Source organism: Myxine glutinosa, chromosome 2 (genome assembly GCF_964187855.1).
Source record: "Myxine glutinosa chromosome 2, kmMyxGlut1.1, whole genome shotgun sequence".
Classification (NCBI taxonomy): domain Eukaryota; kingdom Metazoa; phylum Chordata; class Myxini; order Myxiniformes; family Myxinidae; genus Myxine; species Myxine glutinosa.
Window position 1 is genome coordinate 253715514 of NC_136262.1, and position 72089 is coordinate 253787602.

General features: G+C 45.3%; 1 protein-coding gene and 1 long non-coding RNA gene across 4 annotated transcripts; both read right to left on the minus strand.

The window, feature by feature from the left end:
- Positions 1-18165: 18165 nt before the first annotated feature.
- Positions 18166-47758, minus strand: LOC137416037 (arylamine N-acetyltransferase, pineal gland isozyme NAT-3-like). Of its 3 annotated transcripts, none has more exons than XM_078772434.1 (6): positions 47597-47758; positions 47219-47287; positions 41251-41442; positions 32995-33269; positions 32650-32875; positions 18166-21559 (listed from the first exon to the last, which is right to left on the minus strand). In XM_078772434.1, exons 2-6 carry the CDS (start codon positions 47219-47221, stop codon positions 21203-21205), a joined length of 1053 nt encoding a protein of 350 aa, XP_078628560.1. In that variant the 5' UTR covers positions 47222-47287; positions 47597-47758; the 3' UTR covers positions 18166-21202. The 3 variants fall into 3 exon arrangements, with proteins under 3 accessions (XP_078628560.1, XP_078628561.1, XP_067957663.2); XM_068101562.2 differs by having other exon boundaries at positions 18171-21559; positions 32995-33119; positions 47597-47756; XM_078772435.1 differs by lacking the exon at positions 47219-47287 and having other exon boundaries at positions 18169-21559; positions 47597-47757.
- LOC144890736 (uncharacterized) lies at positions 26067-30022 on the minus strand. The gene is made up of 2 exons (XR_013622506.1): positions 29361-30022; positions 26067-29251 (listed from the first exon to the last, which is right to left on the minus strand). It is a non-coding gene; the product is annotated as an uncharacterized LOC144890736 (long non-coding RNA).
- Positions 47759-72089: the final 24331 nt, after the last annotated feature.

Genomic DNA, 72089 nt, shown 5'->3' on the forward strand with positions numbered 1-72089 from the left:
CAATATGTCTTTAGTGCCTGAGCCACCGCAGTGACGTCAGCACTATTTTTTATATAAATACAGACATCATCTGCATAAGCAGAGACTTTTAGCGGTGTGGTAAGAATTGATCCAGTGAAGCCAGAAATGTGCGTACGTAATTGGAGCAGAAGAGGTTCGATGGCAAGAGAGTATAAAAGTCCAGATAGCGGGCAACCTTGCCATACTCCCCGTTGTACAGCAATGGGGCTACACAATACTTGATTAATTTTAAGAACACTGGATATATTACAATACAAAAGTTAAACGTACGAGATAAAAATAGGTCCAAACCCAAAATTCTCTAAAACTCTAAAAAGGTACATGTAGTCAATACAGTCAAAGGCTTTTCCTTGGTCAATGAAAAACAGACCAACATTCATATTAAAATTGTTACAAAACCGAATCGTATCACGGATAAGAAAGATATTATTAAAAATAGTACGTCCAGGAATACAAAAGGCTTGATGTTCTCCTATTAGTACATTCATAAAAGGTTTCATTCGATTAGACAAGGCTTTGGCTAAAATTTTATAATCCGTACATAAAACAGAAATAGGACGCCAGTTCTCTATAAGTTGAGTGTCCGCTTTCTTAGGAATTAAGGTGGTGACTGCTCTCCGGCAACTCCACGGCAGTTGTCCATCCTCTAAACATTCATTCAATACCCGCAGTAGGTGAGGTCCAATGGCGTCCCAAAAAAACTGGAAAAATTCGCTGGTCAGCCCATCCAGTCCATGGGCTTTATCAGGTTCCAAGGCCTTCAAGGCAGCGGTGAGCTCAGGTAACCTAAGAGGATCCTCCAACTGCTGCTTCTGATCCTCCGCCAATGTTGGAAGGTTAGAAACAAGTTCCGATATTGCATCCTGGTTAGTGTCATGCCGCATAAACCGTTGTTTAAAATGTTTCCGGGCACATTCCCTGATTCTGCCATCTTCATAAAGGAGTTCCCCATCATGGAGCAAGCGTGTAATCATTGACGAAGAGGCCCCCCTTTTAAGGCTGAAGAAGAATTTGGTTGGAGCATCAAGGTCGTGTATGTACCTCATCTTCAGGCGCAATAAGGCATTTTGTGCTCGCCTTTCGGATATGGAATTCAGTAAGGCCGTTTTTCCATGCATTTGTTGCCCCATTTCCTGGTAGCTCACACTTGCAGTTCCCTGAAGCTGTTCCTGTAATTCCAGGATTTCATCTTCAAGTAAGGTTGTGGTTTTTCTTTCCTCTTGAACACCATACGCACGATATTGTTGGCAGAACAGTCTGATGTGCGTTTTGGCATTATCCCACCATTGTCTGAGGTTTGAGAAATTCCCTTGGGAGGCAACTAGAATATTCCAAATTTCCGGAAAAATGTCCTTAAAGGTACTATCATCAAGTAAGTTGTTATTAAATTTCCAAAAAGCACTCTTGTGTTTCGGGCAGGGGGCAGAAATTTTGAGAAATGTTGCGCTGTGGTCCGAGAATCCTGATGGGCAAATTTTGGATGACAGAACGAGGCGTTCAAGAGGAGGATTAATATAAAACTTGTCCAAGCGAGCAAGTACAATATTACCCTGAATACATCGACACCATGTGTATTGCCTGATTGATGGGTGCTGTACCCGCCATATATCTGTCAAATTCATTTGTTTTAAAAATTTGGTGAGAGGGATTGTGGAGGCAGGATGGGGCTCTGCACTGTTCTTGTCTAGTTGGGGTTGGAGGGTGCAGTTAAAATCTCCACCAATACAAACATGATTGTCTTGGTTTTTTAGGGCGTTTTGGCTGTCGAGGGACGTTAGGTGTGTCCCAAGGTCATTAAAAAACCCTCGCCGAGCTACAGGTGTACTTGGGGCATAAATATTAAAAATAGTATAAAATTTTCCACAGTAGTGGAATTCTAGGGATGCTAGGGATCCCTTGTGTATTTCGTCGAATTTAAGCGATGAAGGCGAAAAGGAGGGGCTAAGAATTATTGCGACACCGCCTTTGCGGGAGTCACCGTTACTAAAGAAGGACAGGCCGGGGAAGAGCCTACACCACTCTGCGACACAGCAGTCGTTGGCATGGGTCTCTTGTAAGAGGGCAATGTCAACTTTCTTCTGTAATAAAAAATCCCTTACTTGAACTTTACGGACAGAGCTACATCCTCCGTTAATATTCAGGCTACAAATGGAAAAACTCATTACAGCTACAAGGAGGAGTGACCACCACTCAATTTTTTGATAGCAGTTCATTCTTAGCTTTTTGCAACCACTTCTTTAAACGGTGACGTTGGGAGGAATTGAAATTAAAAACGTGGGGCCGTTTTACCATCAATCTAGCGGAATGTATAAAATCAGGTAGCTCCGGAAAAAAGGTTTCTATTACAACATTCCTTTTTCGGAATGTGTCCTTAAGAAACCTTTTTATCTCGGAGGGAGGGATTGGAGGGGTTTCTTCTTCCTTAAGGCTACCACATTCACTAACAGAGTCATCTATATCAGATGGCTCAGATGGTGTGTCACACTGGTTTTCATCATTTATCTCCTCACCGTCATCACATCCCTCCACGTTATCGGATGGGGCATAGTCCATAGAGGGAGGGGACGGGGAGGGAGAGAAATGAGCCATCTTCGGGGGAGGGGGGGTAGGGGGGGCACTAATTTTTGCGGTTCAATCATATCAGTTTCTAGGTCAGTAGACAAGGGCGAGGATTCATCCACATCTATGTCCTCCAATACCGAGAAACGATTTTCTGTGACGAGGGACAAATCTAGGGCAGAGAGGAGGGGCTGTCGGTTTTCAGTTGTAGGTTTTTTAAAGAGATGACCGTTTTCATCTGTTGTTTGCAGATGTCTTTTTCCTTTTGGGCAGACTAATTGAAACTCGTCCTGGTTAGTGGGAAGAGATTGCAAGGGTTTGGGGGGGGGGGGAGGACGTGATCATCGGGAGGGGATTCCCATCGGCTACCACGGCGAGAGAGGTAGGATCAGTTATAGCAGGCAACAAGCTGTGATTGGACGATGTCGCCTGGGGGGTGAGGTCTATCGTTAACAGAAGATGGCTGCAATTAGATCCTTCAGTAGAGGGAGGGGCCCCTGTTTCAAGGGGAGGGGAAGGGGGTACGGCGGGGGGGTTTGGATCGGTGGTAGGAGGGCTTGGGTCGGTGGTAGACAGATTGGGATCAGTGGTGGTAAGGTTCGGGTCGATGGTGGGAAGGTTCGGGTCGGTGGTGGGAGGGCTTGGGTCGGCGGCGGGAAGGCTTGGTTCGGTGGTGGGAGGGTTTGGTTCGGTGGTGGGAAGGCTTGGGTCGATGGTGGGAAGGTTCGGGTCGGTGGTGGGAGGGCTTGGGTCGGCGGCGGGAAGGCTTGGTTCGGTGGTGGGAAGGTTTGGTTCGGTGGTGGGAAGGTTCGGGTCGGTGGTGGGAGGGCTTGGTTCGGCGGTGGGAAGGTTTGGTTCGGTGGTGGGAAGGCTTGGGTCGGTGGTGGGAAGGCTTGGGTCGGTGGTGGAAGGGTTTGGACCGGTGGTGGGAAGGTGGGGGGGTTGCTCATTCCCGGTTCGGAGGGGAGGTTGTACTTGTGGAGAATTCTCTTTTCGGGGGCAGTCATGCTTAACATGCCCAAATTGTCCGCAGCCAAAACATTTTAGAACGTTGGTGGACACGTACACTGTATATTCGTTCTGTTGATGTTTTAATTTTATTATAAGGTTTAAATCCTTCTGGGAATTTTTTAAAATCATAAACACTTGCCGCCGGAATGAAACCACGTGCCTTAAATCGTTGTTTCGTGACCCGAAGGGAATCATGGAGATACGAGACACGATGGTACCGTATCGGGACAACTCTTTAATTAGTACATCGTCGGATACAAATGGGGGGCAATTGGATATCACGACTTTTATCGCTGGGCTATCTAGTGGGGAAATCATAACAAATAAATCTGGATCGATTGTCAAACCCTGTTCGACAATTTGTGGGACACAATCCACGTCGGACAAAAAAATAACGATCCGCTTGTTCATCCGCGAAGCGGCAACAACCTTGTCGATCCCGACAACACGACCGGTTGCGAGGATAACGTCCTCGACACTCACCTCACGTTCCGGAGGTACACAAAAGAACCCGTGCTTACGGGTCAGGCTCTGAAAGGCCGTAAATCGAGATAGTGCAGCTGCCATGCTGGAACAGCTGCACTTACAACCCCTCCCCAACTCGGGGAGGGTGAATATATAATATAATCTTCCCTACCCGAACTCTGGGAATGGGAAGTAATCAGACCTCTCCGATTTCCCTAACTTCAGAAAAGGGAGGCAACAAAACAAACTGAAGGAAAGATAAACGAAAGGAAAAAAAGAAAATAGAGGTTTAAGATGAAGGAGCAAACACCGATCGGGCGACGCCCAAAAACGGCGAACCCTTACCAGCGATCACCCTGTGCTCTCCGGCTCTCTCTCCCGTCTCAACGTATATGGGAATCACCAGGAAGACTCCACGAACAGGCACAAGGACACGGAGGGGGGAAAACGGGGGGGGGGGGGATGGAGCAAAAACACAGAGCACTCACAGGCCTCCACAAGCAGATGCCATGACAGGAGAGAGAGAGAGAGAGAGAGAGAGAGAGAGAGAGAGAGAGAGACTTTGACTTTTACATCCTTTTATTACAAAAATATCAAAAAGTATATTTTGTAAAACGTATAAATACAACCATTTCACAAAGCATTTCACAAATCAGAGGTAAAAAAAACAAGCAAAACCATTTTAAAGGGAACATTTACATGAAGACCTTTAGTACATCAAGAAAGGGAACAGGAAAAAAAATAATAAAGTGTTTTGCTCCTCACAAAGAAATCATATCATGCTCGAGGAGTGAACAATCTGTGATCAGCGCACCATTTTGCACAGAGCAAAGCGCATTATTCAATGCCCATATACTTTTGAAGAGAGAGAGAGAGAGAGAGAGAGAGAGAGAGAGAGAGAGAGAGAGAGAGAGAGAGAGAGAGAAGAAAGAGAGAAAGAGAGAAAGAGAGAAAGAGAGAAAGAGAGAAAGAGAGAGAGAGACTTTTGACGTCCTTTTATTCCAAAAAATATAAAGTGCATGGATGTACAGTGTATAAAATCAACAAAGCCAAAAACAAGAGAAAACGATGAAGCGAGGAAACAATACAGATACATGCGTTGATCAGTTCAAATTTTACCGAAAACAAATGCAATCTTCTGCAGCAATACTACGAAGTGTAGAAATTATGAACAATCAAGAGAAAAATAATACCAACTCGTTTTGGCGGACTTCACAGACACTTTTCAAACACCATTTTTCTACAAATCCATCAATTTCACCCATGATCTTGGAAAACTCAAACTCATGTTTTAGCCTTGCAGCACACAGTGCATTGAAAAACGTCATGACATTGCATTGATGAATGGGCTTACCATTCCGCTTCTCCTTTCTGGACAGGTAAGTAGCAAGCTTTGCTGTAGCTACAAAAAAGCACAACAGTTCATATTCTTTGTTGTGTTGCCGTCTCTTTTTGAGCCCAAAAATAAAGGATCGAAAAGTAAATCTGAAATTCATTTTGAACGACACAAAGTCTAACCATTCAAATAAAGGAAAAAGTCTTTCACAACCAATAAAAAAATGAAAAACATCCTCATTTACAGAACAAAAGGGGCAACATGCAGATATTGGGGCAAAATTCCATACATATGTATTGCATGGGATGATCCAGTGGGCAAGGCACCACTGAAGATCACCTGTTCTTTTGTTAATCAGCTTACAATACATTGATTCCCATACAGGTTCATTGGGGGGCCCGGCAGGGAGTAGCCTCTTCCATCGTGCTACTCCATTTAGCGGAGGAATACCAAGAACTTGAGATAACCACCACCTATACAGGCTCTTGCTGCTCTCAGCGTGCAATACACTTGTCCCTGTGCTAACAGGTGGAAGTTCCTTGGGAAAGCAGTCAAAAATCAGTTTCGGAAACGGGGACTCGTTGGGGTGTCCAAAAGTATTCCAAGTCCAAAGTTTCTGTAGCTGATGACGTTTTTGAACAACTTTCCTCAAAATCGTTCCAATTGTCCTCTTGGACCGAATCGCCGTCAAGGTTGAAATTTCCTCCACATTCCTCCACCCGACACCGGAGTTTGGCCGAAGGTGCCATACTTTGTTTATGCCTGCCTCAATAAAGCGTTGGCACAAATGACGACTCTTGAGAACATCAGAGAAGAGAGGATTGAAGAACAGGGGTTCAACCTCGAACATCCCTGGGGAGTAAGTGTCCGCTTTACGGCTCACGGAAAGTCTTTCCCAGGCACTGAGAAGGCTCTGGTAAAATATGGGGAGCGTTGATGTATTCACGTACTTAAGGTGAGTCAGGAATACTTCGAGACCATAGCCGAGTCTACCCGCCTGCTGTAAAATATGGCAAGCCAAGGCATGGTTTGGCAGGTTTTCACCAAATAGGAGGCGTTGAATGGAGCACAGGCGAAAAGCCATGAGACGGGATCTCGCGTGAACAAGGCTCTGACCACCTTCAGATGAAGTATGGCATATTACGCTTGGCCGCAGCCAATGATGGCCTCCCCAAAAAAAGTCCACAAGTTTGGCCTGTATCCTGTCCAGCAGCACTTCTGGTGGTTGCAGGCAAATAAAGCGATGCCACAACGTTGTAGCAACCAAGTTGTTTGCCACTAAGACTCGGCCCTTAAATGAGAGGTGCGGTAGGGCTCTTTTCCACAGGTTCAGCCTCCTGTCTATTTCTCCAGTCACACCTTCCCAATTCCTTTTCTCAAATTGTGTAGAGCCCAGGGACACACCAAGGTAATCAACACCATCTGCTTTCCACTCCAAGTTTTCTGGAAGAGCAGGCAGATGTGTTGAGACAGGTAGGCAACTATTAAGGTATGGCACCCAAAGAGCTTTGCTTTTCGTCCAATTAACCTTCAGAGATGAAGCCATGAAAAAGGTTCTTAAGGACTTTACAAGAGCAACAATGTCTTGGTGGTTTTTTATAATGACGCAAACATCATCTGCATAGGCCGATATAGTCATTGGTGGGCTTCCAGGAAAACAGGTCAGGCCAGAGATATTCTTTCTCAGTGTGCAAAGTAATGGCTCCATTGCTAACGCAAAAAGCAAACCTGAGACTGGGCAACCCTGCCGTACCCCCCTCTGAACCTTTATGGGGGGAACCAGTTCATTCTTAATTCAAAAAATTATTTCTTTCTTAAAAACTTAGTTATTCTTAAATTCATTCTTAAAAACCAGTAAAAAAAAAAAAAATTGTTCACCTTAATTACACTGGAGATGTCAGTGTACAATAGAGTTATAAAGGCCCTGAAAATTACCCCAAACCCACATGCTTCAAGAACATGGCACAAGAAAACATGGTCAATGCTGTCAAAGGCTTTTTCAAAGTCTAGAAAACATATTCCAAAATCATTTTGGTCATGGCGAGCATACATTAAATCCCGCACGAAAAAAATGTTGTCGTAAATCGAACGACTGGGGATGCAGAATGTCTGATCAGGTAAAACCAGATCACCAATGACTTTTTTCAAACGATTTGCCATTGCTTTCGAAACCATTTTATAGTCAGTGCACATTATTGAAACCGGTCTCCAATTCTCCATCCGCCGGAGATCTCCTGACTTTGGGAGAAGACTCACCACTGCTCTCCTTAGACTTAGTGGCATTACACCTTTTCGCAAGGATTCTTGGAATATAATACAATCAATAGTTCCGGGCCCAAAATGTCCCAAAATTCCATGTAAAACTCAGCTGGCAGGCCATCAATTCCCGGAGCCTTTCCAGATTCCATTCCAACCAGGGCATGCTGTAACTCATCAAGGCTTAAAGGCACATCCAGCTCCAGGCGTTGAGTCTCAGTTAGGGTTGGGAGATGGGAGGTAAAACATTTTATTTTATCCTCATATATATCTTTTTTAGCAAATAGTTCAGAATAATACTTTCTAATAGTGATTTTTACCCCATCAGAACTTGTAATTTCATTCCCACTGGGGTCCTTAACTGATAAAATAAGCTGGGGAGGCTTCGTTTCAGCTTCTAAGTGAAAGAAGGCTTTGCTAGGACTATCTGATACTTTAATGCTTTTTACTCTCAGTCTAACTAGTAGTCCTGCAGCCTTCTCCTGTAATAGTTCCCGGAGTTGGGTCCTTTTTTCAAGGAGCAATTTATAATTTGTCTCATTTTCTTGCTCTGCCATTTTGTTTTGCAGTTTTAGAATTTCGGTTTCCAACCGTGCCAATGTGATTTGACTTTCATGAGTGATGTGGGAATTAAACTGTTGACAAAACAGTCGTATATGAGTTTTCATATTATCCCACCAAAGGTTAGTGGAAGCAAAGAGGGGCTTTTTTCCAACTATAGCTATCCATAGGATGCGAAAGGCTTCCTTAAACAGGGTATCATCCAAAAGACTTGTATTGAATTTCCAATAGGCGCTCCTCCGTTTGAATTGAGAGAAAGATAGGCCCATCGTGACCATGTGGTGGTCAGAGAAGATGGAAGGGGTAATAGTTGAGGAGGTTACAATATTCCTTAATCGTGGGGTGATGTACCAGCGGTCAAGCCTCGCTAAGGATACTTGGCCATTGGAGCATCGACACCATGTAAACTGCCGGTCATTTGGGTGCATCAATCGCCATACATCCAAAAAAGCCCCACCTGAAAGAAACTGGGAGAGGTCACCATGGGACTCGGGATGTGGTTCCGGTGAATTTCTGTCTATTTTGGGCTCTAGCGTACAATTGAAATCTCCCCCCATGCATATGCACTGATTTGGGTCAAACAAATTTAAATGGTTTATCACTTCAGTAAAGAAGGCTTTACGGTCAGTACTCTCACTTGGTGCATATACATTAAAAAGAATAAGCTTCAGGCTATTGATCACCAATTCTAGGGAGGCAAAACGTCCCCGAATCACCTCCTGAAAGAGGCAAGATTCAGGTACAAGTCCTGGTTTTAACAAAAACCCCACTGCAACAGATACAGATGACATATTACTGAAGAAACATTTACCTTTGAACATGCTGCACCAGTCATGTTCAACCTTCTCAATAATATGAGTTTCTTGCAGTAATATTACATCAACTTGTTTCCGTTTGAATAAACTATTCACTTGGATCTGGCGGACGTGACTGGCCCCACCGCCATTTATATTGAGTGTTGCAAGATTAAGCGTCTTCATCACTCATTAGTAAATTTTGTCTGACACTGTGAGTACTCACTCTTTGCCTTTGTTATGATTTTCTTTAGTCGATGAAACTGCGATTTTGTTAGGTTTAGTTCCTCAGATTTTTTTATGACTAGTTTTGCAGCCTGAATAAAGGGAGCCAAATCAGGGAAATGATCCCCAATGATGACATTTCGCTGTCTATACGTTTCATTGAGGAATGAGAGAACAATATGGGGAGGGGTTGGGGGTTGATCTGCCATTAATTGTGATAATGCTGTTACCTCCACCTCCTCTTCCGATTCTGATAAATCAGAAAGTGGTCCAATGGGGTCTGGGTCAATACCGTTTTCTTCTCCTGCTATGCAACCTAGCCTTCCCTTGTCTGGGGGGTCCACGCAGTGCTGTGTTTGGGAAACATCAGCACATTGATTACTGATTTCCTCAATTGGCATGAAATCATTATTCCCACATTCCTGTGGATTTATGTTTCCACCCTTATCTGCTATATTGGCAGATTTATTATGGATGTCAGCCTGTTCGGCGACATTCGCTTGGATCAATGATGCACCATTCACGGTATCGTGGCCTGAATTATTTACATCATTAACGTCGTCTGTGTGAGTAATGGAAGCGCGTTGTTTTAGCGGCTGAACCCTGATGCTCTTTTCTGGGTTTTCCTCTTTATTTATTTGGTCCACGCTTTGCAGAGAGATTCCAGGTGCATCCTGAAGAGTTTTTCCACCAACAGCCTGCAAATCGAGCACAACCTTTTTACCTGCTCCAGATGAGTCACTATCATCCGGAGCCCTTCGTTTACTCGTCCACACTTTACTATCAGTGTCCATTTCAACATTTTGCTGAGGAGGAATAAATACGTTCACGCTTGGAACACTGGATTCACCCTCATTAGGAATTTTAAGCGGTGGCAATGCGTTAACCTCCCCCCCCACTGGGAATCTCAATTAATGGAGCAACGTTAACCTCCCTCCCACTGGGAGTATTCATTAGTGGAGCAGCGTTAACCTCCCTCCCACTGGGCGTATTCATTAGCAGAGCAACCTCCTCCTTACAAACTATGGCAGTGTGACCTGTCTTGCCACACCTGACACACGAGGCTTTGGGACAATAACGTTTTAAATGTCCATACGCTCCACACTGAAAGCATGTTAAGGTGGTGGACGATGCGTATAGCTGGAAATTTGCCTCTTCAAAATTAATTTTGAAAGTGATGTTGAGGCCTGTGTCGTCCCCACGGTCTGGAAGGACCATATACACCTGTCTGCGGAAGCTCATTACGTGCTTAACACGTTCATTCCGACACCCAAGAGGGATTGTTAAAATCCTCGATACCATTTTACCGTACCGTGATAGCACGGTCATTAACTTGTCATTTGGGATAAATGGTGGTACGTTAGAAATAACCACTCTCGTCGCGGGAGTTAATAGCGGCGACGCCATCATAAAGTGACCGCTTTCCGTGGTTATTCCCGCACTTACCACGTCATGGACGAGTTCCTCGTCCGAAACGAACACCACCACTTTCTGGTTCATACGCGAAGCTGCACGTATATTTTCATCCCCAACAATGCTCCCCACAGCGAGGATGATGTCCTCGACAGGGACTCCATCCGGAGGCACGCACACAAACGCGTGCTTCCTGGTTAAGCCTTCAAAGTCATCGCGACGAGAGCGTGCATTCGCCATTCCGGCGAAAATACCCCCTCCCCTCCCCCCGCTTGTCCGAGCCGGACAAGAGGGTATCAAACCTAAATAAACGAACTAAAGTAAAAAATAAACGTGCATTATAAGCACAGAAATGGCTTACAACGCGCCGTCAACGCCAGTCGGCCACACCCAAAATGGGCCCGCTCTCAATCCTCTCTCTCTCGAAGGCAAAGGTGTAGAACAGATGAAAACAAATGCCAAGGCACACAGGATGGAAAAGGAGAGGGAGGGGGGCAGGGGAGGGCAGGAGAGGGGGGAAACCTCACGACGGACTCACCAAAACACAGAGCAGTTGCTCACAGCCGCCATGACGCTACACCCAACGCACCGACGGCCGATAGGTGGCGACAGAGAGAGAGAGAGAGAGAGAGAGACTTTGACTTTTTAGTCCTTTTATTACAAAACTATAAAAGTAACAATATACACGTTTTGCAATGAAATCAATAATGCCAGAAAAAAGAAAAAGAAGAAGCACCCAATGATCATCAAATAAGAAACAATCAGCATCTCACAACAGTATTCTAAATTCGTTTTCTTTAACCTCACAAAACCCACCAACACACCAAGTATCAACAAAGTTTTGAAAATTGCCGGCCTCGTTGGAAAGGGTAAATTCCAGTTTCAATCTTGCTGAGACTAATGCATTCAAACACAACATGATATTGCAGTGCTCTATCGGTTTGCCAGATAGTTTGTCTTTTCTTGTCAAATAAACAGCAAGTTTCGCAGTTGCTATTAGGAAACTAAACAGTTTAGACGCAGGATTCTGTTTAGGAGCAAAACCAAAGACGAAATTTCTCAAAGAAAAAGTAACATGCATTTCGTGTGCAATGTAATTCAACCAATGAAACAAAGGAAATAATCAGATACAGTCTATGAATGCATGAAACAAGTCCTCATTGACTGTACAGAAGGGACAACAAACAGATACAGGAGAAAAATGTCTAATAAACGTGTTGGAGGGAACAATCCAGTGGGCCAAACGCCACTGGAGATCACCTGTTCTTTTGGATGTGGGCTCACTATACATGGCTTCCCAGATAGGTTCGGAGGGGGGTCCTCCGGGTAACAATGCTTTCCATCGGGTAACTCCATTTAACGAAGGGTTCCCATTTAACAGCTTGAGGCACATCTTGTAGATGCACTTGCTGTCCATTGTCTGGAAAAGCTTTGACCCATCGCTAACAGGGGGCAAATCGTTTTGAATGTGTTCAACAATCAATTTAGGCACTGTCGGCTCATTTAGATCTTCTTCTGTACCTCGAGTCCAAGTTAGGCCAAGTTGCCGTCCCACCTGAATCATTTTCCTCAAAATTTTTGCAATCATCCTATGGGACCAAATCCCTGTCAGGTCGGCGATTTCACTTACGGATTTCCAACCATACCCTGAGTCATGTCGGAGATGCCGCACCTTCACGATACCAGCTGCTATAAAGTGTTGGCAAAAATCTCGACTCTTTGGAATGTCGGGAAAGAGAGGGTTATAGAACAAAGGCTCGTGTGCCAGCATTTTCATTACATATGTGTCCGCCTGACGACTCACAGAAAGGCTCTGCCAGGCATTTAAGAGGCTTTGGTAAAAAGCAGGGAGAACCGATATGTCGACATGCTGGAGGTTCATTTGAAAAAGTTCAAACCCGTACCCGAGCCTACCCGCTCGCTGCAGTACAAGGCGTGCAGGGAGCCAGCCTGGCAGATGTTCCATGTAGAGGAGACGTTGAATGGACCGCAGCCGGAAGGCCATTAGGCGGGCTTTGATGTCGACGAGGTTGTGGCCACCCTCAGCCGAGGGGCGACATATCACATCGGGTCGTAGCCAGTGGTAGCCTCCCCAGAAGAAGTCCACCAGTTTGCCCTGGAGTGCTTTGAGTAGGGCCTCCGGCGGTTGCAGGCAGATGAACCTATGCCACAACATTGTGGCAACTAAGTTGTTGATCACTAGCACACGGCCCTTGAAGGACAAATGAGGTAAAACCCTTTTCCATCGGTTCAATCTTTCTCCCACTTGCTCAATTACCCCGTCCCAATTTCTCTGAGCATACTGTGGGGAACCAAGGAATATGCCCAAGTACTTAATTCCCTCACTTCCCCACAGCAACCCTGCGGGGAGGGATGGGGGCGGCTGTGGTACAGGCTGAAGAAGGTTGCGATAAAGGGAGGGTATCCATAACGTCTTGCTCTTGTTCCAATTGATTTTTAAAGAGGAGGCAGCGTGAAACTTTGACAGGCACTCAACAACGATATCAATATCATCCTTATCTTTTACAAAGATGCAGACGTCATCCGCATAAGCACATAGGGTTAGCGGTGCACTCATGGGAGAGAGTGCTATTCCAGAAATCTTCTTTCTCAGTAGATTGAGAAGAGGCTCTAAAGAAAGAGCAAACAATAAACCAGAGACTGGGCACCCTTGCCGGACCCCTCTCCGAACCTTGATGGGGGGAGCCAGCACATTATTAATCTTAATTAAACTAAATACATCCGTGTATAGCAAGGAAATGTAGGAACGAAAGTTTGCTCCGAGGCCGCATGCCTGTAACACATGATGCATAAACTTATGGTCGATACTGTCAAATGCCTTTTCAAGATCAAGCGACATCATTCCAAAGTCTTCTTTAACATGGTTACCATCAATGAGATCTCTGATTAAAGAAATATTATCATGGATGGATCTTCCAGGAACACAGTAACTCTGTTCTGGCAGTACTAGATCACCAATAACCTTTTTTAGTCGATTAGCTAGTACTTTTGAAAAAAGCTTGTAGTCCGTGCACAGCAGGGAGATCGGTCGCCAGTTCACCAAAAGTCGGGGATCTTCAGTTTTCGGGAGCAAGCACACTACGGCTCTTCTTAGACTCAGCGGCATTATACCAGTCTGTATAGAAGTGTCCAAAACATTCAGCAACTCAGGGCCTAAAAGGTCCCAAAATGTCAGAAAGAATTCGGGAGGTAGACTGTCAATACCCGGAGCTTTCCCTGAATCCATGGCAGCAAGAGCACAGGTTAGCTCAAAGAGGGTGATTGGTAGGTCAAGCTCCAACCGTTGAGCCTCAGTTAGGGAGGGGAGGTGAGAGGTTAAATCCATCATTGTATCATTACAAACAGTCTGCTCCTCAAAAAGTTTTGTAAATAATTCAATAATGTTTATTCTAACATCATCCTCGTTGACAACAACGTTGCCTCTTGAGTCCAAAACAGTTGAGATTAGCCGTGATGGCTTGCTTAAGGATTCTAAATAAAAGAAAGACTTGTTTGGGGTGTCTGATAACTTTACATTCTGTCTTCTAAGTCTAATTAATGTTCCGGCTGCTTTCTCTTGAACTAACTCCCTTAAAAGAGCTTTCTTTACAAGCAATAACCGGTAATTGGCGTCATTGTTTTCATGAGCCAATTTACTCTCCAAATGTAGAATATCCAATTCCAACCGGGCCATTGTAATGTGCTTGTCGTTTGTGCTGTGTGATTGGAAACATTGACAAAAAACCCGAATTTGAGATTTCATGTTATCCCACCATATGCTGGATGAAGAAAAGGAAGATTTCTTTGCTACTAGACTTGCCCAGAAAACACGAAAGGCTTCTTTAAACATACCATCTTCTAGAAGTCTAACATTAAACTTCCAATAAGCGCTCCTATTTGCGGGTTGAGGAAAGGAAAGGTTTAGGGTTACCATATGATGGTCTGAAAACACGGAGGGAAAAAGATTTGAAGAAACCGCAGTATTTTTAAAGGGTACGTTGATGTACCATCTGTCAAGCCTTGCCAAGGATACTCGACTATTGGCGCATCGACACCAGGTGTACTGAGATGTGTTTGGGTGGTGCAACCGCCAAACATCAACGAAGCCCATTGTGCTAAAAAAATTGGATAAGTGTACATGGGACTCAGGATGGGGTTCGACAGAGTTTCTGTCAACCGATGGGTCGAAGGCGCAATTGAAATCACCTCCGACACACACACAATGATCAAAATCAACCGATCTTAAGTGATTTATCATTGAGGTGAAGAAGGACTTACGCTCTACGCTATCACTTGGCGCATACACATTAAAAATGGTGTAATGGAAGTTATGGCTTACTAGTTTGAGAGAGCTAAGCCGACCATTTATTACCTCCTGAAAATGGCATGACTCACACACGAGGCCTGGCTTCAGCAAGAAGCCGATTCCAGCAGATGAAGCTGATAAATTGCTGAAATAGCATTGGCTCTTAAAAAGTTGATGCCAGTTATGTTCCACATTTGGTGTGATGTGAGTTTCTTGAAGTAAGATCACATCCACCTTTTTCCGTTGAAATATGTTTTTTACTTGAACCTGGCGGAGGTGGCTAGCACCACCACCGTTAATATTTAAGGTTGCAAGTTTTATAGTTTTCATCCTGTATTGATGAAATCAGCCTGTGGCTGGGAACACTCTACACCTGCACGTGTGATGAATTTTCTTAACCTGTGGTATTGTGACTTATTCAGGTCAAATTGTTCAGGCGTTTTAATTATGGATTTTGCAGTGTGGATGAATGCAGCCAAATCGTCAAAATAGTCTTTAATGACTATGTTACGCTGTCTGTACGTTTCGGCTAGAAACGACACGATGTGTTGGGGGGGTATCTGTGACTGAGATGCTGATGACTGTGACAGCTCAGTCACTTCCACCTCGTCCTCAGACTCTGACAGGTCTGATAATGTCCCACCTGGATCTTGGGCCTTACTTGCAGCTCTCACGAGCTCCTCTGGAGGCATCTCCTGAGATTTCGTTGGGTACTCTGGTACACACTCACGAGCAGACTGGTGCTTACTTTCTTTATGTGTGCTTTGGCAAATGGCTGCAGATCTCTGCGTAGCCGGGGTTACGATTTCTGTTTGTAAGACAGAGCAATTTGTTTGGTCACCAGTCCGCTCAGCTACTGGAGGGGGGACCGGTGGGGCTTCGCGTTCAGGCTCAAAAATGGCCGCATTGTTCGGATCAATGTCGGCTTTATTCTCAGAGCTTGGGAAATCAGTAACATCCTCTTTTCCACTTTGGCGTTCGATATTTTCGTTTGCTGTAAACGTTTTGCCCTCTTTTGCAGAGACAGTGTCTCTGCCCAAGACAGCCTTCTTTATCGCACCATCGGGGCTATTTGTTAGTGGTGCTTTCCGTTTTTTGGTCAGTATGACAAGTTCTTCATTCATGGGTTCGCCAGCAGTACTAGCATCACCAAGTGCCATCTCACTGGGTTTGGGTAGCACCGGGGCGTCGGGAAGCACGGTCGGGGCGTCGGGAAGCACAGTCGTGGCGTCGGGAAGCACAGTCGGGGCTTCGGGAAGCACGGTTGGGGCTTCGGGTAGCACGGTTGGGGCTTCAGGTAGCACGGTTGGGGCTTCGGGAAGCGTAGTCGGGACATCAGGAAGCACAGTCGGGGCGTCGGGAAGCACGGTCGGGGCTTCAGGTAGCACGGTTTGAGCGCCAGGAAGCACGGTTTGAGCATCGGGGAGCACGGTTTGAGGGTCGGGGAGCACGGTTTGAGCGTCGGGGAGCACGGTTTGAGCGTCGGGGAGCACGGTCGGGGCGTGAGGAAGCACGGTCGCGGCGTGAGGAAGCACGGTCGAGGCGTGAGGAAGCACGGTCGAGGCGTGAGGAAGCACGGTCGAGGTGTGAGGAAGCACGGTCGAGGCGTGAGGAAGCACGATCGGGGCGTTTTCTTTTTTACAGCCCACATTGGTGTGTCCCAATTTGCCGCACTTCGTACAAGATGCTTTGGGACAGAACCTTTTAACGTGTCCGAAGGCTCCACAGAGGAAGCACGTTAAGGTGCCTGACGAAGCGTACATTTGATATTGACGATCATTTACCGAAATTTTAAACGAGATGTTTAGTCCTGTATCGTCGCCGCGATCAGGAAGCACCATGAATACTTGTCTCCGGAAACTCATAACATGTTTCACTCGTTCATCCCGACATCCCAGGGGAATCATCGAGATTCTGGAAACAACAGTTCCATACCGGGTCAGAACAGCCATTAACTTATCATCTGTGATAAACGGAGCGACATTTGAAATAATAACTTTAATCGCCGGTGTGTCCATCGGGGAAACCATGACGAACTGCCCACCTTTCAATGACAGACCGGTACTAACAACATCATGCACGAACTTCTCGTCCGACACGAAAACAACAAACTTTTGGTTCATCCGCGACGCGGCGCGGACATTTCCATCGCCGATAGCATTCCCTACAGCTAGGATAATGTCCTCGGTAGGAACACCTTCGGGAGGGACACACACGAAAGCATGCTTCCTTGTTAGGGTTTCAAACCCTTCCTGCCATGCACGAACACTCGCCATAACGGCGATGTCTCACCTTTCCACCTTGACCAGGCGGAAAGGACACAAAATAAATAAATAAAGTCGAAATGAAATAATAAATAATAAAGTTCTCACGACGCGAGTAAGGTAAACAGCACCGACGGAGCAGGTAAACTGAACCGAACGGGTCTGCTCTCACCTTTGGGCTCTTCTCTCACTCTCTCTGTCTCAAGGGAGGGAAAGAGGGACAGGTGGTAAAGAAGGACACGACAAGGCGCGATGGGAAAGGAAGGAATGGGGGGGGGGGGGGGAACAACACAACACAAGCACGGAGCTACAGCGCACGAACACGAGTGCACGCCATCTTGCCACGCCCAACACACGAACGGCCAGCAGGGGGCGAGAGAGAGAGAGAGAGAGAGACTTTTGTGCCCTTTTATTATAAAAATACAAGCAATTCCACAAAGCGGTTGTAAGCAAAGCAACCAGTTTAAAGAAACATTTCGTAAGGATCATGAATTCACCAAAAGGAGCAAAGGATATTTAAAGGAAACCAGCAAGTATAAAAATTTTACAAACCAAAGGTGAAGACACAAACAAAAAACCACAAACAATTTCAAAGGAAATGCTCATGCAAGAGCTATGACCACATCAAGAGCAAAATTTAAGCGTTTAATTAAATTAAGCGAAACATTGAGAGAGGGAGAGAGAGGGAGAGAGAGAGAGAGAGAAAGGGAGAGAGAGAGAGAGGGGGAGAGAGAGAGAGGGGGAGAGGGAGAGAGAGAGAGAGGGAGAGAGAGAGAGAGAGAGAGAGGGAGAGAGAGAGAGGGGGAGAGAGAGAGAGGGGGAGAGGGAGAGAGAGAGAGAGGGAGAGAGAGAGAGAGAGAGAGAGAGAGAGGGAGAGAGAGAGAGGGGGAGAGAGAGAGAGGGGGAGAGGGAGAGAGAGAGAGAGGGAGAGAGAGAGAGAGAGAGAGGGAGAGAGAGAGAGAGAGAGAGAGAGAGAGAGAGAGAGAGAGAGAGAGAGAGAGACTTGACTTTTAAGGTCTTTTATTACAAAAGTATTAAAAAAGCACAACAAACCAAGTAATACAATTGTAGTCAACAAAATAATTAAATCAAGGAATTGAAAAACATGACATTAATTAGAGCAGCAAAAAAAGTTCATCTCCCTCCACCTTACACAGGATTTCAGCTTTGCACCATTTTTGAACAAAGTGATCAAGCCGAGAAGTCTCTCGGTAAAAATTAAATCAATTTTAAGGCGGGCAGACACAAGGCCTTTAAAGGCGAACAAAATTCTGCATTCCGGTGAGCTTGTCCCAGAGACCCGACTCTTCCGCGTAATATACTATCGCGAGTTTCGCCTCGGCAAGTAAAAATGAACGATTTGAGAACCGGACATTCTCGTTAGACACAGGCATGCAGTACACAAAAAGATAAGAAGAAAACAAAAACCGAAATTCTGGAAGACATATTTCAGGAGTTGAAAAAGTGGAGCCAGCCTTTGGCATCCGACATATGCATGGAAAATGTCCTCGGAGTGATGGCAAAAAGGGCAGTCATCAGATATCACGAGGTTCAGTCTTTTAAGAAACGCGTTGGAAGGCAAAGAATAGTGTGCAAGCCTCCACTGTATATCACCGGCACGTTTAGACACAGGTAACGCGTACATCGACAACCAGGTAGGAGAGGACGGAGCCCCTGCAGGTAGAGCTTTTCCAGTGGGTGGTCAGTGGGCTATTGGGGTTAGCAGAGATGACAACATTAAGACATTGCACATACAAAGTAGCCTTTGCACAAGCTTGTAGAGGCTTTGTGGAAGGAGCACCAGAAAAACAAAAATCAGGGAAGTCAGGGTGCATTGTTTTTGTGTTCTGAACATCATGCAGTAGAGGCCATGATAAATTAAAAGTTGAACACTTTAACAATTGAACGAAGATGTTGTCCAATTAGTCAGGCTGAAGTAGCATTGCATACTTCCGAAATCTGGTTAGGGGTCTGCCATCCAGAATAAGTATGATTAACAAAATCCTTGACAAGAAAAAAACCAGATTCGATAAAAGATTGAATTAGGGACCTACTTTGGCAGTCATGACAAAATAGGCTGTTGTAGAAAACAGGTTCACACATTAAGTTCCAAAATTTATATGTATCCTTGTTTCGTACTGGAAGGAGGCACTGACCGGCATTCACGAGACTTCGATAAAAGGAGGGCAGCAAGGAGATGTCTATTCGCTGCAGATCTAGTAGAAAGAGCTCGGGGCCACACCTGAGCTTACCCACTTGCTGCAACAAGCAAGAAGCCAGGGGCCGCCAAGACAGGACTTCCTTGTAGAGAAGTTGGCGCAAGGTGGTTAGTCGAAAAGCCAGTATTTTACTGGTAATGTCCACAAGTCCTTGACCTCCTTTATCCAAGGGGACACTTAGAAGATCAGCTCGGAGCCGGTGCATGCCGTTCCAGAAAAAATTAACAAGGATATGCTGCAAGTTAATGACTAGCGATTTGGGCGGTTGTAAGACAGCCATCCGATGCTAGAGTTTGGAAGCAGCAAAGTTATTAATTATCAGCACTCGACCTCTATAAGACAATAGACTGGACAATCTTTTCCAACAATTAAGGATATGGGAGATGTGATCAACCATCTGATCCCAGTTCTTTAAGTTAAAGGTCTCATTCCCAAGAAACACACCGCGATGTTTAACACCATCATACCTCCACTGCAAAGCATTAGGCAGGGAAGGTGGGATAAATAACCCAGAAGGACCAAGACACAAGGCTTTACTCTTGCTCCAATTGACAGTAGCAGAGGATGCCAAATTGAATTCACATAGAGCACTTGTGAGGGCAGCAATGTCGGACTGAGTATTAACAATCACACACAAATTTCAGCATACGCAAGCACCTTAACAGGATTAGCAAGAGGTGTCACCAAGAACCCAGAAAGTTTGTGGCGTAAGTGAATCAGCAAGGGTTCAATCGAAAGTGAATACAGGTACCCAGAAAGAGGGCAGCCTTGTCTAATACCTCGCAGAATAGGAAAAGGTGAACATAAACTGTTGTTGATGTACACCAAACTAAAATTGTTGTGATACAGCAGCTTGATACAAGAAATGAAGAAGGAACCAAACCCAAACCCCTTCAAAACTTCAAGTAAATACGATGGTCAACACTATCAAAGGCCTTTTCCTGATCTAAAAAGATCAGCCCGGTGTTAACATTCTGACAATGACAAATCGAAATAAAATCACGAACAGAAAAATATTATCAAATATCGATCTGCTGGGAATACAATAAGACTGGTCGGGGGATACAACGTACCCAATTAAGGTTTTTATGCGATTAGCGAGTAACTTAGACAGGATTTTGTAATCAGTACAAAGTAGAGAGATTGGGCGCCAGTTCTCAACCAGTTGAAGATCTCCCTTTTTAGGGATTAATGAAATGACGGCACGTCTGCAGCTCAAGGGAAGTTCACCAGTTTGTATGCTTTCTATGAAGACAATTAGTAGACATGGTCCCAGCAAGTCCCAAAAGGTGCTGTAGAATTCCACTGGCAACCCGTCTAAGCCAGGTGCCCTGCTGGTTGGCAAGGTCTTTAAAACACCAGTGAGTTCGTCCAATGTTATTTCGCCTTCAGAGGGAGAGAGAAAGAGACAGAGAGGGAGAGTCAGAGAAAGACAGAGAGAGGGAGAGAGAAAGAGACAGAGAGGGAGAGTCAGAAAAAGAGACAGAGAGGGAGAGAGAAAGAGACAGAGAGGGAGAGTCAGAGAAAGAGACAGAGAGAAAGAGACAGAGAGGGAGAGTCAGAGAAAGAGACAGAGAGGGAGAGTCAGAGAAAGAGACAGAGAGGGAGAGTCAGAGAAAGAGACAGAGGGAGAGTCAGAGAAAGAGACAGGGACAAGAGGGAAATGGCCGGTCCATGGGGACGGATCGGCACTGTGACCGTGCTGCCCTTGCATTGGGGGGTACAACCACCACAAAGAGGTGTCCCAGATAGTTGTAAGACAAGTGTTGAACTTAATGCTGGACAGGATGCTGGTTTGAACAAGTTTCCTGAATGGGTTCATCCTTGGAAATAAGTTTGCTCGGCAAGGTGAACCCAAAATTATCCTTCAGAAACACAGGAATCTCCTCTTCAGTAATTGGCCGACTCGTCTTCTGCACCTTCCCATCCTCGTAGACGGTTGAGATAACCCTCCAACCCATATATGTTATTTTCCCATGTGGAATATGCTTGCTGCAGAGGCTCTTACAACAGCAAAGAGCAGCAGGTGACACCTGCTGGTAGATGCTCATGGCACTGAAGTCGCTCCAACATTTCTCGGTAAGGTTGAACTTGAATCGTGGGACCCAGACATCCCCATTTTTGGCCACCTGGAAGACAAAGAAAATGACCATAGTTAACAGTGGTAATGAAACTATTTATTCATTGCACAACGCTGACTTGACCCTCAGTCCAAATATTCGAAAATGGAAATGAATATAAATCGATATTATATTGTTATCCTCGCCAGAGGAGAGGGTATCACATTTTGTTTGGTCCATTTGTCTGTTTTCTTTTTACTTGTGAAAATCGAAGATTTTTCAAGTATATTGGTTGGTCGTGTGCGTTACTCTGTGTCTGTCTGTTTGTTTGTCTGTACATCAATCGCCTACAGGTCACAAAATTTCAACCGATCTTCACAAAACTTCCACCAAACGGTTGAGTTCATCATAAGGAAGAAGCCTATTGTTTTGGGGTCAAAAGGTCAACATAGCCCAAAGGTCAACAACTTTTCCGAATTTCTAAAATCCTCAATTTTCATCCGATTGAATTGGAAATGTGAAGATGATTTTCATATTAGCGAACTGAATTCAACCACCAATTATTTTTGAGGTCAACATCGGCCAAAGGTCAACAACTTTTCCGAATTTCTAAAATCCTCAATTTTCATCCGATTGAATTGGAAATGTGAAGATGATTTTCATATTAGCGAACTGAATTCAACCACCAATTATTTTTGAGGTCAACATCGGCCAAAGGTCAATAACTTTTCCGAATTTCTAAAATCCTCAATTTTCATCCGATTGAATTGGAAATGTGAAGATGATTTTCATATTAGCGAACTGAATTCAACCACCAATTAATTTTTGAGGTCAACATCGGCCAAAGGTCAACAACTTAGGTGCACTTTCTAAAATCCTCAATTTTCATCCGATTGAATTGGAAATGTGAAGATGATTTTCATATTAGCGAACTGAATTCAACCACTAATTTTTTTTGAGATCAACAACTTTTTTGAGATCAACAAAGGTCAACAACTTAGGTGCACTTTCTAAAATCCTCAATTTTCATCCGATTGACTTGAAATTGGAAGATAAATTGCATATCAGGTCAACCAGTTCAGCCACCAACTATTTTGAGGTCTGAAGGAGAAAAGGTCAACATTGGCTAACATTTATAAAATCCTCAATTTGCATCCGATTGATTTGAAATTTGAATAGGATTTTCATATCAAATCACTGAATTCAACCACCAATTATTTTTGAGGTCAACATCGGCCAAAAGGTCAACATATGCCAAAGGTCAACAACCTCTTTTAGGGATTTCGCACATGTCATGCTATGCACAACATATCTCTTGTTTGTCTGTATAATCAATCTCCTACAAGTTACAATTTTAAACCGATCTTCACAAAACTTCATGAATTGATAGAGTTGGTCACAAACAAGAAGCCTGATGATTTTGAGGTCAAAATGTCAACATAAGCCAAAGGTTAACAACTTTGTTAGATTTCAAAAGTCATCAATTTTCATCTTATCGAATTGAAATTTGAAGAGGATTTGCACATCAGGCCTGAAAATTTAACAACCAATTATTTTTGAGGTCAACATCGGCCAAAGATCAACAACTTAGGTGCAATTTCTAACATCCTCAATTTTCAATCTATTAACTTGAAATTTGAACAGGATTTGCATGTTAGGTCACTCAATTCAACCACTAATTTATTATTGGTCAGCATAGGCCAAAACGTCAACTTAGGAGCAGTTTATAAAATCCTCAATTTTCTTCCGATTGACCTGAAATTTGAAGAGGATTTGCAGATCAGATCACTGAATTCAACCACCATTTATGTTTTAGGTCAACATAGGCCAAAAGGTCAACATAGGCCAAATTTCCAAAATCCTCAATTTTCATCCAATTAACTTGAAATTTGAAGAGGATTTGCATATCTCATCACTGTATTCAACCCCCAACTATTTTTGAGATCAACATAGGCCAAAAGGTCAACATAGGCTAGATTTCTAAAATCTTCAATTTTCATCTGATTCACTTGATATTTTAAGAAGATTTGCATACAAGGTCATTGAATTCAACCACCAATTATTTTTGAGGTCATCAAAGGCCAAAAACTTATTTTAGGGATTTCACAAGTATTCGTTTCGCTCTTTCGCTTTTTCGCTCTTTCACTCTCTTTCGCTCTTTCACGAGTTTTTCGCACGATTTCGAGTTTCGAGTTTCGAGCACGAGTTTCGAGTCTTTCGCACGGTTTCGCTCTTTCACGAGCCTCGATCTTGTATACAAAATCGTGCCATGCACAACATATTTCTTGTTTGTTTGTTTGTCTATTTATTTGTTCGTACAGAACATAAGTATGTCCATTCATTATATACTATTGAAATGATAATGATACATAAAGATAATGGCATATAATGATAAATAAAATGAAAATGATCATTAAAATGGTATATAATGATAATACTGATAATTATAATGATAATAATAATGATAAGTATAATGGTACATTGTGATAATGACACATAATGATAATTATAATGGTACATAATGATCCATAATGATAATGAAAATGGTACATAATGATAATAATAATTAAAACTGCGAGCAGTGATGATCCGGGGACCAAACCGCTCCATCCTAATTGGACAAGTGCGCACCAGTCATTGACAACGGCAGCCCGGATCCGATTGTTTAAAGTTTGAACTGAATCGATCGAAAAATGAAGGAGGAGATGCATTTTAAAGGTTTGCATGAAATTCAACATGGCCGCCAGGTCACATGACATATGACGTCATATTTAGGATATGTATCCAATCACATGGCGTACTATAAGTGGTCAAAGTTTCAACTAGATCGATCTAAAAATGAAGGCGGAGATGCATTTTAAAGGTTTTCATAAAATCCAATATGGCCGCCATGTCACGTGATCTATGATGTCTTATTTAGGATATGTATCCAATCACGTGGCGTACTATAAGTGGTCAAGGTTTCAAGTTCATCTGACATGGTTTGGCCTGTAGGTCGATGCAAAATTCATGGAATCACAATATTAATAAATAAATAAAACAAGTCAGGAGACGACGATGGTTCACGAGCGAGCGGTATTCAATGACAAAGGACGGACTATAACCGAAACAGACCCGGACAGGCCAGGCCCGGAAATGTCAAAACGAAGGTTACTGACCTTGAAATGAGATAGAAAATACTATATAATCAGTTATGAGGTTAGTTAGCTACAAAATACCGAAAATTCGGTGAAAAATGAAATGTAGAAAAAAAAATAAAAAAACGAGCTCCGTGGGGCTAGACACATGACATTGGCCTAACCAAATATCGAAACCCCTGTCAGATTCCACCAAACCCCTCGGAGAAGATGTAGCTTGAACTCGATTAACCCGAAAAAGATATCTTTTTCGGGCGTGGCTCCGCCCACAATGGGCGCAATACGCCCACTCTAGGCAGGACACAACTAGATCATGATATCAACCTCCCACCCAAGTTTCATCAAGATCGGATGATATCATCGGGTAGTTATGCTGCGGACAGACAGACACACACACAGACACACACACATGACGAATATAGTGGTCACTTGACAACTCGTGAACCAATTGTTGAGTGATGGTGAAGGTATTATTAATGCAGGTATACAGAAGACACTAGTGATTGACAACACTGAAGAAGAGCTGCAGCTCATGATTGACAACATAAACATGGCTTGGAAAGAGTACGGGATGAAATTAAGTGTCAAAAAGTCAAAACATTTAAAAGGTACGAAAGTTACCATTATGTTCCAAGGGGAATTTTTGAAACAAGTTAAAGTTATACACATGTTATACACATGTTAGAACGTGTGCAACAGAGGATAGAAAGTGTCTAACAGAAATGCAAAAGAAAAGAGCTTTCTGGGACATGAAGCAATTATCGAGAAGGAATTTGGATATTCAAAAAAAGGAAGGGTTGTTAAATACCTAATTACCTCCGCCACCAAAGGTCTGTTTGTCCGTTTGTTACCCTGCGCTCGCAAAGCGAAAAGCAGGGTTAAGCATTCAGTTGCGTACGTGTGCCGTACGACGTGTGCCGTGTGCCGTACGTGTGCCATGTGCCGTACGTGTCTGCATTTAAAAAATTCATTTTCTCGGCAACTGTTGGTCCGATTGACACGAAACTTTACCATAGAAGCGCCTCCGCCTGTATAAATTGTTTTATTCATAATTATGACGTCATAGGTCACGTGGTACGGACGCCATCTTGGAAAAACGTTACACCTCTATCTCCTAAACCACTCAATGGAAAAAATTGAAACATGGCTCATTGTCAAGTACTCACTATGGGGAATAAGATATGTTGATGGTGATGCCATCGGTGCCTTAATTATGATGTCATAATTCGACAAGTACAATGCTTGATCTGATCAGTATGAATAAAACAAAAATTCCTCTGCAACTGTTAGACCGATGGAAACGAAATTTTCTGAATATGTGCAGCTCCTCCTTTAGAATTTTATAATGATAATTATAACGTCATAGGTCACGTGGTACGGATGCGATCTTGGAAAATATCGAAAAAGGTTGTGTCGTGAAAATCAAGCTCAGACACGACTTGACCTCTGGGTAGGTTTAATATAATTTAGATCTGTAGTACATCCTGTAAAATATACATGCATGCAACAGGCATTAAAATCAGAGTATTTCATGAGCAATGGTCGATTCAATATGGCAATGGTCCAACAGAGAGGACAGTCAGCGCAGCATTTAGGGGCGTACATACCATTCAAACTACAGGACTATGTCACAGTGAGTTCCGCTGGAGTGTCCGTGCGCCCCGGTTGTCCCGGGTCTTATAGACGCCCCTTTTGAAGCGAGCACACCCTGGGTTCACCTTGGTATAATTTCACTACAGGTTGCACTTCTATATCTCCGAAACCGCTCCATGGGAAAAATTGAAACAAGGCTCATTGTCAAGCACTCCCCTTGGGGAACAAGATATGTTAATAATGATGTCATCTGTACCTTCGTTATGACGTCATAATTCGACAAGTGCAACACATATCTGATCATTGTGAATTTTTTTCTCAGAAACTGTTGGTCTGATGGGCACGAAATTTTCACCATAGGAGCACCTCCTCCTGTAGAATGTTTTAATGATAATCATGACATCATAGGTCATGTGGTACAGGCGCCATCTTGGAAAAACTTTGCACCTCTATATCTCTGAAACCACTCCATGGAAAAAATTGAAACATAGCTCATTGTCAACTACTCCCCATTGGAAATAAGATATGTTAACGATGATGTAATCGGTGCCTTCGTTATGACGTCATAATTCGACAAATTCAACACTTATCCATCTGATCATTACGATTTTTTTTTCCATCAACTGTTGGTCTGATGGACACGAAATTTTCACCATAGGAGCGCCTCCTCCTTTAGAATATTTTAATGATAATTATAACATCATAGGTCACGTGGTACGGACGCGAACTTGGAAAAAATCGACACAGGTTGCACTTCAATATCTCCGAAACCACGCCATGGGAAAAATTGAAACAAGGCTCATTGTCAAGCACTCCCCTTGGGGAACAGGATATGTTAATAATGATGTCATCTGTACCTTCGTTATGACATCATAATTTGACAAGTACAACACGTATCCGATCATTGTGAATTTTTTTCTCAGAAACTGTTGGTCTGATGGGCACGAAATTTTCACCATAGGAGCACCTCCTCCTGTAGAATGTTTTAATGATAATCATGACGTCATAGGTCATGTGGTACAGGCGCTATCTTGGAAAAACCGAAAACGTCGCACCTCTATATCTCCAAAACCGCTGCTTGGGAAAAATTGAAACATGGCTCATTGTAAAGAACTCCATATGGGGAATAGGTGTTGTTAACGATGACGTCACTGGTGCCATAATTATGACGTCATAATTCGACAGGGACAATGATTAGTGTGATCAGTTTGAAATGTATTGAGCATGATCTATGCAACAATTATATTAGAGAATATAAATTTATGTTGTCATCGCTCACGTGGTCTGGCAGCCATATTGGATCAAAGATCAATCCGGCATCAGCCCACGGGTCCTAAAATCCTGCTCTGCGGCGCTTTCACACCCTCTCTCTATTCTCTTCACCCTCTCTTTTGCTCAAGGTCATCTGCCATCAGCTTGGAAATCAGCCAACATTATCGCTTTACACAAGAAAGGTGAAAAAACAGATCCTTGCAACTACAGTCCAATCAGCCTGCTCCCAATAATCAGCAAGGTCATGGAATTGATCATCGCTTCTGACATCAAATCCTTCCTCTTCAAAGAAAAACAATGTTCAAAAACAGAAGAGTTGGATCACAACAAGTTGACAGGGTAAGTATTCTATTAATACCATCTAATTTGTTTTTGTTATCCCACCCCTGTCTGTTTGTCTTGTTTGTGTGTTTGTTTGTGAACAAAATATCTCAAAAGGTTGTGGACGGATTCGGACGAAATTTGGCAGAGATGTAGCGTACGTCACAAGGACGAAATAATTAGATTTTGGTGAAGATCTGGATTCGGGGCTACTATAATTTTTCAAGTGATTCTTCACCATTGGGAGATAGGGCTAAAAACGATACATAGCAGGATATCTCAAAAAGTTATGGACGGATTTGGATGAAACTTTGTGTAGAGGTTTGGTGTCTGATAAGGACAAATGGATTCGATTTTGGTGAAGATCTGAATATGCATTCGGATATGAGAATTATTTGAAAATTCTAAGTGATTCTTCACCATTGGGAGACTGGGACAAAAACTATACATTGCAGGATGTCTCAAAAAGTTATGGATGGATTTGGACGAAACGTGGTGGACAGGTTGTGTGTGAGACAAGGAAGAATCGATTCAATTTTGGTGAAGATCTGAATATGGATTCGGATTTGATAATTATTTAATTTTTAATGTGATTCTTCACCATTGAGTGATATGGCCAACCAGCGGAGGTATGCTCTCTACTGAGTGCCGTTCTAGTTAATGTATGTAGTGACATACTGTATATGGCAGTGAAGCATGACCAATAGGAAAACAAGAAGATGTCATGCGGAGCACAATACTTGCAAAATCATCCCCCCCCCCCCCCCCCCCAAGAAGAAAATTCCATTGATACAGCAAATTGTCCATTTCGTCAAGATTAAAATTGACAATCTTGATCAAAGCTCGGGTCAATAGGAAGAAAAGTGACGATTTTTCAGATAAATAATGATGATTTTGGAAGGTTGACCTTGAGTTGACCTTTGACCTTTTGACCTCAAAAAGTTAGTTTCCCTATTTAGTGACTCAATGTGCAAATGCTCTTCAATTTTCAAGTCAATCGGATGAAAATTGAGGATTTTTGAAACTTGGCCTATGTTGACCTTTTGGCCTATGTTAACCTCAAAAATACTTGGTGGTTGAATTCATTGACCAGATATGCAAGTCCTCTTCAAATTTCAAGTCAATTGGATGAAAATTGAGGATTTTAGAAATTCGGCCTATGTTGACCTTTTGGCCTGTGTTGACCTCAAAAATACTTGGTGGTTGAATTCAGTGACCAGATATGCAAGTCCTCTTCAAATTTCAAGTCAATTAGATGAAAATGAGGATTTTAGAAATTTGGCCTATGTTGACCTTTTGGCCTATGTTGACCTCAAAAATACTTGGTGGTTGAATTCATTGACCAGATATGCAAGTCCTCTTCAAATTTCAAGTCAATTAGATGAAAATTGAGGATTTTAGAAATTTGGCCTATGTTGACCTTTCGGCCTATGTTGACCTCAAAAATACTTGGTGGTTGAATTCAGTGACCAGATATGCAAGTCCTCTTCAAATTTCAAGTCAATTGGATGAAAATTGAGGATTTTAGAAATTTGGCCTATGTTGACCTCAAAAATACTTGGTGGTTGAATTCAGTGACCAGATATGCAAGTCCTCTTCAAATTTCAAGTCAGTCGGATGAAAATTGAGGAATTAAAAAATTTAGCAAATTTGGTGACCTTTGGCCTATGTTGACCTTTTGACCCCAAAAACAATAGGTTTCTTGCTTCTGACCAACTCTACCATTTGGTGAAGTTTCGTGAAGATCGGTTGAAAATTGTGACCTGTAGGCCGGTGACAAACAAACAGACAAACAGACAGACAAACAAACAGACAAACAGACAGACAAACAAACAGACAGACAGAACCACAAACGCAACCGACCAATATACGTACTTGAAAAATCTTCGATTTGCACAAGTAATAAATAAAAGAAGAACAAATGTATTTCAAAATAGCTGTTCATCACCATCTCAAATCATCCCCCATTCAAAACCATGATCTGGATAATAAAGATTAGATGGCAGAGCAGAGTTAGCAACAATGAGGTTTTTATAGGCAGTTTTTAATGCATGTCTGATCTTTGCAACGAATTCCTGAGGGTATGCAGGTGGGCGAAGAGAAAACAACAATCTTTACCTCCATCAACAAAGGTGGATGAATGTTATAGATGTTTTCATCCCTGTTTGTCAGTCTGTCTTTCTGTCTGTCTTTCAATTTTAAAACGTTATGGACGAAATTTGGTGGACAGGTTGGGTGTGTGACAAGGAAGAATTGATGAGATTTTGGTGAAGATTTGGATCCGGATCTGTGAGTTTTTATAATTTTCTAAGTGATTCTTCACCTTGGGGAGATGGGGCCAAAAATGGCATATCGTAAGATATCTCAAAAAGTTGTGGACAGAATATGACAAAACTTGGCTGGACGTGTTGGTTAGGTGACAAGAACAAGGCGATTCGATTTTGTTTAAGGTATGGATTCAGATCTGACCTATCAGTGGGATACAAAACGTAAACCTTTCTGCCTGGTGGAGGTATGCGCTCTCCCGAGTGCTGCTCTAGTTTGAGCATGTAACACGAGGTCTGTGAAAGATTGTTTGTAAGCATTATGCAAGGTGACATTGAAGGAAAAAAGATCACAGGGAAGACCAAAAAGAATGTGGATGGATGATATGAAGGTATGGTATGATATCAACGACTATGGGCGACTGAAAAGGAAATCGGAAAACAGAGAAGCATGGAGATCCATGATTAGCAACGATTGGATCGAAGCTGTCACTTGAAAAGAAAAGAAGAAGAAAACAAATTTCATGGCCACAGATCATCCCATTCTCTCTATGTAAATATGTATATCGTGTAGCGCTGCTCCAGGTGTGAGCAGGATCGTGTTTTTTAAAAATAATTTTGATGTACCATACTCTACAGAGTGTTGGAGCTTGTTAGGGTTGGAGCTAGGGTTAGCAAGGGTTACACTGGGTGGATTGCCATTGCCTTCCCAGCATTTGCCTTTGCCTTCGCTTCCTGGATGGCATATTATACGTCACAACATAATATCCAAATTATCTGCATGAAAACATCATGGAAGTGGGGGATTTTTTCATAACATAATATGATACCGTTTGTGTTTGCTTTACTTCTCTGCACTCCTGATAGTGGGGCGGCTTAGCCCAAATATTCAAAAGAATTGTGCATTTTGTGATACAAGCACCAAATTTGGCACACTAGTAGACTATCATATTATGAAAAGATCTGGATATTGGGCCATCTCAGATTCAGAGATTTGATTTTTGCAAGATTTGCAGATTTTGCAAGCTGAGATTGCAACGCCAGGGACGGCCGACTCCTTCCTACGAGCTGCCCACGTCACCCGCACAAGAAGAGCTCATCAAATCACTGCAGCGGCACTGCACATCCTGCAACACCGTGCGTATGAACGCCACTGTATGACATATGCTGATGATGCAGAAGACCTGCCTGAGTTCGAAGACTGGTGTCACCAGAGAGGAGAAGACATTCCCAACTTTCAGTACTGGGCAACTGTGCTGGAACTAGAGATGTTGGTACTGGTCTACATGCGTTCTCTGCGGCAGGCTTCATTCACGACGTACCTTGATGCCCTGACGGAACTGGTCCCATGGTTCCATGCCTTAGACCACACACACTATGCCAGGTGGGTCCCTGTTCACCTGAGGGACATGGTTGCACTCCCAATGAAGCACCCAGATGTAGCCAGAGAATTCAGGGCTGGCAACTTCACTGTACAGAAGACGAAGAAGGTGTTCTCTTCGATCCCAATCGAATCGAAATCTTGCAAAAATCAAATCTCTGAATCTGAGATGGCCCAATATCCAGATCTTTTCATAATATGATAGTCTACTAGTGTACCAAATTTGGTGCTTGTATCACAAAATGCACAACAGGTTTGCTATGCTGCTACACTATGAACCTCTGGATGGAGCTAGTTTAAAACTGATGGTTGTACCCAGGGTGTGCATGGGAATCCTGTAGGTAATAAAATAAAATGTGGGAAGTGAGAACATCACGAGAACTGAACTGCTGAAGGGAATGAGTTTTAAACTGTTGGATGTACGAGGGTGTTGGTTGTGGACAGTAAACAACTTTTATAACCCTCGGGTGTGGGAGGCAAACTCTTTCTATGTAAATGTGTGAGGTATAAAGCCACCTCGTGGAAGCCAAATTTCAAATCATAATAAACAACAAAGAGCAATCAGAGATTGCAAACCCTCGCCAGAATGTATTTTCAGTGATTTTTAAGGGTTTTGTGTTAAAACAAATATGGCGGCCGAACCCCATGACCGACGACGTCATCATCATTTTTTTTCTCCACCAATTTATGCCTACATAACGCTCAAGAAATTTAATCTTGATAGGATGAAGTTTTGTACTCGTCGAATTATGACGTCATAATGGAGGCACCTATGACATCATCATTAACATGTTTTATTTCTCAAGGAGAGTTCTTTACAATGAGCCATATCTCAATTTTTTCTATTCGGGGCTTTCGGAGATATGGAGATGCAAAGTTTTTCGTTTTTTCCAAGATGACAACTGAGCACGCGACCTATGACATCATAATTATCATTTAAAAAATTATACAGGTGGAGTTGCACCTATTGGGAAAATTTCATGTCGATCGGACCAACAGTTGCAGAGAAAATCATATTTATTCTGTGCGGACAAACGAACAGGCAGACAGACAGACAAACTGACTCAAATGCAATACCCTCTCCTCAGGCGAGGGTAAATATGCTATAGACATCAAATAAGTGTGGGAATTAACCTGAAATGTTGGGAAATTCTGATAGCATTAACCTGTGGAAGCATTGTGATATCGTACACAGCCAGGGGTGTTTGGCTCTAGGCCGGTGAAGTTGAGCTGCTCCATGAACCACATTCCAGAATCCAAACGAAGTCGAAATGTCCCATTGACCTGAACATCTTTTATTCCATCCTCCAGGAATAGTGGTAGCCGGAAACCAGAGCCAAAGCCAACATCAGCCAGGACACGACGACCAGATGATAAGGACACCAAAAGCAACATATGGTCTCCAGGTGGGCCATACCTGGCAGGAGCACATTATCAGGGATCTCATTACTCAGCTCACAATTATAAAAGGGGAACACAAATATTTTGTTCATAATGATGTATCCGAAGATGTGAGGAGTAGAGATGTTTGCATACCGCTGTGTGTATAGGTGATACACACTAGCTGATATGAGAATCACACTAAACCCCATCTGTTCAAGAAGCCAAGCAAACAGGCGATTCAGTTCATAGCAGAATCCACCTCGGTGTCGCCACACAACCTGTTGGCACAGCAGCACAGCGGCCAGGTTGTTACGGGTTATCATGCACCCACAGAGTCTTCTGCGGTCGTTATAATGAACATGGTTTTTGTTTAGCTGGGTGTGGTTGGTTGACATTTTGCTCCTGATTTCAGTCCATGTTTGGCCAACCTGCGATGAAAATGAAAAAAGTTCCAAGCTAAAGCACCCCAGTTAAAAACAGAAAAATCTTGTTCGTTTCAATGAAATCAAGTGTTCTTCAGAGGCTTCCTGTTCATCTTCCTGTTCATACCCAGTCAAACCCAGCTGATCCTGGACTCTGTGTCCTCTCCTGACAAGGTGGAGAAGTTCCTGTCAAACCTCGACTCTGATTCTGCAACTGGACCAGACCACATCAGCCCAAGGGTCCTAAAATCCTGCTCTGCCACTCCACCACACCCTCTCTCTGTTCCCTTCACCCTCTTTTTTCCTCAAGGTCATCTGCCATCTGCTTGGAAATCAGCCAACATTACAGCTTTACACAAAAAGGTCCAAAAACAGATCCTTGCAAAGACAGACCAATCAGCCTGCTCCCAATCATCAGCAATGTCATGGAATCCATCATCGCTTCTGATATCAAATCCTTCCTCTTCTCCAATGGCTTGATCTCTGATCATCAATTTGGATTCAGACCAGGTCATTCTACTCTGGACATGCTGCCTCTGCTGTCTCAACAATGGATGGAGGTCCTCAATGCCAAACAGGAAATCAGAGCCGTCTCCCTTGACATATCACGTGCCTTCGATACGGTCTGGCACCCCGCTCTGATCACCAAACTCTTCTCCTATGGTATCCATGGAAATCTCCACGTATGGCTTGCCGGCTTTCTTTCTTGTTATAGTCAACGTGTGGCCCTGAATGGATTTCTCTCATTTCCTCCTTCTTGTCCAGGCTGGAGTACCTCAAGGCAGTGTTCTTGGCCCTGTGCTTTTACTGGTCTTCATCAATGATCTCTCAGACTCTCTGGAAAATCGTCGATCTTTTTGCTGATGACTCCACTCTCTGCTGCTCCACATCTCAACCCTCAGATCAGCAGTCTGCAGCCTCTTCACTCTCAGCAGACCTGGACAAAATCACAAACTGGTCAAACAAGTGGAACATGTCCTTCAATCCTAACAAATCTCACACTCTCACTGTCTCTCCGAAAAATCCGTCTGGAAAATCCTCCCATCTACTTTCTCAACAATCCTCTCGAAGAAGTTCTGTCACTCAAGCTTTTGAGTCTCACTATCTGCCATATCTTTCCTGGGAAAAACACATTTCCAAACTGGCCTCCAAAGCCAGTCGCCGACTGGACATCCTCCGTCATGCGAAGTCCTTTCTGGGCAGTTCTCAGTTCCTAACCACTTACAAAGCTTTCATCTGCAACTCAATGTAATACTGCTCTCCCCTCCTGGCTGGTGCTCCTGCCTCACAACTGGGTCGGCGTCATGCTGCAGAAACCAAAGCTTTTAGGATAATTGGAATCTCCCGTGATGAAGCTGATTCTAAGGGCCTTTCTCTCTCTCACCGCAGGCAGGTTAGTGGTCTTTCTGTCTTCTATCATCTACTCTCTGGCCTACCTCCCCCTTCTCTGTCCGCCAAATACTCCTACAGGTCGCACAAGATCTGCCTTCAACCCTCTTCTGGTGAAACTGCCAAAATCCAGACTCTCTGGTCACCTTCACTCTTTCATTCCTCTTTTTTCCCGCCTCTGGAACAAACTCCCTCACTCTCTTCAATGCTACTCCTCCCTCCAGGTCTTTGAAGCAGCTGTTCACCACCATCTCTTATCTTCCCCCATCCAAAACCTTGATCTTTTCTACCTCCATTAATACACCCCAAATCCACCTTTTTCACATGCCATTTTTATTTCCTGAAACTCCTAGTAGTGTGCATTTGTGTTATTACCCCCTGCCCCTCAGCCCTCTCCCTTCCACAGATCTACCAATGTCCCTGTTCTCTACTCTCTTCTCTCTCCCTCCTGTCACCTGCTCCTTTTATTACACGTTTTATGTGATTTCTGTTTATGTCTTTGTGCCTTATGTGTTGCCCTTACACGAGCCTTGACTTTGTATACCAAAAAATATATCCTCAACAAAATCGTAAGAAACACACATGCACAGAGTGATGCAGTCACACAGAGTGACGCAGAGTGACGCAGACACCCACAGAGTGACGAGTGTAGGACCAGCTGAGTATGTGAAATGCTCAACAGAAATTCATTGGAATATCTCCAAAAATTTAAACATCCCACTTCCAGAAAACTCATGGAAAATGACCAAAAAAAAGGATCATTGAAAGTCAGGAAGTATTGCTCACGAAATGCAACCGGATGTAGCACTTCGGTACAAAAAGATAAGTTCTTTGGAGAAAAGAAGCCCTGATATTCCATAGTATGTCTGGAAAAACAGCTTCATGGTTTTAAGAAATAATGTATTTCATCTTTGCACAGATTTATCAATGTAAACTTTATTCCTGTAAGTCTTTCTAAGCATAGTGAACACACAAGTTCTATAATTCATAATGTAGATTACTGAAAGGTTTGTCACTAAGTATATGTTTTTTTCACTTTATTAGCATTCCATAGTACAAAGATTATAATACTGCTGTGCATCACGATTTGTATTATACAGCAACACCCATGTTCCGGAGCTATCCTGAAATTGAGCAGAGTAAGAACAGATTTGAACAGGATGCACGTGCAAGTTCAATAGAATCAGAAATCCATGTGGACTTCTAGAAACCTCATGAATATTTTAAAAACATCTCTGAGAATATTACTGCAAAAGAATAATAGTTGGAGGCTACCTGTGTGGCTGAGGACTCTTTGAGGTGTGGGACCACTGTGCTGCGATATCGACCTGGTATGGGCCTGCTCTGCGCTTCTAGATGGTCTACAGCAGGGGTCGGCAACCTTAGGCACGCGTGCCACCATTGGCACGCGGCAGCGTAGTCATTGGCGCACTGGCGAAAGCAGTGCCCTCTCCGCTGCATGCCAAATCACCTCTTGAACAGCCATTGGCTGTTGCGCGTGTTGCACTATAACAGTATTCCGGTGTGATTGTGCAGGGTGATGAGGTAGATGGATCAGAGCAGAGTCAACATTCCAATTCCAAATTGTTTTAGTGGAATAATAATCAAAGATGAACAACATGAGATGCCGGCCTGGCGCATTCAAACACAATATTCGCGGCAACCGGATGTGCTGTAAGAACAGTGGTGTTGTTCACAGCAGATGGTCCGAGGCTGCATCTCCACTCATTATTATTATTTGGACTGGTTTCTGAGTTTTAATATTAATCTCATCATTATTCCGAATTGTATAATAATCGCAGATATAAAACAGGAGATGCAGGCTTGGTGCCTCCCGATACGCCGTTCGCGGCAACCTGAGGTGCTGTAAGAGCGACTGTGCGTTAACACCCGGTGGTCAGCGGCTGCATCTCCACTCTTTGTTATCATTCAGGCTGCCTTCTGCGTTTTAATATTAATCTCGTCATTATTTTGAGTTTTTTTATTGGGTGGTCATAATGAAAATGGGGGTAGTAGTTTTTCTCGTAACAGGCGGCCTGTCTTATTTAGTTTGATTGACGGTACGGCCTCCCGCTCACATTTCCCACAGGAATTGCAGTGAAGCGGTTCAGGTTCGGTAGATGTTCGGTAAATGTTTCTTTAAAATGTTGTTGCTATGCATGTAGCCGATATGGATGGAATAAAATTCCATGTCTGTTGGAAATATTTTATTGATGTGGTGTCATAATTAAACTTAATGTTAAACTTAATGTTGATATGGCACACTAATTAAGAAGAACATTTCAAACTGGCACTTCATGTCAAAAAGGTTGCCGACCCCTGGTCTACAGGATACTTGAGCTCTTTAAAAGCCTCGACTGGTGTCTGTGAAATTGTGAAAGTATGTCAGTGAGTCCCGGCCGTCGAGGGGTTTTACTTTAATTGTATTGTAAGTGCCGATTTATTAATTGCCATTCTTGATCGTCTGTGTCTCATCATAAAATTGATCATTTCAGTGTCTCCTGCCTGAGTTTTATGATGAAATAAATCCTTGTTTCAAAGATTGTGCAGGTCTGCTCTGCAATCCGTCTCTGGTGTGTCGTTCATTTTGAGAACATTGGTAAATTCCTGTTTAAATCCTGTAAATTAAGTTAAAATCCTGATAACTGGCTAGGTACTAGACCATGCTCAGAATAGGATTGCTCGCCAACCACTCGGGCGTGCGACCAACCATTGACCAACCAAGTCGATCGGCGAGACCTCAGTGTGTGCATTTTCCCACTACGCACTGTTGGCGGCTGCGTGGTCGTAGCGTCTACCCGACAATACAAATAACAAACTACATTTAGATATTTTTATGGCTACGTGGACGAAATCGCCGGAGGCATTATGTTTTCAGGTTGTCTGTCCGTCCGTCCATCCGTCCATGATAGGTTTTTGTTACAGCGATAACTTCAGAATGGCTGAAGGGAAGTTAGTGCAAATTGGTGCAGGTATGTATAATGATGTAAAGATTAACTGATTATAATTTGGGGCCAAGTGGTCAAAGGTCAAAGTCTGTTACAGGTCTATAACTTCAGAACGGCTGAAGTGATCTAATTAAACTTGGTGCAGGTATGTATAATGATGTAAACATGAACTGATTAAATTTTGGGGGCAAGAGGTCAAAGGTCAGAGGTCATGTCAGGTGAAAATGTGATAACTTGAGAACAGCTGAATGGATTTAAATCAAACTTGGTACAAGTATTATAATGACGTAATAATGTGGGCGCAGGCACATCGGTTGACGTCATAACGTCTTTCTTGGATTACTGTGAGCATCTCATTTGCATAATGATTTGAATGCCCTACGTACATTAAATATAATAGTAACTTTCAGTTCACCAAAGAGCCTCAGATTAAAAATAATGAAAAAATAATAATTAACGACAACTTTGGATGAGATAAACTATGTTCATTGATTCTTTATTTAAATTCCCTCCAACAACTCTGTCATTCTAATATTCGTTTGTTTCACTGATTCGCTATTGGAACCACATGACCATGGCTTCTATGCTCTTTTCTTCACATTATAGTTTTGTGTCACTTGTGTTCACCCAAAGGGGATTTTTAAGAGAAACAAGTTTGCATCACAATCAGCTGGCAATACTCTACAGTCTTATGAAGACCGACTTATTCTGATTCTTCTCTTCATTACCTTCAAGTCTTTCTTTGTGATCTTCGCCTTTTAGCACAAATCAATATTTCAGGTCTCTAAGCTTTCTCTGGCATTTGTGCAGATTTATTGCTGCAATTATTGATCTATTTTCATCGCTCCTTTTCTCATATCCAGCTCTTCCTTTTTATTCCCTTGGAGAGACTCAATTTTGATGCTTCACTTTTTCCTCTTTTATTTGAACATGTCATCTCAAATTAAGGATGATACAGGAAGCCTGTACATGTCTCTTTGATGTAAGAATTTTGTTTTGTTTTTATTTGCTTGTATGTATCTCTTTTTTTTGTATACAAGATCGAGGCTCGTGTAAGAGCTAACATTAATGACAAAAAAACAAACTAACCATTAGTTGATACGCGTATCAACTAACCTACTCAGACTGTATCATCTAACCCATCCATGGGTTTTTTGCAACACATGTTGCCCACATGCTTATGTGTATTATCCTGGCAAACAAAGCAGCATAGGCTGAAAGCCACTTTCACAAGGTATAATCAACCAATGAAACTCCTGTGAAAACTATGTAGTATTATCACAATAAATTATCTTACCTTTTGTTGGCGTTTTTACTCAAGAGGACACAAATCAGGTTTTTTGGAGAATCACACCCTTTCTTTGTCTGTAACTTCTTGACCTACTTATCAATGATATGTAATGATATGTATCAACCAGCTAACAACAGAGGGCAGCATTTACACAAGTTTCATTTCTGAGGGCTAGGAGGAAGGTGTATCAACTAACCTACTGTATCAACTAACCTGCCTCTCCCCTACATCATTTCCTCATTCTGCTTCAAACTCAATATCTCTATATTTTCATTCGAAACAGCATCATTCATCATTCCAATCACAAATTAATACTACTAGCAACAGTACCCGCCCTACGGGTGGGGCTTCAATTGGGAGGCCCAAATGAAAAGGCTAAATATCAGAAATTGAAGGCTTTATTTATTTTAAACGATTTATATAAACATCTGTTAAATCTCGATCGGTGCAGCCGTTTGTGCGGCACCCGGGAAAATAACGTCATGCGGGAGCAAGTATCAGCAGGATGTGGCAGTGTGGGAGTCCACGTTTCTGATCCTCCTTCATGCCGAAGTAGCACACCACTTCTCCAAGCATTCTGCTCTTCAGATCCACCATGAGAGATTTAAGCTTGATACTGAAGACACATGCAGTTAGTACTCCCGATGTCGTATGTACTCCCGATACGTGTTTCCTTTATTGTAAAAACTACCAAATCAACAGTTGAAAGGATTTTGAGCCGATAGGTGTTATGGCCTTGGCAAGATCGATGGAGACAGCAATCTGTTAGCATATACAACGCCCAAATAGCTATGTGGAATTCTCTCATGTAGAGATTAAACGTCGTTTGAACTTTGGCCGAGGTCATTATCTACTTTTAATCATGTTTATATACGAATGATGTTTAAAGATGTTTATATTGGTTTTGGGTCGTCCTTTCCGCATATCTCATGGGATTGTGAGTTGGATAGACGGCCGTGATGGTGGGGCGGGGGTTGGAATTCTCTCAAACAGGGATTCAACCCGTGTCCTTATAAAAGGTCTTTGTCCGAGGTCACCGAGTCCGATCGGTGCAGCCGTGCAGCGATCGGTGCAGCCATTTGTGCGGCACCCGGGAAAACAACATCGTCACAATGGAAACATCATCACAATGAACATTATGCGAAAGCGAATGTTATGCGGGAGTCCAAACCTGAGAATGCTGGAGACCAAAGCTGAAATTGGAAAAACTAAATTGCCTATTTTACTCCTGGAGATCCCAGGAATACCCACCCAAAAGATCATTGCGATCGGTTCAGCCAATTTTGCGGTACCTTTGTACGGACAGGCAGACAGACAGACGGACGGACATTTGGTGAATTATCGTAAGATGTTTATATACGAATGATGTTTAATGATGTTTATATTGGTTTTGGGTCGTCCTTTCCGCATATCTCGTGGGATTGTAAGTTGGAGAGACGGCCGTGATGGCGGGGTGGGTGTTGGAATTCTCTCAAGCAGGGATTCAACCCGTGTCCTTATAAAAGGTCTTTGTCTGAGGTCACTGAGTCCGATCGGTGCAGCCGTGCAGCGGTCGTTGCAGCCGTTTGTGCGGCACCAGGGAAAAAAACATCGTCAGAATGAAAACATCGTCACAAAGAACGTTATGCGAACGCGAATGTTATGCGGGAGTCCAAACCTGAGAATGCTGGAGACCAAAGCTGAAATTGGGAAAACTAAATAGCCTATTTTACTCCTGGAGATCCCAGGATTACCCACCCAAAATATTGTTGCGATCGGTTCAGCAGTTTTTACGGTACCTTCGAACGGACAGACTGACAGACAGACAGACAGACAGACAGACATTTGGTGAATTATAGTAAGATAGTGTTAATATCTCAAAATATAATGTTAAATCACTAATATATTGACATATTACAAAAGCAGCGAACAGTCGTCATCTGTTCACTTCCGGATTCAGGAGCAAGGTCCTTGTCGACCGCAAATTCAAAATCATAATTGTGTGGTAGAATTTCTGAAACCTCCTACTTACCTTACGACACTTGCTGGGACCCCAAAACATTCCACAGAAGGTTATTATATTAACTTTTTAGTAAAATATGCAACTGTAATGGTTACTAAATGTGTCCCCCTGTTATGTGATCAGATCCTCAGCTCTGATTGGTGGACGTTTGTGGGGACATACATACATACATACACCAGACGGACACACAAGCACTGTCACAGACGACATTGTCCTACAGGCTACGCCGTAAAAATCCAAACAATAAAACAGTATTAGCCTCGTGTAAGAAATGAGAACACAGGATGTTATTCATGAACCTTGAGCAATGAGCATCTTCCAAAGTCATTGACATGATGACATTCCATAGCTTTTTACCTTGTCATAAACCAGGGGTAGGTCCAGCACAATATCCTCTCCACAGTGAATGCTCAGGTTCTCAAAAGGCACCGAGGTCAGGTGAGCGACATGTAGCTGACGCAGACAATCAATGGTTGGCTGACAAGGACCCTTGTAGTTTATGCGTTCCAGATAGGCCATCACATCCAAATTGCCAGTATTCTTGAACATCTAAAACAAAAGCATAAAATGATAAAGGTAGATATTGCACACTTAATTATATGCTGTGTGGCAATGACCTCATCTCTAAATTCATGTGATTCACTTCATGTTTGGTGCTCACATCACCAACATTATGTGTATGTTCTACGCAGCTCCCTAGAAGCATGTGGCTCAATAATTTCCCCAATATCTCTCCATATAGGTATTTAGTGGTTTTCAGAGATTGCTCTTTTCAGAGCCTTTCCAAAAGTGAGATGCACCAAAAAATTTAAATGTAATTAAAGTCAGAGGAATCAACAAATATTGGTGTAACATCTCTGAGACAGGTAAGAGAATGCTTTTACATATACCTTACAAGCATAGCTTTGGCAGATTAATAACTCCAATACATGCTTTTATTTTGTCCTTTCTCATGTGGAAGTTATGACTACTCCATTTCCATCACTTAATGGGGAAATAATTGGAAGTTTTGATGTGTAGGGGAGAGGCAGGTTAGTTGATACACTTTTCAGTTATGTTGGCCTATAATGAAGACTGTTAGCTCAACAGGATTCATGAATTGTCCAAAAGAAATATCAGGGTCTTGTACATATCTGTGAAGCATGCCAGATCCACTGCATTATCAAACTTGGAATGGTGGCTCACAAAAAAACTGTTTGTCAAACGTATCATCTGACCTGACCAAGTGGGTTAGTTGATACACCTTGGTAGGCGTGAATAGGTTAGCGTTAGATGATACATTGATTTACATGGTGAATGAGTTAGATGATACATCGATTTTCATGGTATTTCTGCCAATGGTAACAAATTAGCATGCACATAATTACAGATGCACATCAAACTAGGCTACATACCATCATTTCTGTATAATATTTGTACTAATGGTATTTTCAGAGTCAATGAGCACTGTTAATTAAAGCTGTTTGTTTGTTATTTATTCAGTTGTATACCTGCTATGTATACATAGGTAATGTAAAGTATATCTAACAATAGGGCTAAAGGTTAAGTTAGAGAGAAAAAAAAGATCTGCGAAACAAATGAATCGGCAAGCATCAAATATCAGGAAAGGAACAAGATTCACAACTCAGAAGGACACAACTCTTATATTCTAAATATGTACAGTGCAGGCTGTATAGGCCTACATATATTATGATGTATGTAGCCCAGTTACAAATGGCTACAGCATTGTCTTGTAAAAAAAAAGAAATGAATGGGTTAGTTGATGCAGGTCGGTAGGGTTAGTTGATACGCATATCAACTAACCTACTCAGACTGTATCATCTAACCCATCCATGGGTTTTTTGCAACACATGTTGCCCACATGGTTACGTGTATTATCCTGGCAATCAAAGCAGCGTAGGCTGAAAGCCACTTTCACAAGGTATAATCAACCAATGAGAACTCCTGTGAAAACTATGTAGTATTATCACAATAAATTATCTTACCTTTTGTTGGCGTTTTTACTCAGGAGGACACAAATCAGGTTTTTTGGAGAATCACACCTTTTCTTTGTCTGTAACTTCTTGACCTACTTATCAATGATATGTAATGCAACTAGCTAACAACAGAGGGCAGCATTTACACAAGTTTCATTTCTGAGGGCTAGGAGGAAGGTTGTATCAACTAACCTACTGTATCAACAACCTGCCTCTCCCCTACTGTGTTAAGTAGAGTCAAAACTAAGTTTGAGAGTCAAAAATATGATTTACAGTGCCTTCAGAAAGTATTCACACGCCTTGACATTTTCATATTTTGTTGTTACAGCCTAAATTTAAAATGGATTAAATTGAGATGTTTTGTCACTGATCTACACATAATACCCCATAATGTCAAATTGGAATAAAAAAATGATTACATAATACAGTAAGTAAAAATGAAGTAAATAAATATATAATTTACATAAGTATTCAGCCCCATGAATCAATACTTCGTCAAAGCGCCTTTGTGTGAGCAGCACAATTTTGGTGCGCTTCAGCTTCCAATATATTTTGACTTTTTTGAGATCCTGGTAATTGTTCATATTTCTGATTTCTGCATTGTTTAAGGCAAAATCGCTGTGTACTCACACCTCATTTACCAATGCCGTCTTTTTTTTTTTGTACCGAAGTGCTATATCCAGTTGCATTGCGTGAGCAATACTTCCTCACTTTCAATGATCGTTTTTTTGGCCATTTTCCATGAGTTTTCTGGAAGTGGGATGTTTACATTTTTGCAGATATTCCAATAAATCACTTTGTCCAAAATAGTGGACAAAGTGCTTTATTGGAATATCTGCAAAAATTATTGTTTTGCTGTTGAAAGATTGTTTTGCTGTTGTGTGTAAAGTTGTTCTGATAATAGTTTTTTGCATCCCAAGCATCCTAACCCTAACAACCCAGGTGACTTTTACTTTCTGTTTCTGTCTTGTAGAATCTACACTTGTCCGTCTGGCTCAGTCCCACCATCTTTTTAAATCCATTGTTGTGGTGTCCTTGATCTTGGGCATTTATTATGATTTGTTCGCTGTCCCAGTTGAGCTGACCTCTTCTTCGCCATTCCAATGAGCCTTCTTTGTCTGTCCCCACTCTGTCCAATTATTTTTTGTATTTCCCTGCTCACACATTTTAACACATTTTATTGCTCTCCATATCCTCTTACAGCCTCACTGTTCATGTGGCCAATGGTGAGCGAAGCTTTTAGCTAAACGTGATCAAAACATAAATACATTACTCGATGATGTAACAAGGCTTTTATGGGCTATTCAACTTGTGCATGGAACATGAATTTGCACAAAATATTGACCTGAACGAACTTGTTTCTTGAAAGTAGAATAAAGAAAATTCTCCAAAGTTAAAATTAAAATTATGATGAACTTTTTTGCAAGAACACCTGATATTACATCACGTGATTCATATTACACATTATAATGTGCATTTCTTTGAGTACAAATCCTGCAAAAAGCGGAGAACAATGAGAATGTACAATCAGCATCAGATTTTCCTTTTTCATGTAAAATTAATCTGTAAAAAGTCAGGAGACGATGATGGTTCACGAGCGAGCGGTATTCAATGACAAAGGACGGACTGTAACCGAAACAGGCCCAGACAGGCCAGGCCCAGAAATGTCAAAACGAAGGTTACTGACCTTGAAATGAGATAGAAAAGAATGTATAATCAGTTATGAGGTTAGTTAGCTACACAATACCGAAAATACGGTGAAAAATGAAATGTAAAAAAAAAAAAGGAAAAAAAAAAACATGAAAAATGAAAAGTCGAGCTCCGTGGGGCTAGACACATGACATTGGCCTAACCAAATATCGAAACTTCTGTCAGATTACACAAAACCCCTCGGAGAAGATGTAGCTTGAACTCGATTACCCCCTAAAAAGACATCTTTTTTGGGCGTGGCTCCGCCCACAATGGGCACAATACGCCCACTCTAGGAAGGACACAACGAGATCATGATATCAACCTCCCACCCAAGTTTCATCAAGATCAGATGATATAATTGGGTAGTTATGCTGCGGACAGACAGACACACACACACAGACACACACACAGACAGACGCACACACATGACGAATAAAGTGATCACTTGATAACTCGTGAACCAATTATAAATGAAAGTTTTATTTATACTAATGAATGATATGCATTTTCAAAAGTTAATGATGGGGGTAGAGGAGAAGAAAAAGCGCAAAGTTGAAGGTTCACATTGGTCACAAAGTTGAAGGTTAACATTGGTCACAAAGTTGAAGGTTAACATTGGTCACAAAGTTGAAGGTTCACATAGGGCACAAAGTTGAAGGTTAACATTGGTCACAAAGTTGAAGATTCACATAGGGCACAAAGTTGAAGATTCACATAGGGCACATAGTTGAAGATTCACATTGGGCACAAAGTTGAAGGTTCACATTGGGCACAAAGTAGAAGATTCACATAGGGCACAAAGTTGAAGGTTCACATAGGGCACAAAGTTGAAGATTCACATAGGGCACAAAGTTGAAGGTTCACATTGGGCACAAAGTTGAAGGTTCACATAGGGCACAAAGTTGAAGGTTCACATTGGGCACAAAGTTGAAGGTTCACATAGGGCACAAAGTTGAAGGTTCACATAGGGCACAAAGTTGAAGGTTCACATAGGGCACAAAGTTGAAGGTTCACATAGGGCACAAAGTTGAAGGTTCACATAGGGCACAAAGTTGAAGGTTCACATTGGGCACAAAGTTGAAGGTTCACATTGGGCACAAAGTTGAAGGTTCACATTGGGCACAAAGTTGAAGGTTCACATAGGGCACAAAGTTGAAGGTTCACTTAGGGCACAAAGTTGAAGGTTCACATAGGGCACAAAGTTGAAGGTTCACATAGGGCACAAAGTTGAAGGTTCACATTGGGCACAAAGTTGAAGGTTCACATTGGGCACAAAGTTGAAGGTTCACATCGGGCACAAAGTTGAAGGTTCACATAGGGCACAAAGTTGAATGTTCATATAGGGCACAAAGTTGAAGGTTCACATTGGGCACAAAGTTGAAGGTTCACTTAGGGCACAAAGTTGAAGGTTCATGTAGGGCACAAAGTTGAAGGTTCTCATTGGGCACAAAGTTTAAGATTCACATCGGGCACAAAGTTGAAGGTTCACTTAGGGCACAAAGTTGAAGGTTCATGTAGGGCACAAAGTTGAAGGTTCACATTGGGCACAAAGTTGAAGATTCACATTGGGCACAAAGTTGAAGATTCACATCGGGCACAAAGTTGAAGGTTCACATTGGGCACAAAGTTGAAGGTTCACATCGGGCACAAAGTTGAAGGTTCACATTGGGCACAAAGTTGAAGGTTCACATAGGGCACAAAGTTGAAGGTTCACATAGGGCACAAAGTTGAAGGTTCACATAGGGCACAAAGTTGAAGGTTCACATAGGGCACAAAGTTGAAGGTTCACATTGGGCACAAAGTTGAAGGTTCACATTGGGCACAAAGTTGAAGGTTCACATCCGGCACAAAGTTGAAGGTTCACATTTGGCACAAAGTTGAAGGTTCACATAGGGAACAAAGTTGAAGGTTCACTTAAGGCACAAAGTTGAAGGTTCACATAGGGCACAAAGTTGAAGGTTCACATTGGGCACAAAGTTGAAGGTTCATTTATGGCACAAAGTTGAAGGTTCACATTGGGCACAAAGTTGAAGGTTCACATTGGGCACAAAGTTGAAGGTTCACATAGGGCACAAAGTTGAAGGTTCACATCGGGCACAAAGTTGAAGGTTCACATTTGGCACAAAGTTGAAGGTTCACATTGGGCACAAAGTTGAAGGTTCACTTAAGGCACAAAGTTGAAGGTTCACATAGGGCACAAAGTTGAAGGTTCACATTGGGCACAAAGTTGAAGGTTCATTTAGGGCACAAAGTTGAAGGTTCACATTGGGCACAAAGTTGAAGGTTCACTTAGGGCACAAAGTTGAAGGTTCATGTAGGGCACAAAGTTGAAGGTTCACATTGGGCACAAAGTTGAACTGTTGAAGGTTCACATAGGGCACAAAGTTGAAGGTTGGCATAGGGCACAAAGGTGAAGGTTGGCATCGGTCACAAAGTTGAAGGTTGGCATAGGGCACAAAGGTGAAGGTTGGCATCGGTCACAAAGTTGAAGGTTGGCATAGGGCACAAAGGTGAAGGTTGGCATCGGTCACAAAGTTGAAGGTTGGCATAGGGCACAAAGGTGAAGGTTGGCATCGGGCACAAAGTAGCGTTGCATCGGCCATAGGCAGGAGCGTACGTACACTCGACCTCATGGCTCCCGCATCCTTATTTCTTACCATACTTTTGAGTTGGTTGGAGAAGGTGAATTATAGTTGCAATGCGGAGGGAGGGGCGGAGGTTCGAGTCTGCATGCAAGAGAGAGAGCTGCGATGCACATCGACAACATCATCGCCAAGTTTACACATTCTTTTTTGACAAGTAAAATGTGACCCTTTTTAACAGAAAGGGAGAAAACAAGAAAGTAAACGTTTCATGTCGTGAGATGTGAAACCATCAAGTAACTTTCCCTGTCCTGCACTGTATGTACATCTAGTGCTATCAAATAACCCGAGAGAGATGGCTTAAGCACATGATGCGTTCACGGTTCGTGTCACGTGTCTGTGCGGCTCGGTTACCAGCCAAATTAAAGAGTAATTGTAAAATACATTTCTTACCGCGAATCAGCGTCCGCTTTGAATACGTTTACTTTGAATGGATAGCTTGGCCTCCTTGCTAAGGTCAAACCGAGCAATGCTCCACTCCTCTCATCGGATCTGTGAGCCCAGACTCGTACGAATCCAGTGCAGCAGGTCCTTCTCAAATTTGATGAATCATTGGGCGTGTCAGTTCGTTTGTGGATGCGGATCCTGTTCCTCGTGACACGTCTTACTTACAAATTACTGCACTGAATATTCTGGTTACCATGACAACTGCTCAGCATAGTCAAAAACACGTTCTACAACATATTACTTCAAGGATGGGAAACCTCTCTGGAACACGAGGTGACGTTGGCTTAGCGAGGTGAGGATAGATTAGGTGGTTGTGTGCGCACCTCTGAGTTGTTCGCACATACATTTGTGGCACTGTGGGGTCGAATCAACCAACGATGACGTATTAATGCCGCGTCATAAGGGGGCGTGGCCTCTCAGAACAAACGATCCTTCAGACGGATCTGTAAAAGGGATTGTGCTGTTTACAAAGGATTCATTAAATCGACTAGTGAGGTACGCACGGGTGGGAGGCCAGAAACGGTGGGAGGCAAACAGACAAAGCGAATGCTAAAGAATGCTAAAAGAAGCTAAAATTATTTAGCTTAATTAATTAAATTAATTAATTAGTTAATTAAAATTAAATTAATGAAGCTTTAGCGAATGCTAAAGCATGAAACCAATAAATTCCACATTGCTGTAGCACCTTCAGTCGCACGTCAGACATGGACAGCAAGTTCGTGAAGGACTTCCATGAAAAACGTACCTGTTCGCAAACAAACAGGTACGTTTGTTCCATACACAGTCAATGGCGAATCTGCATATGGCGATTTGCGAATTTCACGTTTGGAAAGTAGGAACCATCACGGCATTCCATCTTTCACTTGAACTCGATATCTCTTTTTTCATTCCAAACAGCATAACTCCAATCACAAATTAAATAACATCAATATAAAAAATAAACTTTTAACAACATTCGTGACATAAACAAATATATAAATCCTGATGTGAGGTTGGTTGAATACGGTTGGGTGAATACAATTACGAATTCAAAATCGTAATTGTATTCACTCGATTCCAATCATCAATTGATACTTGAACAAACCAATTAACACGATTAACGTTTAACGATTTAAAATTACGATTGAATGACGGTTGTATTGGGATATTACCAAACCCGCCTATTGCTGTCATCTGTCCACTTCAGGTTCATAATTCACATCAAAATCCAAACAGTACTTGTAGAATTTCAATAAAAGCCACTTCATTGTTCATATTGGTAAATATTATTCCATCGTGTTTAGAAAAACTGGAAAATTGGAAAAATTGGAAAAACAACATAGCCCATTTTACTCCAGGGGGCCCCAGGATTACCCACCCAAAATATCGTTGCGATCGGTTCAGCCGTTTTTGTGGTACCTGCAAACGGACAGACAGACATTTGGTGAATTATAGTAACACTAGCAACGGTACCCGCTTCAATTGGGAAGCCCAAATGAAAAGGAAAATATCAGAAATTGAAGGCTTTTTTTTTTTTTTTACGATTCATATGAACATCCGTTGAATCATATCACACGCAAATCATCAAAATCTAAACAGTACATGGCGCCTATTTTTTTTAAAGATTGAATTCTGCAAAACGGAAGCGGTCGCTGCACGTCTTTCTCAGCCGCACGTTGATGTGTGAAGAGTGCGCACCGAATCTGTAACACGGAAGCGGCCGCTACACTTGTTTCTCAGTCGCTTTGCACACGCTGCCGTGTTACTTCGGAGCCGCACGTTTATATAGGAAGAGGTCGTCATTCAATAAAAGCCACATCACTGTTCATATCGGTAAATATTATTCCATCGTGTTTGGAAAAACTGGAAAATTGGAAAACTTGGAAAAACAACAAAGCCTATTTTACTCCAGGCGGTCCTAGGATTACTCACTCAAAATATCGTTGCGATCGGTTCAGCCGTTTTTGCAGTACCTTCGAACGGACAGACAGACAGACGAACAGATGGACATTTGGTGAATTATAGTAAGATGATCATCGACCAAACAACGCAAGGAATTCTTTCTGATGCAAAAGATGCCACGGTGTATTAAAAAGAGTCGGTCACTGTGTGCCCATAGTCTGGTTTTATTAATATTGCCAAAACATTTAATGGGACGTGTGAACTATTAGTTAAAATGGAGTCTGGATGTTAAATTTGATTAAGTTAATCTAAGAATGAATGGGGTTAATACGTAAATCACGAACCCAATAGTGATGTCCCGGAAAGGAGGAGCTGCAGGCCGCCAGCAGAGTATATTGATTTGAAAGGAAAAACTTATTTTGGGAAAGTTAATATTGATTTATACCTAATTTCCCATTGCCAGAGGAGAGGGAATTTCATTTGAGTCCGTTTGTTACTTGGCAAAAAAAAAATTTTGGACAAGTATGATCACTCCGGTTTGTGTGTGTGTTTGTTCGTCTGTCCGCTCACTTATACTTACTTACCTACAGGTCACAATTTTAAACGGATCTTCACAAAACCTCACCAAATGGTAGAGTTCGTGGTCCGACAAAATCCTATATATTTTTGAAATCAAAAGGTCAACATAGGCCAAAGGTCAACATAGGCCAAAGGCCGGAGGCTGGAAGTGATGGCTCCTCCTCCGGCTATGAGCAAAGTGACCCGGGAGAATGGACCGAGAAGAAGCGTCGGAGGAGGGGCCAGGACAAAGGAAAAGCTCCTCTGGGCAAAGCCCCACAGGGAAAGAACACAAGAACATCAAAGAAGAAAACCCCTGTGGGGCGCAGAGCCCCCCGTGCATCAAGCGACCCATCCAGGCCTGGGGGATCGCCTGCTCGTGGTAGGGGTGGGGCGCAGTCGGGGTTGGCCGCAGCAGGTCTCCGGGGGAGGCCCCAAATGCCGTCTTCCCCTGAACGCTCACGTTCCCGTTCCCCCGTGAGTCGTTCCCCACCCGTTGACCTCACCCCTCCTCCGGGGGCAGCTGTGGCCATGGGCCTCAAGGAGGGTTTGCTCGCGGAGGACTGGTGGCTTTCTTCCCCGGGTGGCGGGCGAGGGGGGGTAATTTATTTGACCCCCGAGCAGGAGGACCTCTCCCTGCTACCCGGGGAGAATGTCTGCATAGATGGGGACTGGCTCCCGGGCACCCTCGTGGCTCCCGGCTGCGGGAAGAACCGCAGGGGGAGGAAGAATGGTAGCTCGTCGCGTCTTGGCAAGGAGGGAGGAGCTTCATAAGTCCTATGACTCCCCTTTCGTGGTTTGCACTAGTGTTGGTGATTAATACACTAACACCTATGAGCTTTAAACTAACGAGTTTAAATGTACGGGGAGTCCGTACCACGGTCCGGAGGATCGCTATTTTTGAAGAACTGCGCAATTTTGAATGGGATGTCTGCCTGTTGCAGGAATGCCATATTCCGCACGGTGAGTATGGATACCTCCGTGCAAATTGGCGGTACGGAGAGTCGTATTGGTCCGGCAGCTACACTAATAGGGCGGCAGGATTAGGGTTCCTTATTAAGAGCCCGAATGTCGAGGTCCTTAGTTTAGAAGAAATTATCCCGGGGCGATTGGCCGTGCTCAGGGTGGTGGTTTCCTCGACCCCACTGACCTTGGTCAATGTGTACGCTCCAACGACGGTGGGAGAAAGAGTGGAGCTCTTGCGCCAGTTGGGGCCCCTCCTCTCCACCTCAGGCCCCGTGATCGTCGGGGGGGATTTTAATATAAGTTTGGACAGGTTGCCCCTGGAGTCATCGGCGCGGGCCCTTAAAGGGCTTGTTCAGGATTTTAGGTTGAGGGACACGGGTGCGGAAAGGAATGAGGTCACCCGGACCGATGCGGCTGGTACCAGTCGGGCTAGGATTGATTACATTCTTTTGACACCAAATTTTGGCGACCCGGACCTGGTACTTCACGCGGTGGCATTTTCAGATCACTGTCGTTTGTCTCTGGGTATTGAATTAAATGGGGTGCGTCCCCGGTGTTTTGGACTCTGGAAGCTTAACTGTCACCTTTTGCAGGATGACAGTTTAGTGCGTGCCTACGTTCGGAAGTATAGGGAGTGGGAAACGGTCAGGTGCCTCTTCCCTACCTCGGCAGCCTGGTGGGAGGAGGTGAAACGTAGGACCATAGGGTTTTTCCGAACGGCCGGGCGAATGAGGGCCGCGGGGAAACGAGAGCGTTTGAAGCGCATGCAGGCGTACCTCCAGCGCCTGCATAAGAAACTTTGCGAAGGGAGGGACGTGTCAGAGAAAATCCGCCGGGTGAAGGGGAGGATTTTTAGCCTCCTCGAAGCCAGGGCGAGGGCCGTCATCTTCCGGAGCAAGGTGCAGGCATTGGAGTGGAGCGAAAGGTGTACCAGATTCTTCTTTCAACGATGTGCCAGGCGAAGGGGCGGTTTGGCCCAGGTTAATGTGGGGGGAGGCCGTGTTTCGGATCCGGACCAAATTACCGAAGCAGTGGAGGACTATTACTCCAGGCTTTTTGAAAAACGACCGGTTGACCAAATCCAGATGGCCGACGTTCTCAGCCATCTGAGGAATCTTTTGAGCCCCGAACAGCGGGAGCGATTGGAGGAGCCGGTGAGCCTGGAGGAATTGACCTCCGCTGTTAGGGATTTGGCCGCGAATAAAACCCCGGGTGACGACGGCCTGCCCGTGGAGTTTTATCGCCGCCTTTGGCACGTCCTTGGCGAGGACTATCTGCAGGTAGTGAGGGAGCTAGCCACCTCTGCGAGGCTTCCAGATTCGATGCGCCGGGGCGTCGTAAACCTCGTGCACAAGAAGGGTGATCGGGAGGATCTGTCCAACTGGCGCCCGATCACTTTGTTGAATGTCGACTACAAAATACTAACAAAGGTGCTGTCTAAGAGGGTGCACGGTGTCATGGTGGACCTCGTGCACCCGGACCAGACTTGTGCTGTTCCGGGACGCAGAGTGTCCGACAGCCTGGGCCTGGTTCGAGAGGCGATCCAGCTAGCGGAGGAGAGAGGCCTCCCACTGAGCATAGTCAGTTTGGACCAGGAGAAGGCTTTCGACAGAGTGTCACATGAATACATGATGGCCGTTTTGGACCGTTTTGGCTTTGGGCCAAATTTGATGCATTGGGTGGACCTGATGTATAGGGACGTTGAAGCCCGTGTTCTGGTCAACGGACACCTCTCGGGAGCCTTCCCAGTCGCTTCTGGGGTCAGGCAGGGCTGCCCAATGTCACCAGTCCTTTTTGTCCTTTGTATTGAACCGTTTGCTTGTGCACTGCGAGCGGACCCATCCTTCCCTGGGTTGTGGATTCCCGGAACCCATGGGGAGCGCCTAAAGGTGAGTCTGTACATGGACGACGTGTCGGTGTTCGTCACCGATGCAGTCGCCATGTGCAGACTGGTGGGTCTCTGCGAGCATTTTGGGTTGGCCTCCTCTTCTAAAATCAATCCTCAGAAGAGTGAGGTCATGCACTTTGGTCGGCACAGGACGGGCTCCGGCCCCCCTTGCCCGTACACGGAGCGGAGAGATCGATTAAAGATCCTCGGGGTCTGCTTTGACCCAGGCGGCGTGGCCGCTGAGAACTGGCGAACGGTCATTGGGGGATTGGAATTGGAGGTCGCTTCTTGGCGGTCTCGTCGCCTAACCATGGAGGGGCGAAATTTAGTTATCAAGAATGTTTTGATCGGTAAGTTGTTGTATTTGGCGAGAATCTCCCCACCTCCTCCTGCGGTGGGACGGGCTCTAGAAGGAATAATTTTCACTTTCTTCTGGGGTACCCGAGCAGAGCGCAGGAGTAGGAGGGTCGTGAAGATGAGCCCGTTCTTGGGTGGGAAGGGTGTCCCCTGCCCGGTGTTTGTATGTATGTCTGCGTTTGCGTGTACTCTCATGGAGTTATTCGTGTCTGAGGACCCGGGTCGCCGGCTGGCGCGGGACTTTCTGTTTTTCTTTCTGGGGCCGTCCGTCGCGCGGTTGGAAGGGCGGTCCCTCCCGCTGTCTCGGCCTTTTTCCGGGTCGTGTCCGGGGCATTTCCGGATGTTTGAGGGGTTCGCCCGGGAGCAGGGCCTGTTGACCTGTCGGCCCATCGGTTGGCAGTTGTCGCGGGTCCTGGATCACTTGCGCCCAAGGGAGGTGCTGCGGGAGGTGCATATCCTTCGCGGAAGGCCTCTCGCAGAACGTACGGCGAGAAAGGTTTGGGAGAACGTTTCGGCTTGCTGTCTCGCCAACGACCAGAAGGACGTCGCGTGGCAAGCCGCCCATGAGTGTCTTCCGGTCCGGGTGTTTCAGTTCCAGAGGGGCCTGAACGTGTCGGTCCAGTGTCCCCGACCCCGATGCACAGGGGACGAAACCGTCAGGCATGTCCTTTGGGACTGCCCTGTCGCCGAGGGGGTCTGGTCGCTTGCGGCTGGCCTCCTCGAATGCTATGTGCCTTGGCTGGTGATGGTCAGACGGGACGTCTTTGCGTTTAGCGGGCTCCTACCACAACCAGTGCCTGTCCGCAAATGGAGGCAGGCCTGGAGAACGGTCTGTATAATCAAGACCGTCTTGTGGCGAGCGAGAACCAGAGGTTTCTATACCAGGGTATGGTTGGATCCTGGGCAGATATGGGGCATGGCCCAATCCTGCCTCCAAAGGTACAGGCTTGGCGACAGCCTGCGGGCGACGGGCCGGGGTGCTGGCCGCAACGATGCGTCAGGTGTGTCGTAAAGCCCTCCCTGGAGCGGAGAATACGGCCGGGCTTTTCCGTGGTGAAGGGGGGGGGTCCCGCGGGAGGTTACTTCCAAATGTGCGGGCGACAGTCATGTGCAGCCGTAGTCCCTGACCGAGCTTGCCGCCCGGGCTTGGAAAGGTTGGGGGTGCTCCGGCAGGTGTGCTTGCGGGCCCTGTCGGGCGGTGATTCTCATTGGGACACTCACGCCTCGTGGGCAGCTCAGGGAGCCGGGGCCTTCCTTGTGGGGCATCTTCCGGGTGGGCCCTCCCGGGCGCGGCCTGGGGAGGGTGGGGGCAGTTGGGTTTCCTTTTTTTTATCTTGATTTTGCCTTGGTTTGATTTTTATTTTCTTTCATTATTATTTCCAGCGGTGGGTCGAGCCCTCAACGTGTTTGTGGCTGCATGTTCCCGGCTGCGGTTAGCAGCCGGTTGTTGATTTCGGTATGCAAAGGAAAAAAGGCCCCTTGACCCTTATTGTTTTAAGGTGTCCCTTCTTTGGTTGTTTTCGGGGGGGGGGTGGGAGGGGGGATAGGGTCTTCTTTCCTTTCTCCCTCCCCTTTGGTTAGTTAGAGTTAGGTGTCTGCTGCCTGGGGTGGGAGAGGGGTTTTTGGGGGTTTGGGATAGGGATGACGGACTTTGGTTTTTATGATTTATGGTTTATTGAATTTGATTTGATTTTCATTTTGGTTTTTGAACCTTGCTTTCTTGCGTTTTCTTGATCTTTTGGTTTGCTTTCTCTCTTTATTTATTGTTTGATATCTGGTTTCCTGGCTTTTGATTTCTTGGTTTTTGATTTTTCTGGGTTCTTGTGTGGTGGTGATGGTGATGGGTTTATTAATGGTTTGATTTTTCTGGGTTCTTGTGTGGTGGTGATGGTGATGGGTTTATTGATTGTATTTTGAGCGTGTTTTTTTTACCTTTTGTTATAATAAAAAAGGCCTCGGCCATAAAACTTCCTGGTTGTCGCAGCTGTGCTTGGTTCCGGATGCGAGGCGCCGTCACGAGTGAACGAGTTTTGTTTCTCTGCCGGTGTTTTCGTTTCCTGTATTTTACTGTGTTTGCATTTCTTATTATTTACTTATTGCTTTGATTATTGCTTTGATTATTGCTTGTTTGTCCTGCATTTTCGTTCGTCTTTTCCCTCCCTGCTTTCCCCCATCTTCCTCCTGTTTGGGGGGCGTTGCCCACCAGACAGGGGGGAGTCTTGTGCCCCCCTTCGTCTCCCGTCCCTCCCTCCCCCCCTCCCCCCACCCCGAGTGTTGTCCTCCGCCCCTCCCAGAACCCCGGCATGGCGAGCAGGCGCCATAATTGTGTCCGGTTTCGGTTGATTGATGTGGATTGCAGTGTGCCGGCTGGAGATAGATTCGGGAAAGATGTATTGTTGGGTGTGCTGGGGTTCAAGGCTGTTGACTTTTTCTGCCTGATCTCCCTCGCCCGTGGCTTCGACGTGTCCTTCCAAACAGGGCAGGGACTTGCCGAGTTCTGGCGCCGGTGGGCTACCGCTCGGTCTGCTGGGAAACTGGCAGACTGGGCGGTCGAGGCTCTCTCAGAAACACAGGAGAGAGTCGTGACCGTCCACCTGTACAACGAAGGCGTGAGTGACTATGATGTCAAGGTTTGGCTCAGTCGATACGCGGACATCCGAGGCACAGTACGGCTCGTCCGGAACAGCCTCGGCATTTGGACCGGTTCTCGGCAGTTCCGGGTAAAGCTGCGGACGAGGCAGGACGGCACGGCCACCCATATCCCTAATGGAATAATGGTTGGGATGGACCGAGGCCAAGTCTTTTACGCGGGACAGCCGAAATTGTGCCGCCGATGCGGTCAACTTGGCCACTTGATTACTGGGTGTACAGCAAGTATCTGCACCCAGTGTGGCGAGTTGGGACATTTGAGGGAGCGCTGCACCCAAGCGGTGCGGTGCAACCTCTGTGGTGCGCCGGGGCACACTTTCCGCTCCTGCCCGCAGAGTTACGCGAGCAAGATGCGTGCTGCTGCGTGCTGCTGCGGGCGGGAGTGGGGGTGTTGCCCAAGGGACAGGGGACGGTGTGCCCCCAGGGACAGGAAAAGGGGACGGTGTGCCTCCAGGGACAGGAAAAGGGGACGGTGTGCCTCCAGAGACTGGGGGGGGTGTTGCCCAAGGGGTGGGGGAGGGGGTTGCTCAAGGGGTGGGGGAGGGGTTTGCCCCAGGGGCTGGGGAGGGGGTTGCCCAAGGGGCTGGGGAGGGGGTTGCCCAAGGGATGGGGGAAGGGGTTGCCCAAGGGGTGGGGGAGGGGGTTGCCCAAGGGGCTGGGGAGGGGGTTGTCCAAGGGGCTGGGGAGGGGGAGGGGGTTGTCCAAGGGGCTGGGGGGGGGGTTGTCCAAGGGGCTGGGGAGGGGGTTGTCCAAGGGGCTGGGGAGGGGGTTGTCCAAGGGGCTGGGGAGGGGGTTGTCCAAGGGGCTGGGGAGGGGGTTGTCCAAGGGGCTGGGGAGGGGGTTGTCCAAGGGGCTGGGGAGGGGGTTGCCCAAGGGGTGGGGGAGGGGTTTGCCCAAGGGACAGGGGAGGGTATTGCATCTGGGGTCGGGGGGGGGTGGACTAATGTATTTGTGTGTGTGTCAGCCCCCCGCCCCGTAGAAAGTAAAGGGAGGGAGGTGGAGGGAAAGGAGAACATGGAGGAGGGAGGGTTAGATCAGGACCTGGATGTGGCTTCGCCGGGTGTCGGGCCCACTGCGGTGGGAGGGGAGGATGCACGAGGAATGGTGGCTCCGGTGGCGGGGTCAGAAGAAACATCCTCGGTGCCAGAAGAAACATCCTCGGTGCCAGAAACCCCGCTGCCGGAGGCTGGAAGTGATGGCTCCTCCTCCGGCTATGAGCAAAGTGACCCGGGAGAATGGACCGAGAAGAAGCGTCGGAGGAGGGGCCAGGACAAAGGAAAAGCTCCTCTGGGCAAAGCCCCACAGGGAAAGAACACAAGAACATCAAAGAAGAAAACCCCTGTGGGGCGCAGAGCCCCCCGTGCATCAAGCGACCCATCCAGGCCTGGGGGATCGCCTGCTCGTGGTAGGGGTGGGGCGCAGTCGGGGTTGGCCACAGCAGGTCTCCGGGGGAGGCCCCAAATGCCGTCTTCCCCTGAACGCTCACGTTCCCGTTCCCCCGTGAGTCGTTCCCCACCCGTTGACCTCACCCCTCCTCCGGGGGCAGCTGTGGCCATGGGCCTCAAGGAGGGTTTGCTCGCGGAGGACTGGTGGCTTTCTTCCCCGGGTGGCGGGCGAGGGGGGGTAATTTATTTGACCCCCGAGCAGGAGGACCTCTCCCTGCTACCCGGGGAGAATGTCTGCATAGATGGGGACTGGCTCCCGGGCACCCTCGTGGCTCCCGGCTGCGGGAAGAACCGCAGGGGGAGGAAGAATGGTAGCTCGTCGCGTCTTGGCAAGGAGGGAGGAGCTTCATAAGTCCTATGACTCCCCTTTCGTGGTTTGCACTAGTGTTGGTGATTAATACACTAACACCTATGAGCTTTAAACTAACGAGTTTAAATGTACGGGGAGTCCGTACCACGGTCCGGAGGATCGCTATTTTTGAAGAACTGCGCAATTTTGAATGGGATGTCTGCCTGTTGCAGGAATGCCATATTCCGCACGGTGAGTATGGATACCTCCGTGCAAATTGGCGGTACGGAGAGTCGTATTGGTCCGGCAGCTACACTAATAGGGCGGCAGGATTAGGGTTCCTTATTAAGAGCCCGAATGTCGAGGTCCTTAGTTTAGAAGAAATTATCCCGGGGCGATTGGCCGTGCTCAGGGTGGTGGTTTCCTCGACCCCACTGACCTTGGTCAATGTGTACGCTCCAACGACGGTGGGAGAAAGAGTGGAGCTCCTGCGCCAGTTGGGGCCCCTCCTCTCCACCTCAGGCCCCGTGATCGTCGGGGGAGATTTTAATATAAGTTTGGACAGGTTGCCCCTGGAGTCATCGGCGCGGGCCCTTAAAGGGCTTGTTCAGGATTTTAGGTTGAGGGACACGGGTGCGGAAAGGAATGAGGTCACCCGGACCGATGCGGCTGGTACCAGTCGGGCTAGGATTGATTACATTCTTTTGACACCAAATTTTGGCGACCCGGACCTGGTACTTCACGCGGTGGCATTTTCAGATCACTGTCGTTTGTCTCTGGGTATTGAATTAAATGGGGTGCGTCCCCGGTGTTTTGGACTCTGGAAGCTTAACTGTCACCTTTTGCAGGATGACAGTTTAGTGCGTGCCTACGTTCGGAAGTATAGGGAGTGGGAAACGGTCAGGTGCCTCTTCCCTACCTCGGCAGCCTGGTGGGAGGAGGTGAAACGTAGGACCATAGGGTTTTTCCGAACGGCCGGGCGAATGAGGGCCGCGGGGAAACGAGAGCGTTTGAAGCGCATGCAGGCGTACCTCCAGCGCCTGCATAAGAAACTTTGCGAAGGGAGGGACGTGTCAGAGAAAATCCGCCGGGTGAAGGGGAGGATTTTTAGCCTCCTCGAAGCCAGGGCGAGGGCCGTCATCTTCCGGAGCAGGGTGCAGGCATTGGAGTGGAACGAAAGGTGTACCAGATTCTTCTTTCAACGATGTGCCAGGCGGAGGGGCGGTTTGGCCCAGGTTAATGTGGGGGGAGGCCGTGTTTCGGATCCGGACCAAATTACCGAAGCAGTGGAGGACTATTACTCCAGGGTTTTTGAAAAACGACCGGTTGACCAAATCCAGATGGCCGACGTTCTCGGCCATCTGAGGAATCTTTTGAGCCCCGAACAGCGGGAGCGGTTGGAGGAACCGGTGAGCCTGGAGGAATTGACCTCCGCTGTTAGGGATTTGGCCGCGAATAAAACCCCGGGTGACGACGGCCTGCCCGTGGAGTTTTATCGCCGCCTTTGGCACGTCCTTGGCGAGGACTATCTGCAGGTAGTGAGGGAGCTAGCCACCTCTGCGAGGCTTCCAGATTCGATGCGCCGGGGCGTCGTAAACCTCGTGCACAAGAAGGGTGATCGGGAGGATCTGTCCAACTGGCGCCCGATCACTTTGTTGAATGTCGACTACAAGATACTAACAAAGGTGCTGTCTAAGAGGGTGCATGGTGTCATGGTGGACCTCGTGCACCCGGACCAGACTTGTGCTGTTCCGGGACGCAGAGTGTCCGACAGCCTGGGCCTGGTTCGAGAGGCGATCCAGCTAGCGGAGGAGAGAGGCCTCCCACTGAGCATAGTCAGTTTGGACCAGGAGAAGGCTTTCGACAGAGTGTCACATGAATACATGATGGCCGTTTTGGACCGTTTTGGCTTTGGGCCAAATTTGATGCATTGGGTGGACCTGATGTATAGGGACGTTGAAGCCCGTGTTTTGGTCAACGGACACCTCTCGGGAGCCTTCCCAGTCGCTTCTGGGGTCAGGCAGGGCTGCCCAATGTCACCAGTCCTTTTTGTCCTTTGTATTGAACCGTTTGCTTGTGCACTGCGAGCGGACCCATCCTTCCCTGGGTTGTGGATTCCCGGAACCCATGGGGAGCGCCTAAAGGTGAGTCTGTACATGGACGACGTGTCGGTGTTCGTCACCGATGCAGTCGCCATGTGCAGACTGGTGGGTCTCTGCGAGCGTTTTGGGTTGGCCTCCTCTTCTAAAATCAATCCTCAGAAGAGTGAGGTCATGCACTTTGGTCGGCACAGGACGGGCTCCGGCCCCCCTTGCCCGTACATGGAGCGGAGAGATCGATTAAAGATCCTCGGGGTCTGCTTTGACCCAGGCGGCGTGGCCGCTGAGAACTGGCGAACGGTCATTGGGGGATTGGTATTGGAGGTCGCTTCTTGGCGGTCTCGTCGCCTAACCATGGAGGGGCGAAATTTAGTTATCAAGAATGTTTTGATCGGTAAGTTGTTGTATTTGGCGAGAATCTCCCCACCTCCTCCTGCGGTGGGACGGGCTCTAGAAGGAATAATTTTCACTTTCTTCTGGGGTACCCGAGCAGAGCGCAGGAGTAGGAGGGTCGTGAAGATGAGCCCGTCCTTGGGTGGGAAGGGTGTCCCCTGCCCAGTGTTTGTATGTATGTCTGCGTTTGCGTGTACTCTCATGGAGTTATTCGTGTCTGAGGACCCGGGTCGCCGGCTGGCGCGGGACTTTCTGTTTTTCTTTCTGGGGCCGTCCGTCGCGCGGTTGGAAGGGCGGTCCCTCCCGCTGTCTCGGCCTTTTTCCGGGTCGTGTCCGGGGCATTTCCGGATGTTTGAGGGGTTCGCCCGGGAGCAGGGCCTGTTGACCTGTCGGCCCATCGGTTGGCAGTTGTCGCGGGTCCTGGATCACTTGCGCCCAAGGGAGGTGCTGCGGGAGGTGCGTATCCTTCGCGGAAGGCCTCTCGCAGAACGTACGGCGAGAAAGGTTTGGGAGAACGTTTCGGCTTGCTGTCTCGCCAACGACCAGAAGGACGTCGCGTGGCAAGCCGCCCATGAGTGTCTTCCGGTCCGGGTGTTTCAGTTCCAGAGGGGCCTGAACGTGTCGGTCCAGTGTCCCCGACCCCGATGCACAGGGGACGAAACCGTCAGGCATGTCCTTTGGGACTGCCCTGTCGCCGAGGGGGTCTGGTCGCTTGCGGCTGGCCTCCTCGAATGCTATGTGCCTTGGCTGGTGATGGTCAGACGGGACGTCTTTGCGTTTAGCGGGCTCCTACCACAACCAGTGCCTGTCCGCAAATGGAGGCAGGCCTGGAGAACGGTCTGTATAATCAAGACCGTCTTGTGGCGAGCGAGAACCAGAGGTTTCTATACCAGGGTATGGTTGGATCCTGGGCAGATATGGGGCATGGCCCAATCCTGCCTCCAAAGGTACAGGCTTGGCGACAGCCTGCGGGCGACGGGGCGGGGTGCTGGCCGCAACGATGCGTCAGGTGTGTCGTAAAGCCCTCCCTGGAGCGGAGAATACGGCCGGGCTTTTCCGTGGTGAAGGGGGGGGGGTCCCGCGGGAGGTTACTTCCAAATGTGCGGGCGACAGTCATGTGCAGCCGTAGTCCCTGACCGAGCTTGCCGCCCGGGCTTGGAAAGGTTGGGGGTGCTCCGGCAGGTGTGCTTGCGGGCCCTGTCGGGCGGTGATTCTCATTGGGACACTCACGCCTCGTGGGCAGCTCAGGGAGCCGGAGCCTTCCTTGTGGGGCATCTTCCGGGTGGGCCCTCCCGGGCGCGGCCTGGGGAGGGTGGGGGCAGTTGGGTTTCCTTTTTTTAATCTTGATTTTGCCTTGGTTTGATTTTTATTTTCTTTCATTATTATTTCCAGCGGTGGGTCGAGCCCTCAACGTGTTTGTGGTTGCATGTTCCCGGCTGCGGTTAGCAGCCGGTTGTTGATTTCGGTATGCAAAGGAAAAAAGGCCCCTTGACCCTTATTGTTTTAAGGTGTCCCTTCTTTGGTTGTTTTCGGGGGGGTGGGAGGGGGGATAGGGTCTTCTTTCCTTTCTCCCTCCCCTTTGGTTAGTTAGAGTTAGGTGTCTGCTGCCTGGGGTGGGAGAGGGGTTTTTGGGGGTTTGGGATAGGGATGACGGACTTTGGTTTTTATGATTTATGGTTTATTGAATTTGATTTGATTTTCATTTTGGTTTTTGAACCTTGCTTTCTTGCGTTTTCTTGATCTTTTGGTTTGCTTTCTCTCTTTATTTATTGTTTGATATCTGGTTTCCTGGCTTTTGATTTCTTGGTTTTTGATTTTTCTGGGTTCTTGTGTGGTGGTGATGGTGATGGGTTTATTAATGGTTTGATTTTCCTGGGTTCTTGTGTGGTGGTGATGGTGATGGGTTTATTGATTGTATTTTGAGCGTGTTTTTTTTACCTTTTTTTATAATAAAAAAGGCCTCGGCCATAAAACTTCCTGGTTGTCCTAGCTAGGGTGCTGTGCTTGGGTGCGTCTGCTCAAGAAGTGTATTTCCGAGATTTTGTACTCCAGTGAATTCCTGGCTGTCCAGTGGGTTTGTGCATATAAACCGGCAGACGAAGCTAGGCTTGCATTGAGTATGCGACGCCATTTTGTTCTTTTTATGTATAAATGGAATACGGACGCTGTTGTTAAATGGTAACCGCATTATGTGTTCACTGTCTCGGCAGAGGTACAGTCGAGTGTTTCCACCGTGTTCTGGGTAACCCCTGATCTCTTGTGAAAAGGGTATATGATTTTGTTTTATGTCGTGTAAACAATTAGCGTTTTGTGTATAGTTGATTTGTATATTTATATTGGGGGTAGTTGGGGTAAGTTAAACCCTTTTGGGGATGCTTTTAAGTATGAGAAAGGTAATTTTATGTTTTCTTTACAGATATTTGTTCAGTGCTGTCAGCTGCTGTTCTTTTGATGGGTTTTATTACTTGGCTGCTATTCGTCGTTTGGGATATTCTCAAGTTTAATAAAGTGTTGTATTGTGCTCTCCTACCAAACTTTCAAATAAATTCTATTGATTTGAAATCTGTTTGTTCAGTTAATTGAACACCTACCTTTGGGGAATTGCTTTCAAATTACTTATTTAGGGTCTCCTACCCCATATGGGGGGAGTGGTGTAGTCTGTAGACACTACCAGGAGCCCTGGACTCCCCTGTGTGTCACACATCGATATATTGGAGGAAAGGTCTGGGAGACACGGTAGTAATGGGAGTGACACCAAGGAACATAATGATAAGGTTTCATCTGGACCAAAGGATAAAATGGAGTGTCTGTCAGAGACATCTGGGAACGGGGCTGAACAAACGGTGCTTGTCTGAAAGAGACTTGTTGAAGAGCAACACAGAGATTCTGAACTCCGGAGTCTGATTGGTACAGCCATTACAGAGGAAGAGGCTATGAAAGTACCTGTTGGTTATTTCATGAAAGGGGAAATACTCATGAGAAAATGGAGACCACCAGAGGTACCAGCGAATGAGTGGAAAGTCCATTACCAAATTGTGGTGCCACAACCGTATCAGAAGGAGATATTGAGTTTGGCACATGAGCCACCTTTGGCATGACACCTTGGAGAGAACAAGACATGTGAAATAATTCTGACACATTTTTCATGGCCAGGATTGCGACGTGATGTGGCAGAATTCTGTAAATCTTGTCATTCTTGTCAGCTGATGGGGAAACCTAATCTGAAAACCCCTTCAGCGCCTTTAAAACCTATTCCAGCTTTTGAAGAACCATTTAGCTGGGTCATTATTGACTGTGTAGGTCCTTTTCCTAAAACCAAGGCTGGACATCAGTATATGCTGACCATCATGTGTGCTTCCACGAGGTTCCCAGAAGCGGTACCTCTTAGGAAAATTACTGCGACAGTTATTGCGAAGGCCTTGATTACATTTTTCACCCTGGTTGGCCTACCTAAGGTCATCCAGTCTGATCAGGGTTGCAACTTCATGTCAAAGCTTTTTCAGCAAGTGGTACATCTGTTGGGAGTAAAGCAAGTGAGGTCAAGTACTTACCATCCCATGAGCCAAGGGGCCTTGGAAAGGTTTCACCAGACATTGAAGAATATGATCAGAACTTACTGCTTTGAATGTGACAAGGATTGGGACGAGGGAATACCCTTATTGTTGTTTGCTACGAGAGAGTCTGTTCAGGAGTCATTGGGATTCAGTCCTTTTGAACTCATGTTTGGACACACAGTATGAGGACCATTGGAACTGGTGAAGGAACAGTGGCTACAGGAGGAGTCACAGTCAACTGTGTTAGAGTATGTGACAACTGTTAGGCACAGATTGGCTAAGACCTGTGAAGTAGCGAGAGGAAACTTGAAAGCAGCACAGGACAAAATTAAAGTGAGACATGACAAGACTTCTCAGATAAGAAATTTCAGTCCTGAGGACTGAGTGCTCATCTTGCTTCCAGTTCCAGCTCAGCCGCTGCAGGCTAGGTATTTTGGTCCCTATGCCATCGAAAGGAGGGTCAATGAAACGGATTATGTGATGACAACTTCCAACCGACGGAAAAAGTGGCATCTGTGTCACGTGAACCGACTTAATAAATACTATGAGAGGAGGCCTGTGGAAAAAATGGCTCCTGTCTCAACCTGTCGTACCTGTAGTCAGTGTGCACGAGAATCCAGAGTTTGAGGCCAGTGTGAAGTTCGATAGCATTGATGACCAGGCTTGCCCCAGATTGATGAACACTGAAGTGTTAAATAATCTAGACCAGAAATTAGGTCATTTGACGAGGGAACAACAAGGACAATAATTATCCAACGTCATTTTTGAGTTTGTGCATTTGTTCACAGATGTACCTGGTCGTACCAATCTGGTATGTCATGATATTGATGTGGGGGAGGCCACTCCCATGAAACCACACCCCTACCGGATGAACCCTGTTAAGATGAAAGGTCTTCACTGATCACAACCCCTTCACCATCATTCAAAAAATAAAAAATAAAAATCAGAGGTTGATGAGATGGAGCTTGTCTTTCCAAGAGTTAAACTTGGAAATTCGGCATGTAAAGGGCAGAGACAATGTAGTCGCTGATGTTTTATCCAGAGCGAATTAACCTTGAGGATTCCTGTGCGTTGTTTGGAATTTTTGTTGCTTGCAGGACTTGATCAGCCATAGTTTTGATTTGTAGTTTTATGGGTGTGAATATTACTTTTGGTTGTTAAAGATAGTTTTTGTGTGCAAAGAAAGTTTTCACCGTATTCAAACTTTCTTCCTTGAAGGCGGGGAGTGTTACGGATTCGTCACCACCGCTTTTGTTATTATTATATACTTGTCGGATTTTTTTTAGTTTCAGGTAATATTGTAGTTAAGATTTTAGTGTGAAATGGAGATGACTTTAGTAAAAGGTAAAAAGAAATGTTTGTGAAAGAAAAAGGAAAACGCGGCAAAGAAACCGGAAGAGGAGAGAGGAGGAGATCGGCATGGAGAGGAGACGGCCATGAGAGAGACTGCCATGAGTCGCACCGAGGCTGCGAGTGGACTTTTTTGAGAATGGTCATGAATGAGTTGAGGCTTCCCGTGAAAGGGATTGCCTGCGGCATTGTCCTATATTGCGATTGCAATTAAACCTGCATCTCAGGTTTTATTACCAAGTGTGAACTATTGTTGGCGGGGAAGTAAGAGCCTCCATTACAGGCCGATCTGCTTTTTTTTTTTCTCGAAGAGGCCGCCCGCCTGGTACTTTATGTTTTGTCGTTGGGATTCCCATATCGACATCATTGTGTGGATCGCCGTTGGTTCCCATATCGGCTCAAATCCCATAATCGACCCCTCACCTCGTAAATGATTGTTCGCAGCCGCGCCAATACCTACCTGTTGTTCTTGCTGTTCTGCACGAGGTCGACCTTCACCCAGAGTGGGAATTCGTGAACGGACTTTGGGGAATGTTACATTCCACTCACGATTGGCGTATCGTGAGATTATTGCTTTGAAAGCACTGGGGAATGATGGTCCCATCATACAGTCAAGTGAAAAAGTAAGTACACCCCATGTAAAGATTTGACTTTTTCAACACATTTCAACGTACAGCTATTTGATCTTCATTTCAACAATATTGATAGATAAAGGTGATATAATATAACAAATATCATGAAACATTTACATTTTGTAGTCCATTGTATAATTTAAATAAACATAAATGCAAATTTCGCATGTGGAAAAAGTAAGTACACCCTTGGCTCTAATAGGTGGTATTGCCCCCTTTGGCAGAAACAACCTCAAGTAGGCGTTTCTTATAACTGTCTACCAGTCTCTGACATCGACTGGGAGAAATTTTTGCCCACTCCTCCATGCAGATTTCTTTCAGCTGTGCGATGTTTGAGGGGTTTCTTGCATGCACAGCTCGTTTCAAATCCACCCACAACATTTCAATGAGATTTAGATCCGGGCTTTGACTTGGCCATTCCAGAACCCTCCATTTCTTTCTTTTCAGCCATTCCTTGGTGGATTTACTGGTATGTTTAGGGTCATTGTCATGTTGCAAGGTCCTCCTTCGGTTGAGCTTAAACTTTCTGACAGATGACCTCACATTATCCTCAAGCACCCTCTGGTTCAAAGAAGAATTCATAGTGGATTATATGATGGTGAGCTGCCCAGGCCCTGATGCAGCAAAGCTGCCCCAAACCATAATATTTCCACCACCATGCTTTACAGTTGGTATCAGGTTCTTGTGGTCAAATGCTGTCTTTGGTTTTCACCAAACATGTCTTCTGGTACTGTGGCCAAATAGCTCTACCTTTGACTCATCTGTCCAGAGCACATTGTTCCAGAAGTGCTGGTCTTTGCCTAGGTCTTCATTGGCAAACTTTAGTCTTGCCCTGATGTTCTTTCTGGACAGCAAAGGATTCCTCCTGGCACACCTCCCATGTAGATCAAATTTGTGCAGCCTCTTTCTAATGGTAGACTCGTGCACTTTGACATCAACAATGGCAAGAACTACCTGTAGGTCCCGTGATGACATTCTGGGGTTCTTAGAGACTTCTTTCAGCATCTTGCGGTCTGCTCTCGGGCTGAACTTGCTGGGGCGGCCTGGCCTGAACAAGTTGGCAGTTGTTTGGAATCTTCTCCACTTGTAGATGATCTTCCGGACAGTCGAATGATTGATTTCAAATTGTTTGGAGATCTTTTTAAATCCCTTCCCAGACACGTAGGCATCTATAACCTTCTTTCTGAAGACCTCAAAGAGCTTTTTTGATCTAGGCATGGTGACGCCGCACACTTCAACAACAAAGAGCAAACCAAACTAAATGTCTGAGGTTTAAATAAAACAGGTTCCTCCAAGATCCTCTCTAACGATGTTCTAATCATTTGCACCTGAGCTGGTGCACCTGATTCTAATTTTAGGTATTTGAAGTAGTGATAAATGTAGGGGTGTACTTACTTTTTCCACATGCGAAATTTGCATTTATGTTTATTTAAATTATGCAATGGACTACAAAATGTAAATGTTTCATGATATTTGTTATATTATATCACCTTTATCTATCAATATTGTTGAAATGAAGATCAAATAGCTGTATGTTGAAATATGTTGAAAAAGTCAAAAACTTTACATGGGGTGTACTTACTTTTTCACATGACTGTATACGCGCGTCTCTGGCCCGGCACGGCTGTCTTTCACAGCGCGATTAATACAACTGCGCGCTTTCACTCTCGTAACTGAACTCAGCGCAACTTGCCCCTCCAACTCCTCGGGGATCTGACTCCAGCTCAACTCAGGGCTTTCCCTCTCACAACTGAACACAGCGCTTTCCCTCGTAACTCAACGGAGCGCGTCTCCTCCCGTCTCATAACCCAATTCAACACCGCTCATCCCTTCTCATTACTGAGGTGGGGGCTCTGGGCACAGGGTTATATTGCCCTCACCCTAGCCCGCATCGAATGTTCCAAACCCCGCCTTTTGCCGCAGTGGTAAGTCACTCCCCTCGAGCCCTGATTGGCGGCTCGTGCTTACCGGTCACTCCCACTCCTCCTGCCCTGCCTTCTTTCGGCCTTGATCGACTTGTTCAGGCCGGCCTCGTGGTATTTCGCGCTAAAACCAAAAGCATGGAGGCATCGTAAAGGACCTAATTCTCATCATTCTACTCAACGCAAAACTACACACAGGAAAGGTCTACGCTTACATTTACTATGAAATAACTGAGCTTTAAACGAGGCTACGTGTTGTAGTGTAACTAAACTAGGAGGGGAAATTAACCTTTATTATAAAAACACAAAACCGCAACAATTTTTTTTTTTTTTTTTAAATATAAATATACAACATCAGTCTGCACCACGATCCACATCCCGACCGCAGGCATCATCAGTCCAAACCGTTGTGCACATCTCGACTGCAGGCATCATCAGTGCGAACCACGGTCCACATCCCTACTGCAGGCATCAGTCCAAACCGTTGTGCACATCCCGACTGCAGGCATCATCAGTCCAAACCGTTGTGCACATCCCGACTGCAGGCATCATCAGTCCAAACTGTTGTGCACATCCCTATCGCAGGCATCATCAGTCCGAACCGTTATGCACATCCCGACTGTAAGCATCATCAGTCTGAAATGTGGTCCACATCCCTATCACAGGCATCATCAGTCCTAACTGTGGTCCACATCCCGACTGCAGGCATCATCAGTCCTAACTGTGGTCCACATCCCGACTGCAGGCAACATTAGTCTGCACAGTGGTCCACATCCCGACTGCAGGCAACATCAGTCCAAGCCGTGGTCCACATTCCGACTGCAAGCATCATCAGTCCAAGCCGTGGTCCACATCCCGACTGCAGGCATCATCATTCCAAACTGTGGTCCACATCCCGACTGCAGGCAACATTAGTCTGCACCGCGGTCCACATCCAGACTGCAGGCATCATCAGGCTGAACTGTGGTTCACATCCCGACTAAAGGCATCATCAGTCTGAACCGAGGTCCACGGCCTGACCACAGGCATCATCAGTCCGAACCGAGATCCACGGCCTGACCGCAGGCATCGTCAGTCCGAAACGTGGTCCACGTTTTGACTGCAGGAGTGTTCGGCACCTGCACCGCTTAACAACATGGCGGTCTCCATGGAAACAATGCCATCATGGTACTCCAGGAATTGATGTCCAGACAATCATTTTAAGTTTACTCGATCCTCTTGTGACAACTTACCTAAACACATTCATTGTGTTAGCAGCGACTACAGAGTACATGGAAGAGGGAAAGAATGAAATATATAAATGGTGTGTCAGGAGGTGCCCCCTGCCAAGCTTATCCATGTGCCTGGAGGTGCACCCTGCCAAGCTTATCCATGTGTCAGGAGGTGCTCCCTGCCAAGCTCATCCATGTGTCAGGAGGTGCACCCTGCCAAGCTCATTCATATGTCAGGAGGTGCATCTTGCCAAGCTTATCTATGTGTCAGGAGGTGCCCCCTGCCAAGCTTATCCATGTGTCAGGAGGTGCTCCCTGCCAAGCTCATCCATGTGTCAGGAGGTGCACCCTGCCAAGCTTATCCATGTGTCAGGAGGTGCCCTCTGCCAAGCTTATCCATGTGACAGGAGGTGCCCCCTGCCAAACTCATATGGACCCTACCATCAGGGAGGTGGGGGGGGGAGTTGCAAGTTTGTAAATCTTGAATAAACAGGATGAAAAGTAGAAGTAACAATAAAAGCCTGAAATGCACATTTAAATCTGTTTTTTCAACACAATATTGTTACGTTTGTGGGGGGTAGGCAATACCTTAGTCCAGGTAGAATTGCATAGGTAGTGTGCTCCGACTGTCATGAAGAAGAAGAAACCCCATGTATCATAAGTCGGGATCTGGTAGACCATATGTCGTGGAAAATTGTATCTTTGTTCCCATCACGAGGCATTGGGTTATGTTAATTATTTAGGGATTATGGGTAATTAATCCCCTGTATGTAATGGCCTCTGTTATTTTTCCTCTGTTCCTTATGACACATGTAGCACACACACCTAGCAAGAAATCGTGCATTTATAACACTAAATAAAAACCAACCGGAAGCAGGACATTGAGCACTACCGCAGATAACACCGACCTAGTGAGCACACAGTCACAGGCAGGGCCATGAGACCATGCCCCGAAAAGCAGTGATTGGTCCGGGATTGATTGGCGCAAGTACTGCTAAGATGGCACTCGCTGATAGGAGTGGACACGGAGACGTCAGAGCAATGAGTGTAAGAAACGCTCTGCCTGACATTTTCTCTCTCCTCTCTTCCTTGGCCTTTTGAGTCCTGGCCTCAATAATGAACGGTCATATCCGGACATTTTCATCTTCTTCTTGGCTGGTGGTTTCTCTCTAGGCTTGCTCTGATTTTCGGGTGATTCGACGGCGAGTGGTCGGAGTTCGTAGCGCTCTTGCGCTAGGAGATGTGGGTGCTGGTGTGAGGAGATGGCGAGTGGACGAGCACAGCCTGCTCGCTTTGAGCTCAGCGGCTGGAAGAGCGAGCTGCGCACCAAGGTCGTTCCCGCGCACAGACTTCGCGCCAACGAGCGTATTTTCACGCGCAAGGACGTGGGGCCTGGGACCATTCCTGACGAGGTTCAAGAACCGATTCGAGCTAAGTGCCACACAAACACATATTTATTTTCACAGTTATTTTTCCCATTGTGTGTATTTGAGTCTGTATGGGGAGGCTCCAGTTAGGAATTTATTTTATCGTGCATCATTTGGTTACCGGCATTTCTTCAATAAAGCCGGTATTTTTTGTACATTTTAATTCTGTGTCATTGAGTTAATTTATCCAGGTGTGAAGACGACGGGTGGAAGCCGTCCAGGTAAGTTCGTCATCCTCATTTCCCTCGCGTGTAAAGAATACCGTCATTTTTGGATTGAACGCCTTGGAGTAAAGCTCGTTTGGTCATCTGTGTCACCCTGCGGTGTTCACTACAGGGTAGTCACACAACAATATTAAACTTTGGCACCAGGAAAAAGCTCAAAATCCAAAGTACCCCCTTACAGTCACATGAAAAAGTAAGTACACCCCATGTAAAGTTTTGACTTTTTCAACATATTTCAACATACAGCTATTTGATCTTCATTTCAACAATATTGACAGATAAAGGTGATATAATATAACAAATATCATGAAACATTTACATTTTGTCGTCCATTGTATAATTTAAATAAACATAAATGCAAATTTAGCATGTGGAAAAAGTAAGTACACCCCAACATTTATCACTACTTCAAATACCTAAAATTAGAATCAGGTGCACCAGCTCAGGTGCAAATGATTAGAACATCGTCAGAGAGGATCTTGGAGGAACCTGTCTTATTTAAACCTCAGACATTTAGTTTTGTTTGCCGTTTGTTGTTGAAGTGTGTGGCGTCACCATGCCTAGATCAAAAGAGCTCTTTGAGGCCTTCAGAAAGAAGGTTATAGATGCCTACGAGTCTGGGAAGGGATTTAAAAAGATGTCCAAACAATTTGAAAACAGTCATTTGACTGTCCGGAAGATCATCTACAAGTGGATAAGATTCCAAACAACTGCCAACTTGTTCAAGCCAGGCTGCCCCAGCAAGTTCAGCCCGAGAGCAGACCGCAAGATGCTGAAAGAAGTCTCTAAGAACCCCAGAATGTCATCACGGGACCTACAGGTAGCTCAGCTCTTGCCACTGTTGATGACAAAGTGCACGAGTCCACCATTAGAAAGAGGCTGTACAAATTTGATCTACATGGGAGGTGTGCCAGGAGGAAACCTTTGCTGTCCAGAAAGAACATCAGGGCAAGACTAAAGTTTGCCAATGAACACCTAGGCAAAGACCAGCACTTCTGGAACAATGTGCTCTGGACAGATGAGTCAAAGGTAGAGCTATTTGGCCACAGTACCAGAAGACATGTTTGGCAAAACCAAAGACAACATTTGACCACAGGAACCTGATACCAACTGTAAAGCATGGTGGTGGAAATATTATGGTTTGGGGCAGCTTTGCTGCATCAGGGCCTGGGCAGCTCACCATCATAGAATCCACTATGAATTCTTCATTGTACCAGAGGGTGCTTGAGGATAATGTGAGGCCATCTGTCGGAGTGTTGAAGCTCAACCGAAGGTGGACCTTGCAACATGACAATGACCCTAAACATACCAGTAAATCCACCAAGGAATGGCTGAAAAGAAAGAAATGGAGGGTTCTGGAATGGCCAAGTCAAAGCCCGGATCTAAATCCCATCGAGATGTTGTGGGGGGATTTGAAACGACCTGTGCATGCAAGAAACCCCTCAAACATCGCACAGCTGAAAGAATTCTGCATGGAGGAGTGGGCAAAAATTTCTCCCAGTCGATGTCAGAGACTGGTAGACAGTTATAAGAAACGCCGACTTGAGGTTGTTTCTGCCAAAGGGGGCAACACCACCTATTAGAGCCAAGGGTG

Bases quoted from the DNA above. Each gene is read 5' to 3' on its own strand.
- LOC137416037 (XM_078772434.1), bottom strand. The intron at 33,270-41,250 runs GTAAAAAGCTAT...TTTTCATCGCAG, and splicing joins TACCCCTGGTTTATGACAAG to GTTGGCCAAACATGGACTGA. The intron at 21,560-32,649 runs GTACGATATCAC...TTTGTCTTCCAG, and splicing joins AGCCAAACACCCCTGGCTGT to GTGGCCAAAAATGGGGATGT.